This window comes from Coenobita brevimanus, chromosome 22 (assembly GCF_032717465.1).
Source record: "Coenobita brevimanus isolate Jiangsu-jjx chromosome 22, ASM3271746v2, whole genome shotgun sequence".
Taxonomy (NCBI): Eukaryota; Metazoa; Arthropoda; class Malacostraca; order Decapoda; family Coenobitidae; genus Coenobita; species Coenobita brevimanus.
Genome location: NC_136975.1, coordinates 15,902,419 through 15,974,507, shown reverse-complemented (window position 1 = coordinate 15,974,507; position 72,089 = coordinate 15,902,419). Strand labels below are relative to the sequence as shown.

At 40.2% G+C, this 72,089-nt stretch overlaps 1 protein-coding gene across 1 annotated transcript; it reads right to left on the bottom strand.

Annotated features, from left to right (window-relative positions):
- Positions 1 to 55,339: 55,339 nt before the first annotated feature.
- LOC145392434 (zinc finger MYM-type protein 1-like) lies at positions 55,340 to 59,558 on the bottom strand. Its single transcript, XM_080266843.1, has 3 exons — positions 59,409 to 59,558; positions 56,164 to 56,386; positions 55,340 to 56,085 (listed from the first exon to the last, which is right to left on the bottom strand). Exons 1-3 carry the CDS (start codon positions 59,556 to 59,558, stop codon positions 55,340 to 55,342), a joined length of 1,119 nt encoding a protein of 372 aa, XP_080122969.1.
- Positions 59,559 to 72,089: the final 12,531 nt, after the last annotated feature.

Here is a 72,089-nt window from a genome sequence, read left to right as displayed (position 1 = left end):
ACAGGTGACCCTTCAAGATTGATAACTCTTTTGTGTTATCAGTTTGTTGCCTGTAACGGTATACCCTATCTTTGCTGTGTTTGCTTAGTGGTCAGTTTTTGGGCTTCTGGGCAGATAACACGCTGGTTATTTTACCCAGAAATTACGCAGAAAATCCTTTTGTCCTTGACTATAGTGGGTGTGACTTTAGTGAGGAAGGAGCAAAATGAAAGTATTTGCCAAAAGAAGCCTAAATAACACTTTCTTGGCTTTCTTGATGGCACGCCATTGGTTTTGTGTAACATGTGTAAGGCTCCCATTTGTAGTATATGCCTCCATTGTTTGTGAATGGCTGGAGATTGCACTTAAGACAGTCTAGTGGCTAGTTAGCTGGGGGAGGCAGAGTAGGCTACTTTGTAAGCTAGGGAACAATGTGAGAGAGAACACATTGTCACTACTTTTTAGTCACTCTTTAGTCACTATCACGTTACACTTTTGTCACACTTTGTTACATTTTTCCTCATATTTTCACACATTACTCAATACGTTACTTTGATTACAAAACACATTGTTTGTGCACCATTTCCCATTTTTGGTTCACTTCTCCAGTTACACTAGTGTGTGATTTATATCTGAATTATATCATCAACGAGTTCTCCTAGTTCCTCGAGTTCTTAGGGTACGTAACTTCCACTGATTGTAATCTAGCTGGGTAAGAAATAACTCATTTTATATTTGTATTTTGAGGCCTATGTGAATTCCCGTTTGTAAAACGAGTCCTGGTTTCTTCTTTGGTGTAAGTAATAGTGTAAAGTTAGTTTTCTTGTGAGCTTTATGTTATCCCTTTTGGTGATTAACCCGCGGCGTCCCGTTGACGTACTTCCACGTCCTCACGTTTTGTCACTGCCAATCCCGTTGACGTACTTCAACGTCCTGCAATTGCAAGGTTCATAATTTCCACAATTTTCAAAATTCGCGTGAGATTTTCGATTCGCCCACCTACCCAAGCCTCCCCTACCTGCCGCCAGGCGGGCAGCGTCCCAGACCCCGCATGACCCGTGCTCGCCCTTGTCTCGGTCACTCACCTGTTAGCAGTGACCCAGGTCAGACATGGCGCATAAAGGTCTCTCAGACGACGAAATAGCATCCGCCCTGGAGGCCTTCACTGGAGATAGTGATTCTCCACTTGATGATGATGTGGTGGATTGAGATTACGTCCAGCCAGAGGAAGAAATAACAAGCAGTGATGAGGAGGTCCCTTCGCCCCGGAAAAAGCGGTATGTGACATATCGTAAGGCAAGGGAAGGCCAGCCTGCACCCCAACCACGTGCAAGGACCTCTCTCCATCCTGATTCTGATGAGGACAAGGATGAGGACGATGACGATGACGGCGGCTTAGGACGTGATATCGCCTCGTGGTTGGGCAAGGAGAAAATCTCACCCCGAGGATCAGAAGGTGGGGCGAGAAGACAAATAAGGTATGGTCCAAGTCTTTTGTCTGGGGAAGTGGAAAGTGGTGTGGTGGGAGTGCGGGGTGAAAGGGAAAGTGGTGTGGCGGGAGTGCGGGGTGAAAGGGAAAGTGGTGTGAGGGAGGCAGCACGAGCACGTGGTGCACCTAGGCCTAGGGGAGAGGAGGTGGAGCCACTCCCCAGCACGTCTTTCACCCCACAATATTCCCAAACTTCCTCCCCACAGCCCCAGGATGTGGGGAAAGGAAGGAAAGGGAAGGGAAAGGGTAAAGGAAAAGGGAGAGGGAAGAGAAGTGCGAGTGATGAAAGGCGCCACTCTCCACCTCCCCAACCTCCCCCACCACCCTCACCTCCCCACCCTGACGAAGGCGACGATGGGGACGTGGCTGGAGACGGTGGTGTCTCGTGGAACTGGGAAGATGGGAGTAATTTTACTCCCATCATTCACCCTTTCACTGAGGAGTGGTGGTCTGGTTGCACGGCTCCAGGTGTGCATGCAGGTTCCACTAGGGTGGATTTTTTCCACTTGTTCTTTGGGGAGGCGTTTGTGGGGCGCATAGTGGAACAGACAAACATATTTTCACGAACACAGTGCCGTGAAAGTGAACGTTTGGAAACAACGAGCAGGCATTCCCTGCAATATGACTATTTTGTGACAATTTCTGAGATGTTCTTATTTTTTGCCCTGGTTCTCTTGATGGGTGTGGTAAGAAAAAACCAAATTCCTGCATACTGGACAACTGACCCAATGATCCTCACACCTTTCTTTGGAATGGTGATGAGTCGTAATAGATTTCAGCAGATTCTCAGCCGCCTCCAATTTTTTGATGCAGAAGATCCAGCTAATGCAAATAGCACTGATAAAATGAGGAGAATTAGCCTGGTATTTGATCATTTACGGGAAATGTTCCGCTCTTCATTTTATCCTTACAGAGACCTCGTCATAGACGAGAGTTTTGTGTTGTGGAGAGGCAATATTTCCTTTCGCCAGTACATACCCAGCAAGAGACACCATTTCGGGTTCAAGATCTTTGTTATGTGTGACTGTAAGACTGGTTTTGTGCAAGACATAGTCTTGTACACGGGCGCACAGACAGATATAACAGAAGATCGTAGTATAGGACTCTCAGGGGCCGTGGTGAAGACAATGATAGAGGAGTACCTTCATCGTGGTCATGTGTTGTACCTGGACAACTGGTACACTAGCCCTCTTCTCGCTAGGTTCCTCCACCAACACAACACCGGAGTCTGTGGTACAGTCAAGAGAAACCGTCGCCATGTGGTCAAGATAGGGAGGAAACTTGACAAGAACGAGGTGGTTTTCTTCCAGGCAAATAACATCCTTGCCACCCTGTGGAACCACAACAGGGAAGTTTGCCTCCTATCAACTGTACACAGCCCCCTGATGCACCGCACAAACTCCGTTGATCACCGTAGCGAGAGGAGGCGCAACGTCTGGAAACCTGAGTCTGTACTGGACTATAATCTGAACATGAGACAAGTGGATCAGTCAGACTCGATGATTTCCAGTGTTGACTGTGCCAGGACCACGATGAAGTGGTACAAAAAGCTCTTTTTCCACTTGCTCGACATCATGGTCCTGAACGCACACTACCTGCACGCCATGACAACGGGAGTATCAGAGACCTTTGAGGGGTTTGTAAGGGAACTGGCACGTGAAATAATCGCCAGGCATGCCCAGGACAGACCCACACACCGCACCCGCATCCCCATGGCTGCCCAGACTCCCCTATGCCTCGCAGGACGCCACTATCCTAGCACAATCCCTTCCGACCCAAACCGTCGTAAACCCCAGCGCCACTGCCATGTATGCAAGCACTCGACAGTCAGACCAGCCACTCAGAGAAAAGACACAAGGTACGAGTGTGTAGAGTGCAATGTTGTGTTGTGCCTTCTGCCATGTTTCAGAGAGTACCATAACTTCCTACACTACTGAAACTGTGTGGGATGGCGATATGACGCTCAGTATAATGGTATGGCCAGTCAGTATGTGCTAAGTCTTATATAAAATTGAAACGGGTGTAATGTTTTCAGGAAAGTAATGTATATGTTGAGAAATAGTGTAAGTTGAAAGAAGTGATATCAAAACTACACCCACTGTGTAAATCTGCGAAAATATGACGCTCAGTATAACACTCTGGTCAGTAAATATGTGATAGCAAGAATATAAAGTGGAAACGGTGTAATGTTAGCCGGAAAGTAACGTATAAGTTGAAAAATAGTGTAATTTGCAACAATTGATGTTACGAGTACACCCACTGTGTAAATCTGTGAAAATATTACGCTCAGTAGAACATTCTGGTCAGTAAGTATGTGATAGGAATGATATAAAGTGGAAAAGGGTGTAATGTTAGTAGGAAAGTAATTTATAAGTTGAATACTAGTGTAAGATGAAACAAATGATATCACGATAACACTCACTGTGTAAATATGCGATAATATGACGCTCAGTAGAATAGTAAGGTCACAAATTATGTGATATCAATTATATCAAGTGGAAACATGTGCAATGTTAGTGGAGAATTATTATATAAGTACAAAAATAGGTTGTAAGTTGAAATAGTAGTCATAGCGACTTCACCGTCTGTGTTATTATGCTCTATTATTACGCTAAATATTTACGTAAGGCCTGAAACTATCTCAAAACAGTTCTCTAAAGTGGAAAAGTGTATAATGTTATTAGGAAAGTATTATGTAAGTTGAAAAAACACAATACGAGTTGAAACAACAGTCACAGCGAGTTCACTCACTACGTAAATAAGCGCTAACATTACGCTAAATGTTATCAAAAGGCCTGTGAATACGTAAAAACAGTTCAATAAAATGTAAAATGGTATAATGTTATTGGAGATGTATTATGTAAGTAGAAAAAATGACATGTACCATGATTCAGGAATGTTAGCGATTCATCATGACCAGTCTGGCCGATTTTGCTCGGTTTGCACTATGGTACAATGCTTATTTCACCTCTATTTTTGTATAAAATCCAATTTACTCTTGTATCACATGTTTTTATGTTTGTAATAAATACATATCTACTTACTTTCATTGGTTTCCCAGACTTATAATACCATAGAAAACGTGAGAGCCTCAGACCACCTACAGAGAACACGGTACCAGGTGTGACGAAGGTATACCTGTTTAGGCCACTTATGGACCCCAGTGAACACTTTCTTCGTGATTGACCATTGTTTCTGACCAAAAGCGAAAGTTTTAGCAAAAAAAATTTGGGTCCAAAAATGGTCGGGATTGGGGGGTACCAGTGGTGAAAAAGTGGTTGGGACGGGGCGGGTTAATTACAGGTTAAGAGTGCACCGTAATATATTGTATATCCCCATAACAATTTGGTGACCTCCTGGCCAGGATACCTCTGTGACAATATTGGCAACCTTGGCAACGTACACACAGCTTACTTTTACCTACATATTTATAATCAGTAATCATGACCCTAATGAGAGACAGTGATGTGAAAGCATTTTTTGATTCTAAGTCTTCCCCAATTAGAGTGAAAATACTCACAAAACACGAGCTCATATTGCTTGCCCTGGCCGTACATTTGAGAGTTTCTGCCTCAGTCACTAAGTTACTTGATCGAATATTGGACAACATGTTTGGGCAAAGTGAGTCCTCCATAGTTAGTTCTGAGCCATCTGATACTGCAAACGGCATGGACCCTGAGCCTTTGGCGTTGGAGATACCTGGCCCCAGTGATTTCTCTGCTCATGATACTGGTGACAAAGTGCAATTTGAGTTAGCCAGAATTAAGCTGAGGGTACTAGAAGTGCAAGCAAAAATGAGAGAACAAGAATGGAATGATAAAATGAAAGAACTTGAATTACAAGCTCAAATGAGACAAAAGGAAATTGATCATGAAATCAGACTGAAGCACTCTGATAGTTCACCTCTAGCTATAGTCTCACCAATCTAAAACCAAGGTTTGGGTGGGGTCTGGCGCTGGGTGCAGCCATGCCATAGTTCCTAAACGAGCGATGAGTAGATTCTGTTATATATGTAATAGGCATCACAGATAGGTACACACATACTAATACAATATAAACGTAAGTATTCTAGCATATCAAAGGAAGGTAAACTTGTAATGCATATGGCTCTTGTACATCAATAAAGAAACGTGGCATACATATTTTACAGTGGTGCTGAAAAAAATGTAGTTACTTTTACCGACTTTCACGGTAGGTCTAACTTGGGTAAGTAATGTAACAATTACGATTATAATACAATTTGAAGGAATCAGTAGAACATATGCTATTTTCTTAATAGAAATAAATAAGTTAAAACACTCACGAGCGGCAACATCCAGATCCATTGGAGGGAGATTTAAGCTTCTGTTACGTGCTTCCACTGTTCACTTTGTTATATATATAACTTAAATTATATTTATAACTTAAATTAGTTTGTCTTTACACATACACACACATAAACGCACACACACACAGAGAAGTGGGTGAAGTCATGTCAGGCCAGGTGGCGAGGTGTGAGCTGACGAAGGTGTCAGGTCAGCCACTAGCCAATCAGAGTATAGGAAACAAGGCAATGCTGTACGCCGGGAAATTCCCGGCTGGACTCCACCCAAACCTTAGTTTTAGATTGGTGAGACTATAGTAGTGGTTCATCTGCTAGGGAATCTTTTGATGTTGCTAGGAATATTAAGCCAGTACCTCCCTTTAATGAGCAAGACGTCACTAAGTACTTCCATATGTTTGAAAAGGTGGCACGTCATCTCTCGTGGCAAAAAGACTCTCGAACAGTACTACGGCAGAGTATTTTGAAACGAAAGGCTCAAGAGGCTTATATTTTTTTCAGTTGATCAAAGTGCTAACTATGATTGTTTAAAAGATACCATTCTCAAAGCATATGAACTCGTACCAGAGGCATACAGTATAGTCTTAAATTTAGATCTACCTTTAAGCAAAGAGATCAGACTCATGTGGAATATGCTAGACTACTCAAGGACTTATTTGATCAATGGTTACATTCTAAGAAAGTTGATGATTTCTCAAAACAGAGTTAATGATCTTGGAGAACTTACTGGTAACATAGATAGGGATATTGCTACACACCTAGTAAAGAAAGACTTAGATACCCTAGCTGAGGCTGCTGTTGTAGCAGATAATTATAGTATAATTCATAAGCACGAACTTAAGCCTCAGTCATTTGTTAAGGGTAGGAGAGTGAATCAACCAGTTTTTGTGAAACCTTCTTCTGGTAAAGGCAAATTAATGTCAAGTGACACTGATGGGAACAATGCAACCCCAGAGCACGTTAGTTCCACAAAAGTAAGTGAGAACAGTGTTGCCAGAGGGTCAAGAAAAAGTGTCAGATTTTGCCAGTATTGCTAGAAAACAGATCACTTGGAGGATTTGTCCTGGGAAAAAAAAACTGAGGAAAAAGTTCCAGTGTGAAACCTATTACTTTGGTAAACTCTTGGGGATCTTTTGACACCAACAGATAGCAGCCAACCACAGATATTGTTAGCGGTTGTCAGATACAACAGCGGCAGGTGCATATTGTTGACAAGACCAGAGTGGAGCAGTCAGTGGTTGATAGACTCATGTAGGGCCACTGATAGACACTAGTAAGACTGGAGCAGTGCAGTCGTCAGGATCAAGTGAGAGTGGTAATGAGACTCCATCAGAGTGTCTTCTCCCAAGCAGTACTCAAAGTGACTCCTCCCCAGATCATTTATTTGCTAACTTCATATCTAGGGGATTAGTTTCACTTGATGGAAAAGGTGGTAAGGAAGTCACTATACTTAGAGACACAGGAGCTTCACAGTCACTAATGTTGAAGGGGATTGCTGATGTAGCTGACCCTAATGAATGTGTCTTCTTGCAGGGTATAACTGAGTTTGTATCTGTTCCCCTAGTTGAGGTGAAGCTCCAGTCAGAGTTAGTTACTGGTTGAGTGTGTGTTGGTGTTGTTGACCAGCTACCTGTACAAGGGTCACTTTCCTTTTGGGTAATGACTTGGCGGAAGGACAGGTGAGTGCTGTTCCCTGCGTGTCAAAAACTCCCCTGAGTGATAATAGGACTAAAGAGTTGGAAGATGTATGTCCTAAATTGTTTCCCACATATGCTGTGATTAGAGCTATGATGGTGAAAGCCAGCCATGAGAATCTTGACAGTAATGGCACTGGCAATGCTGATGATGATTTTGGGCTTGGTGATAGCTTTTTCGCCCAGTTAACTAACTCAGAGGTTGATGATTTTCCCCAGATTGAAGTAAGTGCAAGGTTAGCTGATATGCAAAGATCTGACCCAGAGAAAGCCACCTTAATTGACTCAGCAGTTAGGGAAGATGCATGTGAGTCTGAACTGACAGAATGTTATTATTTAAGGCCAAACAACATGTTAATGCGAAGTTGGAGACCTCCTAGTGTTGCTCATGATAATGAATGGGAGACTGTACATCAGGTGGTGGTTCCAAGACCCTGTAGACAAAAACTTATGTCCATATGACTTTTCTTTAGCAGGTCAATTAGGAGTGAGGAAGACTCTCTCCCGCATCTGGTAGCATTTTTACTGGCCTGGAAATCGTTGAGATGTCTCTCGGTTCTGTAGGTCATGTCACACCTGTCAGATAGTCGGTAAGAGCAATAAGACCATCCCTGCTGCTCCTTTGATTCCTCTACCTGTGTTTGTGGCCCCATTCATAGAGTCCTTGTGGACATTGTTGGCCTTTTGCCTAAAACCTCCTCAGGCCACCAGCACATCCTCACAATGTGAGACATGGCAACTAGATATCCTGAAACCATTCCCGTGGGAAATATTTCAGCTAAATTGGCTGTAAACGAGATGCTGACCTTCTTTACCCGCTTTGGTCTCCCTAAGGAAGTTCAGTCAGATGAAGGCAGTAATTTTAATTCCAAACTGTTCAGACAAACCCTTAAGGAGTTAGGAATCTCCCAGATCACTTCCTCAGGATATCATCCTCAGAGTCAGCGTGCAGTAGGGAGGTATCACCAAACTTTGAAGAGTATGCTCAGAAAACTGTGTGTTGATGAAAAGGACTGGGACAAATGTTTGCCTTGCCTACTTTTTGCAACCAGAGAGGCACCGAGTGAGTCCTTGGGCTACTCCCCATTTCAGTTAATCTTTGGCCATGAGGTAAGAGGTCCTCTTGAACTCCTCAAAGAACAATGGGTCAAGGATGATGACCAAATTAATTTGCTGGAGTAGGTGTCAAAATTTAAAGATAGACTGGCCTATAGCATAGAAGATGCCAGGGCACACTTGGAGTCATCTCAGGAGAAGATGATGAGGTGGTATGACCACTCTAAGAAAGTCAGGAACAGAGTGTTTCACCAAGGCGACCAAGTTCTTGCCTTGTTTCCCATTCATGATCAGCCTCTGCAGGCAAGTTTTGCAGGCCTTTATGTAATAGAGAAGAGGGTAGGTGAAGTAAATTATATTATTTTTACCCAAGACTGGAGGAAGGAACGAAGACTGTGCCATGTAAATATGTTAAAGGAGTACCACAGGCGAGACGTAGATCCCCCCTAGTGTTGCATGCGTGGTGTCGGCTGTCAAGTTGCTGGAGGACGAGGGCTGCCAATTGACTCTGGACCAGACGACCAGTTGGAAAGAACACCAGGATACTTGGAGTACATTAACTTATAAACTCTCCCATTACTGCAGAGCTGTGTGCCGAGCTTGTTGCCCTTCTCAGGAAGTTCCCTGATGTCTTCTGGGACTCCCCGGGACGGACGGAAGTGGCACAGCACGAAGTGGACATTGGAGATGCCAGCCCTGTAAAGCAGTCACCCTACCGGGCTAGTCCTCAGAAGCAGACCATCAACCAAGAGGAACTGAACTACATGCTGCAGCAGGGGTAAATTGAGTCCTGTCAAAGTGAATGGTGCTCCCTGGTCATAGTGGTTCCAAAACTCGATTGGTCACATTGCTTTTGTATTGATTATCATAAAGTGAACTCCCTTACAAAGACTTACACCCACCCACTTCTTAGAGTAGATGATTGTGTGGACGTGATAGGCAGTGCAACGTTTATCACAAAATTAGATTTCATGAAGGGATATTGGCAAGTCCAACTAACAGAATGGGCCCAAAAAATTTCCTGTTTTGTGGCTGGTGGCAAGACTTATAAATGTAAGGTCATGCCCTATGGCATGAAGAATGCTCCTGCCACCTTCCAAAGGCTGATGAATAATCTCAACAAGGATGTTGAAGGTTGTAAGACTTACATTGATGATGATGTTATTTTCAGTGACACCAGGGAACAACACTTGAGCCAACTAGATGCCTTGCTGCAGAGACTTTCCTCTGCTAATTTAGTGCTTAATTTAACCAAATGTTTGTAAGGGCTCGGGTGCACCTAGGTTATGTGGTCGGTTTAGGCCAAGTGATTCCACCTGATGTTAAAGTTCAGGCCATAGTCAATTCCCCCCAACCCAAAAATAAGATAGAGTTGCAATGATTCTTGGATATGGTAGGGTACTACAGACGTTTTGTCCTGAACTTTTCTGATAGTGTAGCTCCCCTCACTGATTTGTTAAGAAAAGGAGTGAAGTATGAGTGGAAGCCAGGCTGTGAGGATGACTATTCTAAAGTCAAAGTCATCCTATTAAGTCACCCAGTGCTTCAAGCTCCCAATTTTGATAATCCGTTTAAATCAGCTGTTAATGCCAATGGCCTAAGGGCCAGTACAGTTTTGCTTCAGGATAATGAGCAAGGTTTTCAGATGCCTGTGTGCTATTTTAGCAAAAAAATTTAATAAGGCCCAGAGAAATTACTCAACTATTGAGAAAGAACTCCTTGCACTCATACTTGCCCTAAAACACTTCTCTGTGTATGCTGGTCCAGGATCAGGTGATGTTCTGGTGTGCACTCATCACCACCCTCTGAAGTTTTTGTCCCAATTTAAGGACAAAAATCTTAGATTGACCTGCTGGGTCCTATTTTTGCAGGAATACTCCCTTGATGTGAGACATGTAAATGGTGTTTCTAAAATTTTAGCAGATTACCTGTCCAGAACTTAAAACTGTACAGTATGCAGAAATTTCCCCTTGGGAAATTACGCAATACGTTACTTTGATAACAAAACATACTGTTTGTGCACCATTTCCCATTTTTGGTTCACTACTCCAATTACACTAGTGTGTGATTTATATCTGGATTATATCATCAACGAGTTCTCCTAGTTCCTCGAATTCTGTAAGTACGTAGCTTCCACCGATTGTAATCTGGTTAGGTAAGCAATACTGTCACGAATCAAATTCGTGACATTTTCCTTTTGTGAGAAGCCACGAACTATTAGTGGAAAACTCACTGTGTATCGTTCAGTTAACCGTTTCTCTCTCCATTTCGGTGGTATACTTTTCAAAACATTCGTCACTGTTTCAAAAGTGACCGATCTAATGCACTTCATTAACCCGCCCCATCCCGACCACTTTTCCACCACTGACTCCCTCCAATCCCGACCATTTTAGGAAAAATTCTTTTTTGGCTCAAACCTTCGCTTTTGGTGAGAAACATCGAAAATTCATAGAGAAATCGCTCACCTGAGGTTTAAAGTACTCATTACAGGTAGGAGTACCTCCTTACCTTACTGGGTTTTCTATCAGGCTGGCACCAAAGAAAACGAGTTCTATGGGAGGATAACTATTTTATCCACTCATAAACGGTATTTATTTATTTACTTGGTATGAATTTATATGTAGTACAAGAGTATATTGGTTTTCAAGCAGTAATATAGGCATTATAAGCATTGTTTCACTCACTAATACCTGACCTTTTTTTGCCACATTACCTGATCATCATTTCTAACTGTTTCTTCCTCTAATGCTATGTAAAGTTTGTCCTCCACATTGTCATTGACTGGGGAATCACTCTGGCCCTGAATTTCGTACCGAGGCATGACATGGCTACTCTGGCCAGGTCACTGATAACAGGTGAATTGCTGAGACAATGGCATGCAGGGGAGGGGATGAGGTCATGCTGGGTAAGGCATTGTCCCTGCCTGGCATCTTGTTGAGGAAGGTGTCACGTGTATACATAGCAAAAATGACTCGCAAAAATTGAAAATTGTGCAAATTAGGGACCTTGCAATTTTTTCGCGTTTATGTACGTCGACGGGATTGGCAGTGACAAAACGTGTCGACGTTAAAGAACGTTGACGGGACGCCGCGGGTTAAGTGCTCTACTGAGTGATACTAATGTTTCTTTATTGTTTGCCACTGCTTGCCTAAACCGTCGGCCACGCCTTCTCGGCTGGCCTGTGCATCCTACCACACGCATCGTATTTGAATGGGCAGTCAAGTGTCTGTCGTGACGGAGTGAGGTTCTGTGCTCCAGCAGTGAGAGAGTGAGAGGTCAGCTAGCACCCAGACTCCACTAGACTACAGTTCTCCAGGCTCCCACCCTTCTTTGGTGATACACTACATTCATTGACCAGTATTTCCTTTTCGTATTTTCCTAGGTTTAAGAGTTTAGTTAAGTGTGCTGTTTCCTCACATGCTGGCCGGCTGAGCCGCATGTTGTTTTTTTCTAGGCGTAAGAATTTAGCTTTTGAGTGAGTGAGTGAGTGCGATCTCTTTATTTTGAATTAATTTGAAATGTAACATTAAATTTATTTCTTTGTAATCAATAAATTTAACAGTTCTTTTTCTTGAGCTTAATGTAATGTAAACTTGTGTTTCATTTCTCCACAATTAAGCTTATTTCCCTTATAGCTCCTAGCTTGCATAAACGTTTTGCTATTCATAACTGGTACTTAGGCCAGTCTTGTTGTACGAGTATTAAGCTTAGAATCCGTTGTGCCTTCTAGGAGTTACGCATCGGCAAGAACCTGATATTATTAGTAATATTAGTTATTTATTGTCAGGGGTGAAGTCACTTTCTTCAGAGGCTAACAGTACTAATAAACAGCGACTGTGAGTAATTAGTCTCTGCTGTGTACTGTTGAGAAAGTTTACAAATTCTCGTTCTGAGAGAGTCGGCGAAGCGGGTCGGTATAAAGTAATCATTGCTTGATTTAGCAAGACAATTCATTGTCCCTGCTCTTCAATATTATTGAACATTATCATTTAATAATTGCTTTTAATTTAAAAACCCCGTGACAAATACCTTGTTTTATGTTTGTATTCTGAGGCCTATGTGAATTTCCCTTTGTAAAACGAATCCTGGTTTCTTCTTTGGTGTGTGTGTATGTTATAGTGTAAAGTTAAGTTAGTTTTCTTGTGAGCTTTACCTTATCCATTTTGGTGATTAATTATGGGTTAAGAGTGCACTGTTAATATATAACCCTGTAACAATAGTCATTGCTATTATTGATATTATCCCAAAATCTGCAGCTTTATTTTAATAATACTGTATGATTTGTATCATAGCCTCTGTGATATATAATATTTAAGTACATTGGTTCTTTGTGTATGTCATAGGGATCCATGTGGTGTTACATGAATGCAGAGCGAATATTTCTCATTTAACATGTGTTTTATGTTACCAGTGAAAACAGTGACCTCAGTCAGTGCCAACAGTACGTTTTATGATAATAGTATATCATTTCTTGCCACAGATCTGAAAGCATGCTACTCCTGTGTATTCAAAACAACACCGATGGCTCAAATTTTAACAATGTAATGGCGTTCGTGGTCACATCCTTCCTTACATGAGTATAAAACACTGGGTATGCAAGGAACTATATATCTAATGATAATGTAGAAGTTAGTTTTTGTATAGTTGACGGAAAGCTCTCCAAGATGTGCGCCATCGAGTCGGGGAGCCTTCTGCTGGATTGGTCAAGATTGTGGCATGGCTGAGAAAGTGCCAGTATCTGAGGACTTTCACAATTTAATTCAGTTAGCCTAATATGAACATGACAAATGTAATTTTTTATGATCTTAGGTTACTATATGCTGACGGTAAAATTACATCATAAAACCCGTGACTTAAATCATATACTACAGATTAGTACAATAATTTATAATTATACCTTTGTTTTTGGTATTGCTAGGTCTGCTTACTCTCTCTCTCTCTGTCTCTGTCTCTGTCTGTCTGTCTGTCTGTCTGTCTCTCTCTCTCTCTGAGGCATTATTATGACAGTACACTACTATCCATACTTATGTGTTAATGTATGCAACACTATCGCCTAGTGCCACGGGAACTGATCAGACTGGTTGGACCACTGTGTACCTTTGTCGCTATGAGGGACGACAGGTTTAAGATCCTATTCACACAAATAAGGGACAGAAAGCATGAAATAAATAAAAATGAACCAGAGAATGAATTAGAAGTGAGTATGGATAATATTTTGCAGTGTACATGGTATATACTTAAAATACGTCCGTGGCCGTTACGAAGATTAACCTGCCTCCCCTAAGGCCCTGGCAATGGTGAAAATGCTTTTGAAGCATGTACAGTAATCCAGTGTTGTGCTGCACTTAATCCATTGCACTGTGAATTACAGTGTAACCGTTTAACACTGCACATTCTGTTCTTACTTGTGCCATGCTAGTGGCAACACACCAGTTTGCACCTGCATTAAATCCTTTGCACTCTGAATTCAAATTTCTTAACACTGCACCACACTGTAAATTCCGATGTGGTCAAGTGGCGAAGTATTGCAGTATATTCACTGTTTATTCACAAAAACGAGCACATGTGGCAGCCATTGCAACGAGAGTCTAGTCACAATGGCAGTTAGGAGGGAACTGGGGAGGGGAGGAGGAAGCAGGCGGCCGCTGTACTACACGCAAAAACACAGCTGTTCAGCGCCGTGTGCCAAGTTCAACGTACGGTTGAAAAAAATGTCGGATTATTTTTTGTTTTTTAACGTTTTTTGGCCATTCTGTGGTTCCAAAGGCCCCGGCCCAAAATGCCCGGACACTGGGGTGTCTGGGAATTGGGCGTCCTCTTATTACAGGGACTACTGATAATTATCCTAAACTCTGTTTGCATGACTTCCAGGATATACACAAAAGGGTGAAGAAACAATTATCAGTGTCCAAGGATGAAATGACGGAGTTATTCAATAAAAAGGCAAAAGAATCAACTATCAGCTTAGGAGACATTGTCTATGGTATCATGCACACTAGAGACAATAAACTAACCACGAAATTTGAAGGCCCATACAAAGTAATTACGAAGACAGCAAGCAAGGTAGTAATTAGCTCACTGTTGAGTGGCGAAGAAAAACAAATTCGTGCTGATCATTTAAAAAAGGTCCCAAGGAATTTGGCCAGCAATTATGCAAACTCGGACACCACCGAAAAACCGAACACAAACGATGAAAATAAACTAAAGGAATTCAATACATACAAAAATAAACTAAGATCACATGACAAACAAATAACAACATGTACAACTTTGCTATAAATGCCACAATACGCATTTACATGACCTAGATATCGATTTAAACTCCCTCTTTTAGTGAAACAACGAACAAAGTTATTGTTCTCCAATAGCCAGTTGCAATGCGCATCATCACTATCATCGAGCTCAGAATGACTGGATTAACTATTAAACAGATTATTTTTTTCGGTAGGTAACGATGAGGGGACTTATACCATGGATTCTCATCTATATAGCAGGAGGATCAGCTCACTTAGACCCTCAGCATATAGTAAGGCAAGGATGCCTCATAGCTGCAATGGCCTCAACAACAGTCGTGAAAGATATGAGTACTGAAATTAGTTTGGGCATCTAATATGATTTACAAGTATTTTTGGAGAACATTGCCAAGCCACTGAGGACACTGGAAGCTATGATAAGAAGTTCTGTTTCAGAAGCTCATAACACAAAGGAAGTGACTGAAATCATGAAGTTAACAAAATGGAAATAAGAACAAGCTAAAACAACCATGCCCATCATGATCCAAGATATTCCATCTCGTGGAACGGAGGCATTTATGGACATGAACATTATCACACATACACGTGAGAGGCATGGTTTGTTCGACCTGGATGGTGCAATTCTAGGGAATATTTTTGGATTGGCTACAGAAGATCTTCATGAAATAAACAACAAATTTAATAAGATAGCTCAGGTATTAACATATCAACAGAGGCTAGTTGACATTCTAAACACAGCAATGATGGCGATTGTGAAAAATCTCAGAAAGGCAGAAATTATAACTTACCAGAATGTGGACAAAATAAATGCAGTGGAAGGAAACATGACACTTTTTCAACACTTCTCAGTATCATGAAACATATTGACATAATAATACTCCAGTTAGACAACACTAGAGCTCTTTAACAAACTTTGATGTTCTGGAAAGAAGTAAAGAAGTTAGACAGGGTGCCAAAGAAGTTATTTGGGTAGTGAACGATAAAAATGGTAGATTACTAGTGGAGAAGGGAGAAAAAGTGAGTAGATAGAGAGAACACTTTAACTAGTTGTTGAACATACAGAATGAAAGTAATGCAAGTATAAGTGGCTGGGGAATGACTGGGAGAAGGAGGGATGTGAGAAGAGAGGAAGAAATCAGTAGGATGGAAGCTGTGGAAGCAATGAAGAAAGTTAAAATGGGGAAAGCCCCAGGAATTGATGAAGTGTGTGGTGAAATGCTGAAGCATGGGGGAGAGATAGTAATAGAATGGATGAGTAAGATGTGCAGATTGGCCTGGGAGGAAGGTAGAGTCCCGAAGATAATCTTTTCACAGTCTATCAAATATACCCTTTTCCTTCTAAGAGTAATGTCACCTTGGTCATCACCAACATCAACACTGACACTGAACTCATCGTGGTCTCCAAGAGACAGGACACTGTCACTTTCGCCAGTGAATCAACGATTGAACGAAAGTGTTGTAGATCCTTACAAGGTGTTCACCTTTGTCCTGCGTAAATGTTCATGGAGCAGTCCCTTGTGAAATGGATATCATTAGAAATCATGACATTCATCAGCACTGCAACTTCACATTTGCTCCAGATAAACTCGCACATCATCAACACATCGGGCATTAAAAGTTTTTTTGCTTCACTCATAACACTTCAGTTTTCGTAATTTGTCCAGATACACCACTATTTCATACTTCAGCATCAGGATAATACATAGCACCTGATTATTGTGCTGTACTTACACCATCTTAGTCCACCTTAGCTACAAACAATCACTACGCCATCCTTAATCACACACACAAATACTTCCAACCATTACCTGAGATGGATTTAAACAGAAGCACACTTATGTTGACTTCACCTAAGTTTGAAACGATGCAATTAATTAATCAAGTAATGAAGCCCTGGGAAAAACTGAGTATAAGTATGTTCAATCCATATTATGTGTATAGCCCAGCTTCAGCTGTCTTTGTAATTTTCTCCATTGTGTTTAGTATATTACTATTGGCGATATATGGAATGCAAGCAAGGATTGCAAAGTTGGAGTCAATATTTCCTGGAGGAAGAGTAAACATTCAAGCGAGACCCCTTGAGTGAAATATGTATACAGTAATATGTAAATAGTGTTAATTATATATTCAGAGATAAAAATTAAGGAAACTTATGGGGTAGCATATAATATTAATCTAATCATGCATGAATAATGAACTGATATACATGTATCCAATTCATATAACAATAATATTGTATATAGCCAATAATATATATATATATATATATATATATATATATATATATATATATATATATATATATATATATATATATATATTGGGTATATACAATATTATTGTTATATGAATTGGATACATGTATATCAGTTCATTATTCATGCATGATTAGATTAATATTATACGCTACCCCATAAGTTTCCTTAATTTTACACACACACACACATATATATATATATATATATATATATATATATATATATATATATATATATAGATAGATAGATAGATGCAGTATGTATATATATATATATATATATATATATATATATATATATATATATATATATATATATATATATATATATAGATAGATAGATACAGTATGTATATATATATATATATATATATATTTATTTATTTATATATACATATATATATATATATATATATATATATATATATATATATATATATATATATATATCTTTCTATCTATCTTCTATCTATCTATCTATATATATATATATATATATATATAATATATATATATATATATATATATATATCTTTCTATCTATCTATCTATCTATATATATATATATATATATCTCTTTATATCTATCTATCTATCTATATATATCTTTCTATCTATATATATATATCTTTCTATCTATCTATCTATATATATATATATATATATATATTTATATTTATATATTTTTAAATAACAGAACGGAGGAAGGAAAAACAAATGGGGAAAAAAAAAAAATCCATACACCAGACAAGTGGTGTCCTCCATTCATAAAATATCTGTAACAGTTAGACTTGAACAGTTGTGGGTTGAAATTTGGAGGAAAACAACTCTGGGGAAGCGAGTTCCAGAGAGATGCAGTTCGAGGAATGAAAGAATTCTGATAGGCAGAAGTTCTGCAATATGGTTGAGTGGCATTCCAGTCATGAGCGCTACCAGATGCCCGTGTAGCACGAGGAAAGGCATGGAGAGGCGGCACCATGGACGCAACCTCGTCTTAGCACTTGCCAAAAAAATATCTGTAAAATAATGCAAGGGAGGCAACATTCCTTCTTCCTTGCAGGGGAGGTAGTTTATATGTAATGGCAGGGTTGTTAATGATTCTAACAGCTTTATTCTGAATTTTGTCCAGTTGTCTCAATGCAATCTCTCCACAACCATTCCACAAGGGTGAGCAATATTCAAGCTGAGCGCACATGACTCTTATAAATTATAGCTAACAGCTCATCGTTGAAGAAGTTACGGACTCTGTACAATAATCCAAGTTTCTTTGAGGTGGCCTTAGCAAGTGATCTGACATGAGAGGTCCAGTTGAGGGCACTGTTAAGTGAGACACCAAGAATTTCAATACTTTTGGAGATGGGAATATTAGTAGCACTGAAGGTAATGTACGAATCTGGCAATATCTGTCTATTAGTAAACTGTCTATATTTAGTTTTACTAGCATTAAAAGAGACAAGGTTGTTTTGTCCCCATTCACTGATTGTAGCTAGATCTTGATTTATGGAGATGGCTGTACTGAGTTGAGAGGTAGAGATATTAGACTCTGTAAATGGATGTCTGAGTGTGAATGAACTATGTAGTGTTGAGTCATCTGCATATGAGTGAACGGGATTGTGAGTGACAGATAAGAGATCATTAATATGAACCAGAAATAGGGTTGGCGCCAGAACTGATCCCTGCGGCACGCAGGCGTTAATTGAGTGGAAATTCGAATATACATCATCTACTTTTACTCTTATTTTCCTGTCACTAAGATAAGAAGAAATCAAAAGAACAAAAGACGTTAGTCCACAGCAAGGGAGTTTGGACAGCAGGGAACGGTGCCATACTCTGTTGAAAGCTTTAGAGATATCAAGAGCTACTGCATGAGTTTCTCCAAAAAGATCAATTGATTGATGGATGGTATGAGTTAAGAGATTGAGTATATCAATGGTGGATCTTTCGTGGCGAAAACCGTATATATATATATATATATATATATATATATATATGAATGTATATATATATATGTATATATATATATATATGAATGTATATATATATATGTATATGTATGTATATGTATGTATATATATATATATATATGTATATGTATGTATATGTATGTATGTATATGTATGTATGTATATATATATATATTATATATATATATATATATATATATATATATATTGTTACGGAACAGAGAAAACTGTCCCGCAAAGTTCCAGGTTCAAAACAAAAGAGTTCGGTAAAATTACAAGTTAAAGTTTAATGCTCAAACTAACAACTAAACATTCAGGACTCATAAGGATAATGTAATGGCAAAGAACAGGTTAAATATATGGTTAACTGCAATAGCCTCTATTAACACGAAATTAGCAAGAGTAAATTTATCTAAGTCAGCCCTGATAAAATGAGAAAATCGGATAATGCTCAGTTAATGCAAGATATATTATTACAGATACAAAATATTATTACTACTGGCTGACAGCAAAAACCTCGCATTAATCACAAAAACCTCACCAGGCCTACGAATTAACACTTTATGCTATACAATACAAGAAAAAATGTAATAACACTTATACTCAAATTACACAGCAGCTAGATGATGGTTGGAGACTTCCTGAGCACTCACAAAAATAATAACAACTGTACAGGGGAGGACAGAGATGTGAACAAAATGAGGAGTAGATCTAAGTGGCAATTAATGCAGAGAATGAGCTCATTATATAGGGGCCGGCAGAGCTTGATACAACTTATAAGAAGGACGCGCAAATGAAGCCATAGGGGACAAAGAGTTGACACTCCTGCTCTGAACAACAGAAAGAACGACTTACTCTGCTATAAGGGAGGAGGGGGGGGGGAGTGAGGTAGAACATGCACTATGGAAGCCACGAGGTGAATCATGATCAAACATGCAGCATACTGTACGTTAGAATTATACAAAGGATGATGAAATCATAGGCTATGTAACACCTCCCCACAAAGAAAAAGAAATTTACAAAGGAAATTTCTTATTACTCTAAAACAATCTGTCTAAAGTCTAGATAAGCAATTTGGAATAACATTTTCTTTCCCCTTGATATGTTGTATGTCTAATGAATACTCCTGAAGAAGTAGACTCCATCTTGTCAATCTCTGATTTTTATCTTTAAATTTACTAAGGAATTTCAATGGGTTAAGATCGGTATAAATGACTATGGGGTCAAAACAAGAACACAAATAAAATGAAAAATGGTGTAAACCCAAAATCAAGGCCAAAAGCTCTTTCTCAATAGTTGAGTAGTTCTTTTGAGGTGGAGTGAACTTCTTACTGTAATAAGATACAGGGTGTTCAATACCCTGATCATCCTCTTGCAGCAAAACAGCCCCAGCTCCTGTATCACTTGCATCAACAGCCATCTTAAAAGGCTTAGCAAAATTTGGAGTAGCGAGCACTGGCTGACTTAATAGGATAGCTTAAAGCTTGCTGAAAGAGGATTCACAGTTATCGGTGCAGACAAATTTAACTCCCTTTTTCAGTAGGTCTGTAAGTGGTGATACAAGAATTGAAAAGTTTAGAACAAATCTCCTGTAATAACCTAACATTCCCAAAAATCTTTGTAGCTCTTTCCTACTTTTAGGTCTGGGAAGATCACTTATAACCTGAACCTTAGCTCCTGGTGGTGCAACATGTCCATCACCAATTACATACCCAAGGTACTGAACTTTAGCTTGACGAAACTCACACTTTGATAAATTAGCTACAAGATTAGCCTGAACCAAACGCTCAAGAAATTTACTGACATGGCATAGGTGATCCTTCCAGTTGTCACTGAAGATTAATACATCATCAATATAAACAACACACCCTGCCAAACCCTCTGTTACAACATTCATGAGCTTCTGAAATGTGGCTGATGCATTCTTCATACCATATGGCATTACGGAACATGCAAAAGTCTTTCCTAGTGTTACAAAACATGAGATCTCCCTAGCACGTTCAGTCATAGGTACTTGCCAGTATCCCTTTAACAAATCAAACTTACTTATGTACCTAGCCTTTCCGATCTTGTCTATGCAATCTTCCACACGAGGGAGAGGGTAAGTGTCTGCTTTGGTTATCTGATTAACACGTCTGTAGTCGATGCAAAGCTGCTGTGACCCACCTGGCTTAGGGACTAGAGTGACAGGAGAACTCCACTCGCTCTGACAGGGCTCAATCATCTTGTGGTCCAACAGGTAGCCAAGCTCCTCCTGGATGAGAGGAACTTTCACTGGGTTCACACGGTAAGGAGGCAGTTTAATTGGCTTTGCGTCTCCAACATCGACATCATGCATCAACACAGTGGTTCTTCCTGGAGTGGCACGGAACACTTGCGGGTACTCCTGCAGTAATGCCGAAAACTCCTGCCTTTCCTCGGGAGCTAGATGAGAAAGCTTAGTCTGGAGATCATTCATGATATCAGGATTCTTCCCCAAACTATCACTCAGGCTCACACTGCATGGGAGAACTTCACTTGCAGACTCGGGTGGAACAGCTACAGTGCAGACTGGGTTATTTTCGTCCCGCCTGTGATATAACTTTAGCATGTTGATGTCACAAAGTTGTTTGTTCTTTCTACAATCTGGTGTGGCGATGACATAGTTGACATCACTGAGTTTCATCTCCACAAAATAAGGACCGCTAAACTTGGCTTGAAAAGGTTGCCCATGCACCGGTAGCAGAATCAAAACCTGGTCTTCTGGCTGAAAGTGGCGTAACCTGGACTTCTTATCATACCAAGTCTTCAACTTCTGAGCAGCTCCTAAATTCTCTCTCGCCAGCTGTAAAGCAGTGGACAGCCGTTCTTTGAACTTCATCACATACTTCAGCAGGTTGACGTCATCTTCCTCCGACAGCCAGCATTCCTTGAGTAGCTTAAGGGGTCCTCTTACTTCATGGCCAAACAGTAGTTCAAAGGGTGAGAAGCCCAGTGGTTCATTTGGAGATTCTCTTAAGGCGAATACAACGAATGGAAGACCTTTATCCCAGTCTTTCTGATGTTCCAAACAGTATTTCTTGAGCATCGATTTGAGTGTTTGATGATATCTCTCCAACGCTCCTTGGGTCTGGGGATGGTAAGCTGAAGACGTGATCTGGGTGATGCCCAACTCTTTCAGAGACTGCTTGAAAACATTTGACATGAAATTACTTCCCCGGTCTGACTGTACCTCCTTGGGCAGACCAAACTTGGTGAAGAACCCTAGCATTTCCTTAACCACGTTCTTTGCTGAGATATTTCTAAGTGGAATGGCTTCAGGATAACGAGCAGCCATATCAATTAGGGTCAACACATAAGAAAATCCTGAAGAAGTCTTAGGAAGAGGGCCCACAATATCCACCAACACACGGGTGAAAGGCGCCTCAAAAGGAGGAATGGGAACTAGAGGTGCAACCTTTTCGGTCTGATTACACTTCCCCACAACTTGACAGGTGTGACAAGACTTACAATACCAGGAAACATCTCTGAAGATACCTGGCCAGTAGAAGTGTTTCAAAATGCGTGCCACAGTCTTCCTCACTCCAAGGTGTCCTGCCAAACTGGAATCATGAGCCACTCTAATGATATCCTGCCTACAAACACGAGGGATGACAACTTGATGTAAAACCTACCATTCACAGTCGGCTGATGCTGTTGGGGGTCTCCACTTCCTCATAAGTACTCCTGACTTTATATAATAACAAGTAGAAGCACCAGCTGACTATTCCTCACTGCAAGCAGAGTTAGCTAGACCTTTCAACTCAGGGTCAGCAATCTGCAACTCAACCAACTCTTGACGAGACAAATTATCAACACTACTGGGTACTGCCTCATCTGGTGAGTGGTCCAAATTAGCAAGAAAAGTGTCAGCTAGGATAACATCATCATCATCATTATCCTCTAAGTCACCAGTAACTTTAGACTTAGCCCTAGTGACAGCACATGCAGAGAACACATCAGGGACATCACAATCCTGGATCGAAGCCACTGGCTCACTAGACAACTGAGGAGCTGGACACACTTTACTTCCACCAATATCATTTCTAAGTAAGAAAGTTACACCTGACATTGGGAGTATCTCAACCAACCCAACCATAACGGAACCATTAACAAAACCAGACTCTAAATTCACTCTGCACAGAGGGACAGAGAAGTAATTATTCCCTACACCTTGAAAGATTACAGTTTCATCAGAGGAATTAACATTAGAGCCTAGAACACTGGTCAGGATAAGGGATTGGCAAGCACCTGTATCACGATATATTTTAACTGATTTCCTGTCTTTACTGTCCAGAGGACTGACAAAACCATCAGACAGGAAATTAGCACATGAACTCTTGAGAGTGTCACCCACGTTACTGCTCAAAAGAGGAGCTTCATCATGAGAATTTAATTTACCCCTCAAAGCAGGTTCACTTAACTCAGTTAAAGAATTCTGGGAACTCTCAAGGGTGGACACTAGACCAATTGACTGAATATTTAAAGACTCCTTTTTGTTCACATCACGCTGTCTCCTGAAACATTTCTCCTTAGTATGACCAAGCTTACTACAATAAGTACATTTACTTTTCTGAAATCTAGAGGTGAAGCTGGTATTTACTTCCTGAGAAACATCATCGTTATTCTCTTTCCTGTTACCTGTACTCTGAGTAGAGGCAACGTACTTACTCTCAGCTTTCCTTTTTTCTTTAGAATATCTTTTGGGAGTGAGAACATATTCATCAGCTAAAACTGCAGCATCAGACAAATTATCTATTCTTTTCTCATCAAGATATAGGCTTACATATTTATTAATACACCTTTTGAAGTCCTCCAGCAAAATCATCTGCTTAAATTTATCAAAATCAGAATTTACATTCTTAGAATTTAACCACTGCTCTAACAGATCTTCTTTGGTTTTTGCATACTCAACATGGGATTGCTTATCTTGCTTATAAGTTGTCCTAAATTTTACTCTATAGGCTTCAGGAACAAGCTCATAGGCCTTAAGAATCAAGCTCTTAACTACATCATAATTATCAGATTGATCCTGAGGCAAAGATGCATAAGTTACTTGAGCTTTACTGGTGAGAACAGTTTGAAGGAGTACTGGCCAATACTCTTTGGGCCAATTAAAACCTGTAGCTACCCTCTCAAACAACTGAAAATACTTTGTTAAATCAGATTCATTAAAAGGAGGGACAAGTTTAACATTTTTAGCCACATCAAAATCATCAGAGCTAGATGATCCAGTTCCACCTTGTTTCATGCGATACTCATGGTCTGCCTGAATCCTAGCAAGTTCAACTTGTGCGTGGAACTCAGTCTCCTTAGCGCCGAGCCTCCTGCAGGGCTAGCTGTAACTTAGTTAATTCAATCTGCGTTTGCTCATCTGGAGGAGTTACATTAAACAAGCTTTTATTAATTATGTCAAAAATTTGATCTTTAGAATGATGAGAGCGAACAGCAATTCCCAATTGTTGAGCAACAAGCTTAAGTTCATTCTTTGTTCTGTTTTCTACATCACACACTGTTTGCACATTTGACAAAAAGTCTTTGGCTTCATCAAGCGTAGTAATAGTAGACATCATGAATAAATCACAGTCACAAAATATCAAGCAATATCTTTATGATAATATCCTGAATATCCTGATAAGAGCTCGCCAAATTTGTTACGGAACAGAGAAAACTGTCCCGCAAAGTTCCAGGTTCAAAACAAAAGAGTTAGGTAAAATTACAAGTTAAAGTTTAATGCTCAAACTAACAACTAAACATTCAGGACTCATAAGGATAATGTAATGGCAAAGAACAGGTTAAATATATGGTTAACTGCAATAGCCTCTATTAACACGAAATTAGCAAGAGTAAATTTATCTAAGTCAGCCCTGATAAAATGAGAAAACCGGATAATGCTCAGTTAATGCAAGATATATTATTACAGATAGAAAATTTTATTACTACTGGCTGACAGCAAAAAACTCACATTAATCACAAAAACCTCACCAGGCCTACGAATTAAAACCTTATGCTATACAGTACAAGAAAAAATGTAATAACACTTAAACTCAAATTACACAGCAGCTAGATGGTTGGAGACTTCCTGAGCACTCACAAAAATAATAACAACTGTACAAGGGAGGACAGAGATGTGAACAAAATGAGGAGTAGATCTAAGTGGCAATTAATGCAGAGACTGAGCTCATTATATAGGGGCCGGCAGAGCTTGATACAACTTGTAAGAAGGACGCGCAAATGAAGCCATAGGGGACAAAGAGTTGACACTCCTGCTCTGAACAACAGAAAGAACGACTTACTCTACTATAAGGGAGGAGGGGGGGAGTGAGGTAGAACACGCACTATGGAAGCCACGAGGCGAATCGTGATCAAACATGCAGCATACTGTACGTTAGAATTATACAAAGGATGATGAAATCATAGGCTATTTAACAATATATATATATATATAAATATATATATGTATATATATATATATATATATATATATATAGATAGATAGATAGATATATATGTATATATATATGTATATATATATATATATATATATATATATATATATATCTATCTATCTATCTATGTTATATATATATATATATATATATATATATATATATATATATATATATATATATATATATATATATATGTAAAATATAGGAAATGAAAGTAAAATCTAAGAGAGATGAAACAGAACGAGCGGAATTAAATAAGCTTATCAACAAAAGACAAAGAGAAGAAAAAAGAGAGAGAAACATGGATCAAATCAAAGAAACCATCAAAAAAGGAAAAACTCTAAAACAGGTCCGAAGTAAAATGGCACTTGGAAAGCAACAAATTACATCATTGAAAGACAAAAACGGTGAAATCATTAAATGCAGAGATAAGATTTTGAAGAGAGTTGAAGAATTTTACAAAGAACTCTATGCATCAAATACAATAGTACCAATAGCTAACTTTTCAGTTGACACAAGTGAAATACCTGAGGTAACACCAGATGAAGTAAATAGTTCTCTCAAAAACATGAAAAGGGGGAAAGCTACGGGAGAAGATGGAATAGTAGCAGATTTACTGTTGGATGCAGGAGTAAAAGTACTAGGCTTGATCACCTATTTACTCAATGTATATAAAGGAAGAAAATGCCCAAAACATGGTGGAATGCAATAGTTATTTTACTTTACAAAAAAGGTGACTCAAAAGACCTTGGAAACTATCGACCCATTAGCTTGCTATCAGTCATTTACAAAGTCTTCACTACAGTCCATACACACAGAATAACTGCAAATCTGGAGGCAAACCAACCTCATGAACAGGCAGGATTCCGAAGCGGGTACTCGACTACTGATCATCTACACACAATGAATCAACTAACTGAGAAAACTACAGAATATAATAAACCACTGTGCTTAGGTTTGGTTGATTACGAAAAGGCTTTCGACTCAGTGGAGCACATAGCAATTATAAATTCATTGCGAGAACAAGGAGTGAAAGAGAACATTGTAAAACTGCTCGAAAATATATATAAAGAGTGCACTGCTACAATTAAATTACATAGGGACTCAGAGAAAATCAAGATTGAGAAGGGCGTGTGTCAGGGAGATACAATTTCACCAAAGATATTTACAGCATGCCTAGAAAGTATTTTCAGAAAGCTAGACTGGGAAAACAAAGGAGTGAACATAAATGGAGAAAAGCTAAACCATTTAAAATTTGCAGATGACATTGTTCTAATCTCAGAAAAAGCAGAGACGTTGCAAGAAATGTTAAATGACCTGAACAGAGAAAGTCTCAAAGTAGGGCGAAAGATGAACCGGAGTAAAACTAATGTTTAATCCTCAAACACTAAAAAGCATCATCAGAATAAGTGGAGAAATTCTTGAAGAAGTCGAGGAATACAATTACCTGGGACAAATACTAAAATTAACGAAATCAAAAGACACATTACAATTGGATGGAATGCTTTAGGTAAACATAGGGACATTATGAAAAGTAGCTTGCCAGTTTGTATGAAACGAAAAGTATATAATGGATGTATAATTCCAGCTATGACGTATGGTTGTCAGACTTAGAAATTGACAAAATCGATGGAAAATAAACTAATTCATTCTCAGAGAGCAATGGAAAGGTCAGTGTTGGTAATATCTTTAAGAGACAGGAAAAGATCAACTTGGGTCAGAGAGCAGACTCAAGTCAAATATATTATAGAAGTTATAAAAGAACAGAAATGGAGGTGGGCAGGCCATGTAGCAAGAATAAAGGATAATCGATGGAGAAAGAGGTTGACTGACTGGACACCAAGAGATTGTAAGCGTAGCAGAAAAAAGCCAGACTTGAGGTGGAGGGATGACATAGAGAAATTTGCAGGAAAAACGTGGCAAAGATTGGCTCAGTCAAGAAATTCGTGGAGAAGGTTGGAAGAGGCCTTTGTTCAGCAGTGGACATGTAATGGTTGATGATGATGATGATGATGATAATATATATATATATATATATATATATATATATATATATATATATATATATATTACTATAGTATGTTGTACAAAATTCAATATTCAGTAATTTACTACCATGTACCGGTATTTACTCCATTATACATATAATGTATTACTACAATGTGTTATATTTCTACAGTATTATTGTGTCTCTACAATATTGTAATGAATATCATGTACTAATAGATTAGAATGTAATTAGTTTCTAAATGTTGTCGTAGGTTCGCCAGCTAGGCGTGACCAAGCAATGTCAGGACTCTAAAATATCATAACACGTTACACACTACATAATAACTAGTAATATATATATATATATATATATATATATATATATATATATATATATATATATATATATATGTAATATAGAGGTTAGATGATAGTCAAGCCTAAGCGATAGGGCTAGAGGAAATAATGTTCGCACATTTTCTGTTAGGAATTTCAAACATAGCAAAGTGTGATGCTGGATGGAAAGTCCCTAGGCTCGGGAAGGTTCCACACACCCGTGCCCTTACATGTGACACAAGTCCTATACAGGCGATTTGGGAGAGACGGGTCAGAAAGGGTTTAGGAGAGAATAGAGGCACAGTGAGGAGAGGCAAGGAGCTCGCAAAATTAGCCAGAATAAAACAACTCTCACCTCAGTACTACTCTTTGAGATATTCCCTTGAAGAAAATAAACTGCAATCAAACCCCAGAGTCATCTTTATCTTCTCCTGCCATCTACGACAAGTACAACGAACATTCCTTCTTAAAAATCCCTACAATTCAACCCAGTGTTACCATAGCTCGGCGACGACTACGATGTATTATATTAACAACTACGATATATTTACTATTACGATACTTGAAAGGGTACAGAAAGGAAGAAAGGCTGCTGGTTCCTTGAAAGCAGTGATAAGAAACAGGGATGTGGGCATGGAAGTGAAAAAGTTACTGCATGACACTATTGCGATACTAACTCTAACGTATGGAAGTGAAGCTTGGACCTTGTTGAAGGGACAAGTCAAGAGCGAAAGCAGTAGAAATGAGTTATTTGAGAGGTGTATGTGGAGTCTCAAGGAGACACAGACTGACAAATGAGGAAGTGATGGGGCATTTTGATGTGGATAAGGATGTGGTAGGAAGCGTTAGGAGAAACACAATGAGATGGTTTGGCCATGTGGAGAACGAGCGACTGACGAGGAGAGTTTATGTGAGTGAGGTGAAGGGGGGAAAGTGAGGGGGAGGCCAAGGATGAGATGGAAGGATGAGTGGAGAGGTATATGTTGTATGAGGGGGGGGGGGGAATGTGAGCTGAAAGCAGGGCAGTGAAATGGCAGGGAATAGGGCGACATGGAGCCGATTTGCTTGTGGCCAACCCTTACGGGATTAAGGCATCTGGCAATACATAAATAGATATTTTATAAGATGAGCCGTAAAAAAAGATTAACACTAGAATATCGTGCTAAATGAAGTAGCAAAAGGGAAAGAATGTAAAACTGTAGTACTGTAATATTCTGCCAATGAGAAGCAAGAAATGAGTGCAAATGGACGAATATCTGGACACCAAGTTTAGGTAAAAGAACTACGCTACACTCTAAAGCACCTATTAGTCATCTTTCAGCAGTTAAAGCCAGGAAGAGTGAACCTCCCATCCAGTCTAAAGCCAAATAAAAGTCAATAATGGTTGATTTCACAGCTCGGTGATAGGAAGGATAGTGGAAAGTGAAAGACATAAGTGTGGCATAACTTTATGTGCTGAATGGGGATAAAAATTAAAGCTTTAATTTATGCATGTGATGGCACAGAAAGGGATCACCTGCTGGAGACAGCAATTAACCTAGGTATTGTCTGTACAAGAAAATATAATGATGGTCATTACATGCATGAACAAAGACAGGTGCTGCTGGAAGTCAGTCAGTTCTGATAATTACCATAAAATTACCTCGCAGAAAATTCATCACACACAAACTACCTTTTCACGAAGCCATCAATTAGATCATTGATAACATGATAATATTAAGAAAGTATTGGGAAATGTCAGGTTTACACACTATAGCTTCCTGACTCTTTCCCCCTCAATCAGTCTCACTCCTTTTCACACACCCTTCCCCTGTCCGACTTCATGACTGGTAATGTCTTCACACAACTGAGAAGGCTACAGGCCTGATGGTCCCTCCCCATCTAGTGGTGGTGCTTCTTGCAGAGTTGACATTCACAGCGGATATAGATACGGAAGGAAGTGGAAGGAAGAGGAAAGGAAAGGCAAATGAAGACTGATGGGAGAAAGAGGAAGGAGAATGGAAAAATTAAAAGATGAGCAGGCATGAAAGAGGACTGAAGGAGGTAGGTAAGAGTGGAGAAGGGAACAATAAAAGGGAATGGAGGGAGGGAAATGAGGAGAGTGGAGATGGGAGTGTTAGTAAGCAAAGTTTTCTCAGACGATCCGGACAGACTTCCAAGAGTAATCTCCCCCTCTCCCATTCTCTTTCCCTCACTCCCACCCTCCCTCTGATGAATAGGTGGGTGGTTGGGTGTGGGTGTGAGCGATTGCAATGGAGAGCAAGTGGGAGACCAGACAGACAAGACATTAAGCCCCGCCAATGAAGCACTGCTGCGTGATGGCAAGGAGGAAGAGGGGACTAGTAGCTCAGAGAGATCCAAGTGTTGTGTTCGCTGCCGCCGGAATTTAGGAAGATTATTGAAGAAGGAAGACATAAGAGGAGAGTGAAGGTTGGAGGAACGACGAAGACTGTAATGAGTCTGAGACTAAGCTCCACGTTGGAATCGCCGTTTTTTTTTTTTTTTTTATGCTTGTTCATGATAAGATTAGAGCGTTTTATTCTGCTAATGAGAGAGGATTTTCGGATAAGAATAATTATTATATATAGCTTTTATCATCCAGTTCAGTACAAGCTCACAGAAAATTATCCGGAAGTAAAAAAAAAATATCTGGAGGTAGGAAATTTTATTCCTGAAAAACGAACCAGGAAACGACGTTATCTTACTGTAAAAAAAAAAAAAAAAAAAAAAAAAAATAACGGCAATCTGTCACAAAGAGAATTGTATGACACTCTTGCTATAAACGTATCTGCAGCGTACTCAATGAACACACACACACACACACACACACACACACACACACACTAACAGTAATCCCACTTTTATCTTCATTAAAACTTCAATCACAAATTTCCTGCGGCAGAAGTTTCACCTCGTACTCCAAAAGGTAATGTTTATCCTGTTACCTGTCCCTTTATAGCGAAGATTTTATACAGTTGTGGGAGAAAAACTGGTTCAACAGTGACTCCTGAGAATAATTGATTATGAGATTTTAACTAACTGCAAGGGTATTTCCGCATCGATATAACTAACTGCATGAGTATAACCGTATAGTTATATCCAAAGAAGTGAAACAGACTGCATGGATAAAACTGACTGGAGGGACATCAGTGACTTATGAGTTAAACATCATTAATATAAGTGGTTGTACGAGCATTACTGATGTTAATTTATTGTAACCACAATTATTACTGCATGACTGTAAATGGTTGCATAAGTATACCAGTAACTTCATGACTGTAAATGGTTGCATGAGTATACGGGCAGCCGCATGACCATGCTTGTGCACATCTGGGACATATATACTGTAGATGAACCCACACTGACTACACAAGTACCTAAGTTAAAAGTTTACAGAAAAATACATAAACAAGGAATTATTTAGTGTTAGGGCGTAATTACTAAACTAATTTTCCGTCAATCCAGTTACTTTCCATATTACTGACGTATGTTATATTAATATTAGCAAGACAAATACTACACTATCTATCTATCTATATACCTAGGCTGCTTCCCCCAAGGAAAGGGAGGTAGCCGAGACAGGACGACACACTTCCAATTTACTCATGCACTCAAACACATTCATTCGCATCTTAGCCCCAAAGGGGAGAAGGGACAGAATACTACACAGAAGGTAATATTAAGATATTATACGCAAAACTGAAATGTAAGGAAGAGAGTCTGCGAAGACTCCTGCATCAACAAGAAAACGGTTCATTGTCACTTCTTTCTTAAATATCGGGCATAAAGACTTAGTCCATGTTTTTATCCTTGTTGTGATGAGCTGACAAATAACAAAGAGCATCGAGAGAGAGAGAGAGAGAGAGAGAGAGAGAGTGTGTGTGTGTGTGTGTGTGTGTGTGTGTGTGTGATCTTAAATCCATCCATCCGTCATCCAGTCCTACGTTGCCCCACGAGGAGCGTAGGGGCCCGGGGCTAGGCAAGTTGGTCCTGACATTTAAGATAAGAATGTCCAGCCTCACTCATTCCTGAGTGGCATTATGTGAGCAATAACCCCAACTACCCCTTGGATATAAACCTTCACCGGCTCAATGCGATTAGAGCTCCGCAATTACCCATTAATCCACCAGGCGCTATAATTTGGTTATTTGGTTACCACCCAGCTTAGTAAATGGTTTCCTGGTGTACAGGAAATCATTCGGCTTGTCACTCAGTGTAGAGTCACCCTTAGGCAGACGGAACGGGAAAGAATGAAGGAAAGAAAGACAAAAGAGGGAGTGTAAAGTCACCCGTGGGCAGAAAGACGAGGAAAGAATGAAGTAAAGAAAGACAGAAGAGGAAGAAAGGAAAGGAGGGAGGAGAGGAAAAGGCAGACACCCGAGAGCAGCACCACACTGACTGAGTGGAATGAGCGTCCCCACCTACCACAGTGTGATCTTAAAATGAGGTTTAAATCACTACGAATCTAATGACACAAGTGATGTTTTTTAACAGGCTACCTGCGTCTCTGGAATCATAGATTCCCATTATGTAGCATGGAGTATTGACCACATATCTAATAGACTGGCTTTTCACTTAACGTTACTCTTTTACCCATAATAGGCCTGAAACTGCCATCGCTTCATGTAGAATAATGAGTAGTAACGATAGTTTAACATTAAGAATACTTTGGTAGTCATGAGTTCCTTTTATAGGGAAAAAATAAAAACGCAGATCCTTAGCACTGTGTGTTTCAGCTTCTGAGGCACAGGAAATATCCGAAAAAAAAAAAAAAAAATGTAGGCTAAAAGTGAAAAAAACGATAGCCATTCTTCCAAAGAATCACACACCTCCATCTCAATACCCAGCCTCTGAAAACGTTCTTCTCCCTTCCCTTCCTCACCAAGTCGCCACCGTCTCTCAACACATCCCACACCATCAGCAAAGCCCCCCTCCCACTGATCCCTTTAATCTCTGCTCCTCCTCTCCGGCCCCAATCCTCCCCTTCCTGGGCGCTATACCAACGAAACCACTCCTCTCTCTCCCTCTCTCTCTCTCTCTCTCTCTCTCTCTCTCTCTCTCTCTCTCTCACACACACACACACACACACACACACACACGCACACACGGGCGCGCGAACACATACACATCGACTTCCTGGCTTCACCACAACAGAAAATATTGTTTCCGCGAGTCTGTAAACCAAGCACACTCCTTCCCTCCCTCCCTCCTGGCAAGAGTACACAAGTTCTCCCCCCCCCCCTCTCTCTCTCTATTATAGCATAAAAACCTCAATACCACATCCCCGTGAATATAGTGTAATATTTAAATACTGACAATGAATATGACGACTATACTAATTACCATCGTTTCAGGTTAAGTGTTACTAATTATGACTGTGACGATAACAAACATGATGATGATGATGACCAATAGTTAGACTAATGTAGTTACCAGTCCTTATAAATAGGGTTCATAGTCTTGCAAAAAATCATCTTCTCCACTGTTCATTGTATATGTTAAGTTTCATTCTCAGCAGTTATAACTTTATTGCTATATTCACTTTCAGAGAACACCGATCACACAAACACAATTTGACTTACTCTGCACTGATTTTTTTCCATTGTGAGCACGTATTTGCAATGGATACATCAAAACTGAACATTACACGTTGAGGTATAATTGACTGTATTATTGCTGCCCCCAGTCCATTTTGGTAAGCTCTGGGGAGACCACCTGCAGTAAAAATTTAAAAACAATCTTTTAATCTTTTTATAACATGATTAGTTTCTCTAATGTGTCCTGAATCGTCTGAAGGCAGCAAGAAAATGAATAAAAAGTACTTAATCAAAATTAAGGAATCATCATCATCACCATCTGCATCTCTTTCTCATCAGTTCTGATATTATCTCTTACACAACCCAGTTACAGTATTAACGGAAACAGCTATGGGAACATCACACACTCCTACCTCACTCAGACACAGACTCTGCTACCACCACTTAAAGACTTCATCAAAGAATCTTGCAGTACTCTTTCTTCATCGTACATAATGGTAGCTAAATAATATCTGTAACATTATTAACCTGTTCACATTATCATATTCCTTCTCTTGATTCATAAATGCCGTACTTTTCTAATAGTTCTTCTCGAAAACTTTACACTGTTCGTAATAAAGACCGCCATATAATATTCAAAGTAGGCTAAACATTTAACATGAAGAAAAATAAAACTGAATACTCATTCATGCCACATCACCAACAATTATATTAACATGCGAGTGCAACAGTCCATCAACCTCAAGCATTCCCTAAATTGAAGGCTAATCATTTAGTGATTACAATTTTGATATTAACCCTTTCAGGCACAGTCGCGCGATTCGCGTGATGTCGGCTTGCACTCCGCCAGACACAGTCACGCGACTCGCGTCCTTAAGGCCCCTTCAAGGCCCAAAAATATTCGTCAGAAAAAAACTTATAGGCCGATTTGCGTGATTTTTTGGCGCGTCTTAGGGTAGCCAAGGCCTACTGGAGGTAAGTCATTGGCAACACTGCTTTGCCTTATCAGCCTCAGCCCGCTCCCTCCAACCTCAGTGTTTGTTGAGCAGTCAGCCAGTGATGTTTGACAGCTCGTGGTTCCCTTTAAATCGTCCATAATTCTCCTCCTCTTGCCCAAGGCAAAGACCCTATTGAATCAGTGAGATAATACATTGTATGTGAACATATAGTGATGTGATATTGTTGATGGAACATTCATATATGTATTGAAAAGCAATTCTGGCCGTTAGCAATCGTTGGGCCTTGGAGCCAGACACATGGTCAGTGTAGCGGGGTTGCACCACTCCACCCCCCCGTAGGCCGTATGGCGTGAGTGGAAATACGTATATAAATGAAGCCAAGGCATAAATATATATTGTGTGAAACATACTGTGGATGGCTTGGTGAAATTATGGAGCCAGCAAGCGTTATGTGTGGCATGAAACAGTGTTGTGAAGGGGCAAACCTGAAGTTGGGAGGAGAATTACCGGTGTTTTTAGGGCTGGAATTATTGTGATTCTGATAGTGTAAATGCGTATGGAATTGTATGAAATATACGTCAAACAAGCTGCGAGTTTCCGTGAACGAGTGTGGTGTGTGCTAAAAATAGCGTTGCCTCATACTCTCAGGGAGCAGCTGACTCACACACACACTACATAACTCCTTATCTTCAAATCCGTGGTCTAACTGGATCAACACCCCTGGAGGAAGTGAGTTCTGCAAATTTTGTTGATATATGTAATAATCTATTACCATTACCTCTCACACTTTCAGACAAATATCCATTTTCTCCTACAGATTACACATGAAAGAAAGTAAATCTCCACAGCAGTAACTATAGAAGAGTTATGTTTATGTGTAGTAGGTTATAACAATAGAAAAAAACATCCATGGAAGATGTAATAGTCTGTACAGATAGGGGAAAAAGAAAGTTAGTAGCATAGTCTTCAGGCCGGTGTGCGAGGAAGAAACAGTGTGTGTAAAAGTTGGTAGCGATCGGAAGAGTAACCTCACTTTGTCGGCCAATTACTCGAAAACTATTAGACTTATCGATTTCCTGTTACAACCATCATCAATACCACTAAATTCTACGTAAGATCAATACCAGAATGTAAGCCTTTGGTAGCGTTTTGGGGGGTAAAAGGCGAGAGAAATGTTTTTGTTCCTAGCGGTTGTTGTGTGACATGACAAGCGCTCGGAGTAATAACATCATTTTGTCGGCCAGTTACTCGAAAACTATTAGACTTATCGATTTCCTGTTACAACCATCATCAATATCACTAAATTCTATGTATGATCAATACCAAAATGTAAGCCTTTTGTAGCGTTTTGGGGGATAAAAGGCGAGGGAAATGTTTTTTTTTTCCCCTCGCGTTTATCAGTGACATTCGCTCGGAGTAATAACCTCACTTTGTCGGCCAATTACTCGAAAACTATTAGACTTATCGATTTTCTGTTACAACCATCATCAATACCACTAAATTCTACGTGTAATCAATACCCGAATGTAAGCCTTTGGTAGCGTTTTGGGGGGTAAAAGGCGAGGGAAATGTTTTTCCTCGCATTTGTTATCAGTGACAAGCGCTCGGAGTAATAACCTCACTTTGTCGGCCAATTACTCGAAAACTGTTTGACTTATCGATTTTCTGTAACAACCATGATCTATACCACTAAATTCTACGTATGATCAATACCAAAATGTAAGCATTATGTTACGTTTTGTGCGATAAAAGACGGTGGAAATGAGTGTCTCTTCCCGGCTGTTACCATTGAGAAAGGCTCGTAGTAATACTCTCATTTTCTCTGCCAATTACTCGGAAACTATTGGACGTATCGATTTCACGTTTGAACCATGATGAAGAGCAGGAAATTCTATATATGTACAATACATAAAAATGTAATATTTCTCATAAGAATTCGTGGTTACGTAGACGGGAACATTGCGTACGCCATGCGCGCATCACGAAAGTCAATCACGCACGGAGTGCCTTGTACCTTTTTTCGATTTACTCGAGAACTATGAGGCGTATGGGGTTTTCCCGTCACAGTGGGAAAGCTGGATAATGGGGGCATATTACTATGTAATAAAAACGTTAGGTCCCTGGGAAAACTTAGCTCTCAGAGGTCAGTGAAAATTTTTCGAAAATGGCTCTCAGTTTTTGACCATTTTCTCGAAAAGTATACATCGTATCTAAACCAGATTGGTTTCGTTAGAAAGCTGATGAAATTCTCTATGAAAAAATATTAGATCATTTTCCTGTAGGATGGAAAACATTCAAACGGTGATGTTGGGAAGTCAAAAATGTTTACTCGACATGCCTTCCAGGGCTCATAACTTTCTGTGCTGTTGTTTTCCTGTGTTTTGGTCATGTTTATCAGATAGAACAAACATCCATGCATACCTGGACATAGGTTTCAGGGGAATACATTGATTTTTTGGGGGCGAAAATAAGGCAAGAATGTGTTTCATTCGCTCAAATTTGCTCAAATTTGCCGCGCGCGCGCTCACCGGCCGGGCGGCTTCGTAGTCGAAATTCCGGGATCAGAAAACTTATTGAAACTTATCGTGCGCGAAAGGGTTAAGCTGCAGGAATGACAGCGGACAGCAAATCCTAATCGCTGGTGGCACACTCTACCTAATGAGGTAATGTTGTGAAGAATATATTGGTTTCAGGTACGTGGAAAAGATTACAGGCTGGAATAAAGTTGGACCATGTTTATGTGCTTTGAAAAGAATGACCTTTCTCTAACAATGTCTCTCCTTTGAATTTCTGACTAAATCTCCTATGGTATACCAGATTAATAATTATTTCGGTTAATATTGGTTTAAAGTTAATGTTTTTAGTAGTACACAGACTCTTTTCATATTCTTCATAAATACGATACTTGAGTGCTAAATAGCTTATAAGTACATGAAGTTTCCTTTTTTCAATACTTACTGATAGTTATTTTCTTATTTTTAAGTTTCCTACTTATTTGTGACAAGACAGTAAACAATAGGATGTAGAGGTAGAACGCCACAATACAGGGACATGGATATTTTGAGTACCAAATTATTTCTTCCATCATCCTCAATGCCTCTGTCCGCATCCTCCACTTCTAAGTAAAACCACATAACCTTGGGTCGTATTCTAAATGCCCTTGGAAATTTCGTAACATTTACCTAAAATAACCTTTTGCGACTTATTCTGGGCAGTGCACCCCAGTATTCTCTTGCGTATTATTGCCGCAAACTATGTCGACATTAACACTACAGTTAGGAAGACAGAAACGAATTTCACGGTGTTATGTACAAATAAATCGCTAAGGAAGGAGTGCTACTAAGACTCCTGGCCACCTGGAATAGGGTCCCATGTTCATCTCCCCACACCACACACTAACACCCAAAACACCACAACTGTCTTCTCACTGGCGCTAGTATCTTGCATTTATCGGCGAGAGCTGGGTTATAACTTGAAAATGCAGCTTAATAATTTCATACTCACCAGGCTACAAACATAGGCTGCAAGCAGTTGACATGGTTTTCTTGCTTAAATTACTTTGCATTATTCTTGTATTGTATATAGCAATGAGACTTATTATAGCACAGATATAAGTTAAATACAACACCAAAGGCATAAATCTTTGGTAAGATCACTAGGCTATTTCAGTCTTGTGAATGTGTTAAATCACAAATACATAGCACTGTCGATTCTCTGTTAATTTTCAATAATGAAGAAGTTATGGAATATGATATTGTGTGCTTGAATATGTTAACCTCTGGTGATGTTTTAATTTATTCTTACTACTCTCAGCTAATTATGTACATCTGTGTGAAAGTCCTTCGTAGTGATGCGGTTAATCAAAGATGCATATAACCCCTCAAATGGAAAAGACTCTCCAAATAGAAATTAAAAGCCTCTGAAAGTGGCAGGAAGATGAACTACGTCGTCGGTGTGAAGTACTAAACGCTGCTCCAGCTCAAGCTTAAAACTTAACTACAATATGTTATTTTTTTTTTAACCTACTGTACAGTGACGTGATACTTAGTACTACACAGCTTTTTGTCATTTCGTCAAATATCTAGCAAACACAGAAGAAAAACGATCTACTGTTCAGACGGTAGAAAAACACCAACCACAAAGAAGGAACCCCGGTGTCGCAGTGCCGGTGATGTATGAGAGAGTACCAATGTTGTTGCGGCCATGTTTGTGTGTGACGTTCAGAGACAAATATGTCATCGGTATGAACTGCAAGGTGTGAACATGCAGATCTAATGCATACAAAAGGACATACTTCCAGCACCCACTATTCTCCGTTGCGGCTTGTAATCTCAAGCCTAAGCTTCAGGCATATATGAACATCGGCAGACGAGGACACTACCACTGAGCCACCTTTGTTCTACAACAACACGTGTAAACATATCTGGTCGATCTCAGTCCCTGAAGTTTCAAAAATACTTAATCACTTTCTGCTATTAACGCTTTTTTTACGTTTACTCCGATTCATTAGTAACTATAACCAAAGCACTTTTGCAACAGGTTATCATCGAGAACTAGGTAACATCGAAAACTCTGTGTCTTGCCAAGGGCAACCACTGTGCATTGAAGCATATCAAGAAGAATTATGAGATTGGAGGCCGTACTGTATTTGGCTTTCGAAGTCTTGGAGCACATTTTGCTTGGCAACTTATTCTGCACTGTATATTTTTCATTCCGCTTGTACGAACTGATACAAAGTATGTTTATGTAATAACGTTTTAAGTAACATACAAGAAAATGCTTACGTGGAATATTCGAATGTAAAATAAATAGCTAAGGAATAGGTGCTACAAAACCTACCATTCCACCTAATAAACGACCCAGGTTCACTTAGGTGTGAATAGCTGTTTCTTCTTGAGTTGCAATAATAGATACACACTAGAACATGATACTAATCTGCAGGAATAGCTGTAGAAACGTTGTAGAGATGTGGTACTGTCACCAGGCTAATGGATGACCCGGCTTTCACTATAGATGAAGTGAATCTTTGAACAAACGAACGAACGGTATTGTCGTATTCCACATTAAGCTAAGTAATATATGCTGTAAACGGCTAAAATCTGAGCCAAGTTAAGGTGAACGTCCTATAATGAAACAATGCAAGTAAACGGGCCGAGGTGAGTTTTCTACATCTATCAATGGCATACGTGAGGAGCCTTGGCCGCGGCAAATCAACTGGCCAGGTGCTACTTCAGAAATGTGCCGAAGTCCACCCCATCTCGATAACATTGGCTGGGCAGGTTTTATACAATTGGGCAGTATTCAACTTTTAACGTATAATTATTATTTAGCTGTAACTCTTTTTCTTGCCTTCCATCAGATCATTATACCTTCAGCCAGAGAACTTGTTTTCAGTTTAAATTTGCTGATCACACTTTCACCTAGAATAGTATATACGTTTTGAAACTGGAAGAGTTTACACACTGACCCCAATAATCATTTCAAACACAACTGTAGTAAATAACCCTTACATACTTAGTTTATAGATGCCTAGAAGTAATTATCAATTTTACGTAAAAGTATATATTCCATTAGTGCGTTAAGATTAATCTTACTGCGAGTAAGATTTTTTTTTTTTTTGGCTGCTAATTCTTCATTGTCCAATATTGCATTACGGTGCTTCAGATGAAGATGGGGCTGGGCAAGAAGTTCTGATGACTGGTGTGTTGGGAAGCCATCGTGTCTTCTGGTATGATGACACTGTGGTAGACCAGCACAGCCCCAGCAAGTGTTCGTCAGGCAGCAGCCTCTGCTACTGTTTGTCCCGCAGCATCCGGCGCCAAAACAATCAGTTGTTGTCTCCTTCCAATCAGTGCCACAGACACAACAATAACCAGTCTCTCTTTCATGTTACTGCCACAGCCACAACAGTCACCTCTTGTCTCGTGCCAGGCTGTAACTCAATCATCTGTTTGCTCCTTTGTTTCTGTGGTGTCAATGCCAGCTTCTCTGTAGTTCATCTAGTCTGTAGTACCTGTGGTATCCATACCAAACCAGCCTGATTTCCTACACCCTCAATCACAAAGACAAACTGTACAGTGACTGCCACAGACCTAAAGTGCAAGACCAAAAACGAACTTCCTCTTAGAACCACCACAGCAGGTGTGAACATGGTCGTGGCCGATTAGCATCACACCCACATTGGTGAAACAGTCGCAATAACAGTTTTCCAACAAGCTTTGTCTCCAAAATAATCAATTCTAATTGGGTAAACACTCCTGGAGTCTAAACCAGATTTTGAATAACAGTTTCAAATTTATTAGAGCCCAGAGTCAGGAATTGTGGAAGAATGTCAGACTCAACAATGGTAAATGTGCAGGAGCTCCAGGTATACCCAAAGCCGACAGTGTTTGTGCACTCACGCAAAGATTAACGTCTACACATACCCAGCCACAACCTGTCTTCATACCTGCACAGCGTAAGCAAACAGCGGCTGAGTTAGTGTCACATGCTCAACATATACAGTACAGCCTTACTGCCTGAGGTGGAATAGCCAGTAGTGTCCCAACAGCCTGAGATTGTGCTGATGGCCAAAGAGAATCATAAACAATATGTGTAACATAAACATGTGGCGACTCACTCTGGTATATACTCGAATGAGTAGGATTACTAATTTTGGAATATCTTAGTTGTTTGTTGATTTATAACAATGTAGCTAATTACCGATTTGGAACTATGTCAGACCACTCATATCTAGTTTACTATAGTAGTAGCCGTGTGTGTGTGTGTGTGTGTGTGTGTGTGTGTGTGTGTGTGTGTGTGTGTGTGTGTATTCTGGCCAGCCGAAACTACACATTCAAATCGCACAAAAATTGGCAAAAAAAAAAAATCGCTGATGTGTAAAAACTTGGTCCCATCACGATTGATGAACTACTGTATTCTATGAACAATCACATTTTGACCAAAAAACGCTGCTCCCGAAGCCCAGCATAGGATCTCCGTAGAATTTTTTGCCCAGAGGTAGAACTAAAATAAACTGTTGCAGTAGCCGTGTGTTTGTGTGTGTACTTCGGACTTGTGTTCAACAACTTGGGTTCCATTCCCGAAGCTGCAAATAACGCAATCAATTGGTTAGCTGCAAAAAATCCAAGTGACAGTGTTACACTAGAACAGCACATAAACGCTAGAGCCCTACCCAGGAGCAAGTGCGAGGGGCCCGAAGGACCCATGAGCACTTGTAATAAAGTTCGTCAGTGTTTAATATTTAAACTGAATGAGTAACAGTGGTTAAAGGATTTGAAAAAAAAATCCTGCCTCTATCTATATATCTATTGCCAGACGCCCCAATCCCGTTCGGGGTGGCCACAAACAAATCGCCTCCACGTCGCCCTGTCCCCCGCCATTTCACTGCCCTGCTCCCAACTCACACCCCCCTCTCTCATATACCTTTCCACCCCATCCCTCCATCTCATCCTCGGCCTCCTCCTGCCTCTCCCCCCCTGCACCTCACTCACATACACTCTCTTTGTCAGTCTTTCACCCCCCGTCCTCTCCACATGGCCAAACCACCTCAGTGTGTTCCTCATAACGCTTCCTATCACATCCACATCCACACCACAATGCTCCTTTATATCCTCATTTGTCAGCCTGTCTCTCCATGTGACTCCACAGGCTCTTCTTAAATAACTCATTTCCACAGCTCTCACTCTTGACTTGTGTCCTTCCAACAATGTCCAAGCTTCACTTCCATACATTAGAGTTGGTATCACAATACTGTCATGTAGTAACTTTTTCACTTCCACGCTCACTTCCCTTTTTCTTATCACTGATTTCAAGGAACCACAAACCTTTCTTCCCTGCTGTACCCTTTCAAGCACTTCACCCTCCAAACCACCATCCTTACTCATCACACTACCTAAGTACTTAAACGTACTCACATTTTCCAATTTCTCACCATCCAACCTCGCTGTACATTCACTGACTTCACCTCTCTCAAAGACCATCACTTTACCCTTCCTTACGTTCTACTTTAGATTCCGTTTCTTACACACTCTCCCAAATTCATCCACCAAGCCTTGCAGCTCCCCTTCGTCTTCACTCAACAACACAGTATCATCTGCAAACAACAGTACAGGGAGTTTCCAGACACTACCCTCTCTCACAAGGGCCACTCCAACATCCACTACCCTACCTTGTACCTCTTTTCTTACTCCATCCATGTACAGATTGAACAACCATGGAGACATGACACATCCCTGTTTCAACCCAACCTACAAAAAGAAAAATTCACTCAGTTCACCATCCACACGCACTGCAGCCTTAGCACCAACGTACATACTCTTCACAGCATTCAACATCTTCCCATCTACTCCATATATTCTTAATACTTTCCACATTCCTTGTCTATCCACCCTGTCAAATGCTTTCTCCAAATCCATAAAAGCCGCATACAACTTCTTTCCCTTCTCTAGAAACTTTTCCACTAAAGATCTAAGAATGAATATCTGATCTACACAACCTCTTCCCATCCTAAAGCCTCCCTGTTCATCTCCAACTAATTCCTCTGTTCTTTCTCTAACTCTGTCAATAAGTATCCTATCATACACTTTTCCTATTATACTAAGACAAATGCCCCTATGATTACTGCACACTTCTTTTTCCCCTTTTCCTTTGTACAAAGGAATAATTATACCTGATTTCTAATCCTCCGGGACTCTACCTTCCTCCCAGGCTAATCTGCACATCTTCCACATCCATTCTACTACTATCTCTCCCCCATGCTTCAGCATTTCACCACACACTCCATCAATTCCTGGGGCTTTCCCCAATTTGACTTTCTTCATTGCTTCCGCAACTTCTGTCCTACTGATTTCTTCCTGTCTTCTCACCTCCCTCCTTCTCCCAGGCATTCCCCAGCCACTTATACTTGCATTATTTCCATCCTGTATGTTCAACAATTCCTTAAAATGTTCTCTCCATCTGCTCACTTTTTCTCCTTTCTTCACTAGTAATCTACCATTTTTATCTTTCACTCCCCTGCTAACTTCACTTCCACCCTGTCTTACTCTCTTCATCTTTTTCCAGAACATTTTCTTACAGTCCCTCCACTTTATACACAAATTTCTTCGAAATTCCTCATCCACTCTCTTCTTACTCTCTCTTACTAATCTTTTCACTTCTCTCTTTCTTTCTACATATAACTCTCTTCCGCCTCTCAACTTCTTCCACGCCCCTATTTCTCATCCATTCATTGTATGCTTTTTTCTTTTGTGCCACAGCCTGTCTCACCTCTCCATTCCACCACTCTGTTCCTTGCACCCCTCTCCGTCTTCTCTTCATCCCACGCACCACATCACATGCTGCACATATTTCTTCTGTGAATATCCTGCACACACCTTCCACGTCCCCCATCTGCTGCAATTCATATTTGCCCAATCGTTCCTCCACTTCTCTCTTATATTCTGCCTTTTTCCCATCCTCTTGTAACCGTTCCACTCTCCTTGCAAATACTCCTTCTTCCTGTCCTTCCCTTCTTCTATTTCTCTATCTTATATGGATCTTGATTGTGGCCACCACCAAGTAGTGGTCAGAAAGACCACTCCCCCAACCTCTATAAGCTCTTGCATCCATTACACATCTTCGCATCCTTTCATCCACACACACACATAATCAATCATTGCCTTCCTTTCATTCAGTTCACCACCCACCCTTGTCATCACTCGCCATGTATACCTGTGGATCATTTTATGCCTGAAGAGGGTATTGGCTATCTTCAACCCACCCCCAGCACAAATGTCCACTAATGCACTGCCATTCTCATCTATATCAGCAGGCACACCTTACTCACCAACTATTCCATCCACCTTCACATTCCCTACTTTACCATTCACATCACTGATCAAAAACACTCTCTCATTCCTTCCAAACTTTTCCATGCACACTTCCACATTTGTCCAGAACTCTTCTTCCACTCTGCTTGCACGGTCTTGTGTTGGCGCGTACACGCACACAATCGCCCACATTTGTATTCCAACTTTCAATCTTACCCACACAATCTTTGACCCAACTGATTCATACTCTCTTATGTTCTTCGTCCATCTTTTACTCACAACTATACACACTCCTTTTTTTTGCCCTCTCATTCTCACCTACTCCTGCACATATACCCCATCCATACTCCCATTCTCTCACACTCTCACCTCTTTATTTAGTTTCAGTTACTCCACATACATCAACTTTCGCACCCTCAAGCACCTGGACAATCTCTCTCTCTCCTCATCATTCACACCTCTTACATTCCACGATGCAATTACCATGTCCTTTGTCCGGTCCTTGGTCGTCATCTTTTGGTCAGTCCTTGTCCGAGGCTTCTTGTTCGTCTTTTTAGTTAGTTGTTTTCCAGGGAGGGGCACTAACCCTCTGCCAACCATTTTAGTCACCTTGTATGATAAGCAGGGATACTGGGGTAGTATTCTTGGCCTGATATGTTAATGGCTGTCTAATTCTTTGACAAGTGTGTTGAGATCGACAGGCTAACCAGCCTAAAATACTTATTCTGTAGGACCTGTAAATTAATTTACATGACTACATCACGTCAAAGTTACTGAAATTTTATGCATGACTGAATATATTAGTAGAATACCATCTTTAAACGTACTGGACCTAATAGTAATGTGAGATACTGTTGTGCCACCAGACTCAGCATGTTTTTTCTGACGTAAAATTTTAAACCCACTCTTTATACACCAGGTGTCGGAGGGAAGTGTGTAGGAAGGATGAGATAAATATCCAGCTTTAAGTTCTAAATTGGGCTACTGAAACCCTCCATAACTCCTTCACAACTATAATCCAATACACTCGGGATGAATGTCACGGTAGTAGTACTATTGTCATCGTGATGATGGTATCAGCATACTATTTATGTCGGTAAACATTTAGGCAGAAAATTCATTTAGGTGTATACAATACAATCGCTTTTTCAGAATGACACAACAATAGAAACATCACTCATTGTCATATCTGATCCCAAATAAGAAATCAGCATTCTAACATGCACATTCTCCCTGACACCACCCATGCTGTACTCTCACACAGACACAAAACTCTATCATTGCTGGAGACTTTAATGAAAAAAAATACTGGCTGGTGCGAAAACAATTAAACCAAGCACTGTGGCTTGAACATTAATTCACAACTCTACAACATGTACATTTTCAATGACACCTGACGATACACCTTCATCCCCCAAACTAGGTAAACCACACCCCCTCCAAACAAGACATCAAATTATATTTGCTAACATTTGTACTCAACAACATGAATGAAACCCAAACTAAGTAACAGCTATCTCCCCGTCATTATCATTATGGAAACAATCCAAACCAGAGCAATCACACCTCATGTACTGTACACTAGCTACAAGACAGCAAAGTGGAAAAAATCCATTGAAGAAACAGAACAACACTGCTGCTTATTATACAATGCAAATATCACAAATATTCACAAGGAATATAAAGTTCAACAATGAAGAGAAACACTTCATTCCACAAAGCAGCAGATTCAACAAACTAAACTTTAACCACTCCATGCACGATGACGCGTTTTTCATCATATGGGTGTTGCTGCGACTATATTCGTTGATGCTTTTGGCATCATTAAAGCATAAAAACTTTCATCAGAGGAAAAGCTTCCAGCCAATCAGCGTCATTTTTGAAGGCGTCATAGCTTCCCTGCTCCTCGTTAAAAGTAATGAGTTGGCAACTGTGGGTCCCGATGCCAGCAATAGAGCAGACAGGTTATTCAGTACCAAATCAGCTGTGAGTGGGAAAGGTACTGTGCAGTTCTGTCCCTTTAAATTTCCACTCTTACCTCTGTCCCGGCCACGCAACATATTTCACACTACCAGTAGGGAAGAGCAGTGAGGTTTTGGACGGAGGAGGATCCGGACAGTACTAGTCCTGAAAAACGTATGGGTCCCTCAGTTGTGAGAAACCGCGTGAAATTGCAAGACTTTTGTGCAGTTTCGTCACATGGATTTTCGTCAAGGGCTGCCGCTTCTTTTGAAATGTAGGTTACATTTTGTGGTTTTTCGTATTTCCTATGTAATTTTTCGACTTAATATCGTAAGCTGTGGTACTATGAATATACTGAGGAAGTGAGTATTCAATACTAGAGGTGAAACTGCATCGTATACCCGAGATATTGCACCTGTTGTCGACTTGAAAGCTGCCAATAATTTTGAGCTGAGGCCATTAAAAAAATATTTGTATATGTGGGACAGTTCGGACACTATGGGAGGGTGAGGATTCGGACGTGTCCGAATCCTCCCACCAATTTAATTGATTATAATCACATAAATAAGAGGCGTTAACAAGCAATCATTAAGTAATTTAGTATAACTACAGTATATTATGTCTAATATACTATATACTATCGTAGGCTATATATTATAATATAATTATATACTACCGGTAAGTATATATTTATATAATGTGTAGCCTACTGTAATATAATTATATTTTGTACTAAGCAATATTCTTGATGAATTATTCAGCTTTGACTGTGGACACCCTTGAGTTTGTGTGATTCTATATATTGGAAATAATTATCTCTTTTAATGTTATGAACCCCATTTGAAAATGAATGAGGTTGAATAACCTTACAAATTAATTTTAACTAAGGGACCCATCTGAAATCTCATTATTGCAAAATTTGCCTATATATTGTTTCAGGTGTACGAATTCTCACAATGGGACGCAAATATAAGAAAAAAACTAACAGGGAGAGGGATGCTGCTACTCTAGAAGCTGCTGTTTAGGAAGTGATCGAGAAAAATGGCTCAATAAGAAAAGTGGCTGAGAGGTTTGGAATCTCTCGCAGCACTCTTCATGATAATGTTAAGAGGGATAGAAACAGGGCTGATGATGAGGGATTTCAGTTAGGAAGTTACTGTTCTACACAAGTTCTAAATTCTACAATGGAAAGAGACCTAGCTGCTTACGTTAAAAAGTGCTCTGAAATTTTTCATGGACTATCAACTTCAGCAACCAGAAAACTGGCTTATGAGTATGCGATTGCTTATGGAGTAACTGTGCCACAGTCATGGGTAAGAGATGAAAGGGCTGGAAGAGATTGGCTAACAGGATTCCTTGAGAGACAGAAAGATCTGTCTCTACGAAGCCCAGAGGCAACTAGTTTAGCCCGGATGACTAGTTTTAACAAAACAAACCTTGCTGTGTTCCAGAACAAGCTTAATGATGTTCTACAGCGACATCAGTTTTCTGAATCTTGCATATTCAACTTGGATGAAACTGGATGCACAACCGTCCAAAAACTACCCAAGATCATTGCTAGAAAGGGTGTCCATCAAGTTGGGCAAGTAACCTCTTGTGAGCGGGGTGAGCTAGTAACTATGATTGGAATTATATGTGCTAACGGGAATGCCATGCCGCCTTGCTTTATATTCCCAAGGGTAAGGTTTGATGAAGCTCGGATGATGCATGGAGCTCCATCATCATGTAATGGACTTGTTCATCCCAGTGGATGGATGACAAGCAAAAACTTTCTCCAGGTTTTACAGCATTTTGTTTTAAATTCTAGGTGTAGTTTGGATCATGATAACCATGAGTCACATCTATCATTAGAAGCAATCAACTATGCAAGGGAACATGGAATTGTCATTCTGACCCTGCCTCCACACACCTCAAACAAACTTCAGCCTCTGGACAGATCCATCTATGGTCCATTTAAGACATATTACAATCAAGGGATCACTTCATGGATGCTTCAGAACCCAGGACGCCCCATAACAATCTATGACTTGGCTCCAATTATGAGCACTGCATGGGATAGAGCAGCAACATCTGTTAACATTAAACCAGTGTTTCGCTCCACAGGCATTCATCCTTTTGATACTAATGTATTTCAAGAAAGTGACTTTGCTGGAGCGTATGTGACCGATAGAAGCGAGCCCAAACCTGTAACACCTACAACCACAACAACCTTACAGGAAGCATCACATCCACACCGTGCACAAGATTCAGAATCAAAACAGGATCCAACCCCATCTGCCCATGGTCACACACCCCAGTTACCTGAAGAACAACCTATTCAACCACAAGGATCAGATTCTCCACAGTCCAGTCACAGTGCAACTATGCCTACCTCCGCATTCAACGTTGAGGAAGTATCAAATGTAGATCTCACGCAGAGAGAACAAGCAATGGATGGACTTGCATCTACTCCACCTAAGTCTCTTTCAGAACATAACAATCAAGTGGTGATATCGCCGGAGGAAGTTCGACCCTTCCCAAAAGCTGCAGAAAGGAAGGGAACAGCTAAAGGCAAAAAGAGAGGAAGATGTATGATTGCAACTGACACTCCCGAAAAAACTGAACTTGAAAAAGAGCTAAAGAAAAAACAAGCAAAGCCAGCGAAAAAGAAGATCAAGTTTGCGAAGGATAACAAGAACAAGAAAAATACCAAGAATGTAGTAGCAGAAGACCAAACTAGTGATGAAGAGCTCCATCAACTTGAAACTCTCTTAGCAGACGAGCTTGACAATCAATCTTCTGACATCTCAGAGGAGGATTTTGAAGACGAAGAGGTTAATTTTGTTGATAAAGTGCCAGAAGAAGGCGATTTCGTCCTTGTTGGCATAGATCCCTTAAAAGGTAGCAGGGTTTTTTATGTAGGAAAATTAATCAGTGACTTAAATGATGATGATGAATATCAGGTTTCCTATTTAAGAAAGTCAGTGAAAGGTAGGCTTAAAGCTAGCTGTTTCAAATTCCCCGATAACGAGGATGAAGCAAGCATTGGGAAATCATCAGTAATTGGGGTGCTTCCAAAACCAGTTGCACAGATTGTAAAAAGGAGGCAGGGATATTACAATTTTGCATTTAGCTTTGCAGGATATAATATTCGATAGAATATTGATTGATTTATTTCATAAGCTTATCAAAGAAGAATGAGCCTAATCAGTTTAAAAAGGCCTATAGGCCTACCCTAATTATTAGGAATTATATCAATTTATTTTGTGAGGAATTAAAGCTTTTCAATTCAAGAATGGTTCACATTTTGACTTATTCTTTTTTTATTGAAGGCAAAAATATCTTAGTTATGGTCTCATTTTGCATATGAATATAACGAATTAAATAAAAGGATGTTCCACAAAGTATTTACTTTTTATTCATTATCTAACATCCCTAGATAAGTTACCGACCAAAAGTAAAAAGTACCATCTGCATTATACATTACAAAAATATTTCATTACACGTCCAGATCCTCCCACCCTCATGTCCGTATCCTCACCACAAGTGGGGAGGATTCGGACATTTTGGAAACTTTCATTTGACGAGCTATAGCTTCAAATGTATTAGAGGTTTCTTCTTGGCCTATTTACCCCAGGTACATCAATGATGTGGCTACATGTTGAGCTGCAAAAGAAAATCCTACTGCATCAACTCTTGGCTCAATACAGTAAAAAGTAAAAAATGTCCGAATCCTCACCGCTCTCCCCTAGTGCTTGTGTATAGTGTTTGGGCACTGTTGTGATTAGATTTGGTGTTTGCAAAAGGAAAGTTGGTGTTTGTGAAGTAATCCTGGTCGTTATCAGCCGTTGGCCCAATGAAAATTGTGCTACTGTTTCTAATCAACTACACTGCCTCTGCCCTGCACCAAATGTGACTATTCAGCTATAATAATAGTGACAGTGAATCATGTGAGTATAGTGTGCATATCTAGTGTACAAAAAATTGGTGAAATACGTGCAGTAGCATAAAGGAAGGCAAGAAACTGCCCTACAATCACAACATGGCATGGGTACACAGTAGTTTCTTGCATTTTCCTCAAAAACTATGAGGCCTAGGATCACAGTTATGGGCTCACATGAAAGCCAATTAAATTCTGTATAGGATGATAAAATAAAAGCATAACAGTGGCAAGAAAAGTTTTTTGCTAGAGCTCCCCCCCAAAAAAAAAAAAAAAAAAAAAATTGTCTGTCGGAAATGGGTTTTACTTTTTCGCTTATTACTCGAAGACCATACCTCGTATCAAACTGGGACCTGCAGCATTCGAAAGCTAATAAAATTCCCTTTCCAATGATGGTATAACATGTAGAGATTGATTAGTAAACCTTCGACTAATGATGTTGGGAATCGAGATGTATACTCTTGAATGTTTATTCACACGGCCCTAATGTAAGTATAGTGTGTTTTTTGTGCGTTTTCTTTTTGTTTGTCGTTTACAACAAACATTGACAAATAGGAATATGTTGGTTTTATGGCAAAATAATTATGTTTGGGTGGTGAAAATAAGTCGAGATTACACATTTTCGGAGTGTGTGGCAGATGGGGGGGGGGAAGGAGAAAATCTGGTGAATCAGGTCCCACAAAACATTAACTTATCCACACACGAAAGGGTTAATGTAAATGTCATATTCATTATTTGCATACCATTTTATATATATATATATATATATATATATATATATATATATATATATATATATATATATATATTAATAATAAGAATTGTATCATCAGTTGTAATTTAGTAATATACTGTCCAGAAGGTGTCAATCCTTGGATCGTTTTTTATAATTTGTTAACAAATCCAGATTTGTTATGATGTGTCTTGTGTGAACGGGCCACCATGTTGTTATCGTAATAACCACCATATCTCAGGGGCTAGGCTAAGAGGTGACCGAGGTACAGTATTATTTTTCAATATATCCAGTGGCGGATCCAGCTGTCCCTCTTGGGTGGAGGGGCAATCAGAATGGGGAAGGATGGATAGCTAAGCAAGCCTATCCAGCTCGGGGATTCTGGAAGGGCGCTGTAAGCCCTCCTGAGAAAATTTTTGATATATGACCAACTTAACCCATCACGTCCCGAACTATTTCGCACCTCTGACACCCCCCAATCCCGAGGTATTTTCGAAAAATTTTGTTTTGGCTAAAACCTCCGCTTTTGGTGAGAAACATTGAAAATTCATAGAGAAATCACTCACCTGAGGTTTAAAATACTCGATCCAGGTAGGAGTACCTCCTTACCTGACTGGGTTTTCTAACAGGCTGGCACCAAAGAAAACGAGTTCTATGGGAGGGTAACTATTTCACACAACTCATAAACGGTATTTATTTACTTGGTACGAATTTATATGTAGTACGAGAGTATACTGGTTTTCAAACAGTAATATAGGCATTATAAGCATTGTTTCACTCAATAACTCATCACCATACCTGACCTTCTTTTGCCACATTACCTGATCATTATTTCTGACTGTTTCTTCTTCTAATGCTATGTAAACTTTGTCCTCCACATTGTCATCGATTGGGGAATCATTCTGGCCCTGAATATCTTTACTGACCAGGTCACTGGTAACAGGTGAATTGCCAAGACAATGGCGTGAGGGGGGGAGAAGGGGGAGGTTATGCGGTGTAAGGCATTGTCCCTGCTTGGCATCTTGTAGAGGAATAGAGGAAGGTGTCCCGTGTATACGTACAAAAAATCACGTGCAAAAATTTAAAATTGTGCAAATTAGGGACCTTGCAATTGCACGACGTACCAGTACGTCGCTGGGACTGGCAAATGCAAAATGTTGCAACATACCCATACGCCGACGGGACGGGGTGGGTTAACCCGCGCCGTCCCGGCGACGTGAATTAACGCAGCAACATTGCAAGGTCCCTAATTTGCACAATTTTCAATTTTCGTCAGTGATTTCGCAAGTGATTTTTGGCATGTATACACGGGACACCTTCTTCTATTCCTCTACAAGATGCCAAGCAGGAACAATGCCTTACACCGCATAACTTCTCCCCCCCCCAGCATGCCATTGTATCGGCAATTCACCTATTACCAGTGACCTGGCCAATAAAGACATTCAGGGCCAGAGTGATTCCCCAATCGATGACAATGTGGAGGACAAAGATTATATAGCATTAGAGGAAGAAACAGTCAGAAATGATGATCAGGTAATGTGGGAAAAAAAAAGGTCATGAATGGTGATGAGTTAGTGAGTGAAACAATGCTTATAATGCCTATATTACTGTTTGAAAACCAATATACTCTTGTACTACATATATATTGTACTAAGTAAATAAATAAATACTGTTTATGAGTGGATAAAATAGTTACCCTCCCATAGAACTCGTTTTCTTTGGTGCCAGCCTGTTAGAAAACCCAGTCAGGTAAGGAAGTACTCGTACCTAAATTGGGTATTTTAAACCTCAGGTGAGCGATTTCTCTATGAATTTTCGATGTTTCTCACCAAAAGCGGATGTTTGAGCCAAAAAAAAAAAAAAGGTCCAAAAACGTCGGGATGGGGCGGGTTAAGGTGCATTTTTAGGCCATAATCACTGGACAGTAATGCAATGACCAAATATTAATAAAGTTGATGTGCTGGAATGCATCACTACCATAACACCCGGACATATCCTGTTGAGCTATGTGAAGAGGCTGTCACCCTCACTGCACTTTTACACTATTCTTAGTATCGCCACTACAGTTGTCCACTACTCCCAGTCTCCACACTGAGGAGCCAAGAATGATGATGGTATCCTGGAACATTATGCAGTCACTGGAATACATAGAAAGTAATTTAGTCTTCCTCATAGGGGAAATAGTCCCATCACTTGGGGGGTTGCCCAAAAGATATTTTAGCCCCTGCCCCTCTTTTGACTTGGGGGGCACTGTCCCTTTGGCTTCTTCCCTGGATCACCACTGATTATATCTATGTTATCCTATGATGAATGCTTGTAGTAAAATACATAAATGATATATCATAATGTTAAGACATAACCGAAGAAGAATTAACATGTTTGATTACTGATGTTATGCAAAATAGGAAGTTAAATTTTTTAGTTAGTGTCTTAGACAAAGGATTATTATTTTTCAGTCTTATGGAAAGGAACGGGATTGAATGAGAATTTAATGGAAACAGAATACCAAGATGTAGTAGAAGAAACAAAATGTCATAAAAGCATCCTGGTAATTTCCCTGTAAAGCCCTTTCTCCCTTGGGCACCTGGGAAAGTAAAACTCCCATCAGAGTAAACTGACCTGCAAGTTAGAAGTACATATGGCATGAAGGATGAACAAAGAATGAGGTAACCTCAAGAATCCCTGTAATCAACAAAGACAGCAGATACGGGGCCGGCCCAAGCAGATGCGGGGCCCAATGCAGAGAGTAGCCCCTCTGATTTTGAATATCAAACCCAAAGCCCCCCAAAATAACACAATATTATAGTTATGCTTAATGCATGAACTAAGACATTAATGCAAATGATTCGTTATGAAATAGAAATGTAAATCAAAGATTCCTAAGCCACCATATCATAGATATATATTCAATACCCATAAGATACAATATACAATATAATATACAAGATACAAGATACAATATAACATGCACGATAGATACAATATATGTATACAGCCAATACAATGATAAACAGACAGTGAGCATGTTCTGGATGATATTCATCATTTCTGCCTTCATCCTTGAGATTAAGAGATTCATTGTGCAGTTTGACATCATTCACTGCTTCAGTGCAGTTTTAACTGTTGTTATGTTAGAGAAATATCTTGCGGGACTTAATGCCTGCAAAGTCTCTGATTATTTCATTGTAGTCTAGCTGAGATGAGACTTCATTTTCAATTGAATGTATGGCTAGGCCATTTAGACGATCTTGTGTCATTGTTGACCTCAGATACGTCTTAACCCTTCCCCGTCCCGGAGACGTGAATTCCCGTCCTCACATGATGTGCACTCATATCCTGGAGACGTAAATTAATGCGGCAATATTGCAAGGTCTCTAATTTGCACAATTTTCAATTTTCACGAGTGATTTCGCGAGTGATTTTTGGCACGTATACACGGGACACCTTCCTCTATTCCTCTACAAGATGCTAAGCAGGGACAATGCCTTACACCGCATAACCTCTCCCCCCCACCCGCACGCCACTGTCTCTGCAAATCACCTGTTACAAGTGACCTGGCCCATAAAGACATTCAGGGCCAGAGTGATTCCCCAATCGATGACAATGTGGAGGACAAAGTTTACATAGCATTAGAGAAAGAAACAGTCAGAAATGATGATCAGGTAATGTGGGAAAAAAAGGTTATGAATAGTGATGAGTTAGTGAGTGAAACAATGCTTATAATGCCTATAATACTGTTTGATAACCAATATACTCTTGTACTACATATATATTCGTACCAAGTAAATAAATAAATACTGTTTATGAGTGAATGAAATAGTTACCCTCCCATAGAACTCGTTTTCTTTGGTGCCAGCCTGTTAGAAAACCAAGTCAGGTAAGGAGGTACTCGCACCTGGATCAAGTATTTTAAACCTGAGGTGAGTGATTTCTCTATGAATTTTCGATGTTTCTCACCAAAAGCGAATGTTTGAGCCTAAAAAAAAAAAAAGGTCCACAAATGTCGGGACTGGGGCATACCACTGCCCAGAAAACGTCGGGATGGGGCGGGTTAATAAGCTTCAACTTGGAAAAACTTCTTTCACTTGATGCCACAGTAACAGGAATAGTCAGCAATATCCTCAGGGCAATCCAGAAATTTGGGAAATCTACATAGCTGTTCCTTTTAGAAAGGAAGCTTAAGAATTTAGAGGGATGGAAATCGATCTCCTCTGGAATAACAGACTTTAGAGCATCCATTTCTTCTGCTAATATGTAAGTGTCAATATCTGAAGTGCCATTTACGGTGAGACTTTTCTCCAAGTTGGCTGCATGCACTCACATTTCTGCTTTGGTATGGTTGTGGAAAGAAAATAAGAAACCAAACAAAGCATCATATGACTTCAACTGCTGGAATTTTTGTTCCATGGATGAAATTGCTCTATCAAGGATGATACTGAAACATCCAATTCTGAAACTTTCTTGTGGACTTTGAACTGGTTCATCTTGAGCTTCATATTGAAATGTTCGTTTCTTTCTATGAATACTATTCTCTTTAAAGACAGATTCAATGTCCATATCATTGGCTATCTCCTTTGTATCTGCAAGAGCATTGTCAAATCCATCAGTCCTTTATTTTTGCAGACATGCAATAGTTCTTTCCATGCTTTTGACTGCAACAGAAAGTTCAACTGCCTCACCTTGTAGCTGTTTATTGACCTGATTGACCTGAAAGAGGATACCATAGCAAAACACTATGGAAACAATGAACTTGAAATTTTTAAGCTCACTGGATAGTGACATAGCCTCACTGCGAGCTTTGGGGTCATTTGTTTCCTCAGCAATATCCACTAAGGCATCGTAAAACTGAACAATTTGGTACCTCACAGCTTTGACACTGTCAATACGAGATTCCCATCGGGCTTCACTGAGAGGTTTCACAGTCAAGTCCTTAACATGTCTTGAGAAAATTGCCCATCTCTGAGTTGAAGCAGAAAACAAGACATACAGCCTTTGAAGGATACCAAAGAAGGTCATTCCCTCTGGACACGTCTTGACAATATCCCCCAGTAACAAATTGTAACTGTGGCATGCACAGGATGAAAGGAAAGCTCTTGGGTTCATTTCCAAAAGACGAGCCTGAACACCAGACTTATGGCCTCTCATGTTAGCACCATTATCATAGCCTAGGCCCCTGATATCTTGTAAATTTAAACCCAGTGTCACTAACTTGTCAAGAACAACATCCAGGAGACTCTTTTCTGTATTTTCCTTCACCTCAATGAATTCAATAAAATGTTCATATATTCCAACAAGAACAGTGGAGCCATCAGATACATATCTAATTGTCAGAGACAACTGCTCTTTATGACTAACATCTGGAGTACAATCAAGTATAACAGCAAAGTATTATGAGGCCTTTATATGGTCAGTATTGGTCTTCTGGACTTTGTTACCCATCAGCTGAATCAACTCATTCTGGATACGCTTGCCAAGGTAATGGTCATGGATCTCTTCACTCTTGATTCGTCGCAGGTGTTCTTGCATGATAGGATCAAACTTGGCAATCAGTTGGACTAGGCCAAGAAAATTACCATTTTTAGGTTCAAAGAGTTTATCAAGAGATCCTCGGAATGCCATGTTATGTTCTGAGAGACACTGAACAATAGCAAGGAGACGCTGAAAAACATTTTGCCGCCGTAGCTTTTCATCATTGATTCACTGCTGATGAATTGAATCCAAAGAGCAACCCTTCTTTAGTCTTTGCTCAGCCTCGAACCATTGAACACTAGCCTGCATGTGACCAGTGGACTTTTCATGCTCAACTAAACGCACACTAGCCTTCGACCAGTCATGAAACCCATCAGTGGACAGTGTGGCATTAACATTGGAAAAAAGCTTACAACAAAAACAAAATATCTGATTTTTTGTAACTGAATACACCAGCCATTTTCTTTGCATCACCTCTCCATTTGATAATTTGCGCTGCAGGTATGAATTTCAAAATTTCCCGTCTGCTGTATCTTTTGGGAATTCATGGTTCAAATCTAACTTATGTGGACCCCTTGTGACCAGAAAATCTCGCTGAGCTGTGGAAAGAATTTTTGGCCAAGAGGCAGGATCCTCATAATTTTCAATAAAGCTAACATCAAGGCTGCTGTCTTTCCTCTTGAGTTCTGATGTATGCTGCTGAGGCAAGCTAGATGATAATGTAGTTTGTTCAGCAGTTTGCACGGAAGGAGCTGCAGGAAGACTGGGCAGATCTTGGACCTCCATGGAATCGACTCACAATCTGACTCTTCGGTCTCAGTGTCATTTTTTTTAATGATAAATTTCTCCATTGCTCCACTGAGATGTTTGACTTCATTTTCTTTTGCTCCCTTTATCATCCTCTTTTTACTGCCACTCAGGTAGATTCTGCCATTGTCATACTTTCTTTTCGGCATCTTTTGCAGGGGGGGAGAGCTAAGGTTCTTTAAACAATATTTAAATTTTTCAAGAAGATTTTCTTGACAAGTGTTAAATTAAGTGCTGTTCAACTGCTGTTAGCATAAGATGAAGGGATTTTCGGCCGGGGAATTTCTTAACCAAAACCACTAACAACTGGTGCACTACAGTCACAGAAAAGAACTGCTAAACATCGCTGTTATCAAATGGATCCAAAGACACAGATATCAGCAAAAATACATAAAGGCCTGGGTCCTAAACTCCTAATCTTGGATGTCACAATACCCACAGTCAGCTCATGTAACTACAAACTGAAAACAGGCTTGATGCTTATAATCCCAGTAGAAACTCATTTATTTAAGGCAAATATTTCCAATAGAAATTTACAGACTATATTTGACAGAATCTTTTCATAAGCCCGATCAGGATCTCACAAGAAAACTATGAAACCTAGGCCAACAACCGAAATCACTTGGCTAAAGGACTCAAGCTGTTAGCACTCTTTAATTCAGGAAAATGCATGCAGCACAAATTTCATAGATTAGACCTCTGATAAACAACACTACCAAGGCAATCAGTCAAGCCATGAAAAACCACACACTTCTTGAAAATGTGTTGAAGAGATAAACATGAGGAAGAATGTGATAAATCTGCAGGGGTCACACACCTAAAGTCAGGCAGAGCGGGGCCCTTAATGAACACTATGAAAGAGGCGTGTGGCTGGTGCATGCTACATAATGCTCAATAAGGGACCCGCTCAACTGCAGACATGTCATGTGCGCAGCCACATTATGCTCTATCAGGGGCCCGCTCGTGAGGCGTGGGGCCCCCAAAGGTCTTTTTTTTTTTTGGGGGGGGGGAGCGCGGGGCCCAGTGCGGTTGCATAACTCGCATCGCCCTAGGGCCGGCCCTGAGCAGATATGTGGAAAAGACTTCCCTGTTAAACATGTCCCTCTTTGATGCGGTTCACATCAACACTTTCATTACTCCTGGCAGCCTGACAGTAACTTCTATAACTTCTGTGCTGCTACAAGTTTTGCTTACACTGCTGCAGATTGAAGAATCTCTGCTCACCACTGAAATCTCTTCACTCTCTAGGCTTCACCTACAGCCATAAGGATTTTTCGACTACAAGTACGGTAGAGAGAGAGAGAGAGAGAGAGAGAGAGAGAGAGAGAGAGAGAGAAGGGGGGAATCAGACAACGATAGGATACTATATTTAGTGCTATGTATATCGCCAAGACGTGCTAATGATTCATACTGTTCGGTAGTGAGTACTATATTATAAAATGGTGAGGGAGAATCTGCCTGACGCACTGTTATTGTTACGCGTTTTCCTTACCTTAGGAGAATTCGGTATAACATATCTTCGGTGACATGTTTTGAATGTCTTATGACATTAACGTGTTACCTGTTATTTGATGAAGATATCTTCAAAATAAATTAATATAAAATACATGCATGAGATAAGCTTGGAAAAACATGCAAAATAAATCACTAAGGGAACAGTGCTACGGAGTCTTCCATGGTTGGTTAATCATTATTAGGGAATATCAATTTACATATCTGTAAGTGATTTTTTTGTTTGTATGTTACATTGTAATCCCTTCAATCTGATGCTGTTTTCATTCTTTTAGTTTCTGTCTCCAGATGCCAGGGTGTATAAAAATGTCTAGTAGACCTACCTGTGATCACGTGTTATTGTTACTGTGATATTAGGGGGGTTTCTAATATGCCCGTTTATTTTGCATACTACGCCTTACAGTTCCCTCATGTTTTTATATCTCTTTAGTACTGATACAACGAAGATTAAATGAATAACAAAAATATTATTAACGTGCAATAAGTATAAGCAAAGGGGCACGGCAGAGGACAAACCGCTTACTTCGTGCATATTAGCCCTCTGTTGTTATGCTGTTGGTCAAAGGGCTAGTAAAAACCACGATGAAATTAAAATAATCAGACTGAGGTTAAATACCGAATGAATCAAGTTAAGCATTGAATTGAGGGAGTACATCGAAGTGAGTACATTCAAAAATCAAAACTGAATTAGCTCATGTACCAACAATCAAGAATATCTGGATAGGATCAAATCTTCACAACAGTCACCCCACAACACAGAGTAACTTCAAAACTAATCTCAAAAGCTTCTTCACATATCCTCGCATATTATGAATAACTTTGGAAGAGCAAATGAAGTACAGTAACTGATGTAAATTGAGATTGAATTTATGAAAGCGTATGTTTACTAAACCGTATGAAGGTCTAGCTCCAGTGTTGTCATATCATTGGCCAATACACTTCGAAACCACTGAGCCCCATAACATCGAGGGGCTACCCCATGGGCTGCGCCGTGTAGTTTGTTGGTCCACCGCCTGGGCGGCTCTGGTGTAGTGGCAACCATGTTGAATCACCTTACCTGACACCCGACCCATTTGAAATTAACCTCTCAGTTCGGAAACTATAGTACCATGGTCCACTGTACAGCTTACAGATGCAAAAATGGACACAGGTATTCTTCAAAGAGAGATGGCATTACATTCCACAGTCCCTACATGCTGGGGGTTTTCTGATGTTGCACGCTCCTCCCTACGGGGATATCCGTGATGGAAAACAATACCCTAACTTTGAATCCTAATATCTGCCAAACTATAACAGCTAGAGAAAAAAATAAAGACACATACTCGTAAGAATCATCAACGCCTCCTCTTTCAAATGAAAGTATCCCCACGTCTCCAAGTGGTCCCGTCGATGAGTAAGGATAAGTTAAAGTTCAAAGTGCTTCACAACACTTCACTTATTACACTTAATGGTTGACAACACTTCACTGTTTTCACAAGCACCAATAACATGCAAACTCCAGTGCCCTGACACTGCACTACCCACAAACTGAACTGAAAACTGACTGAACTGAACTAGTCTCTTCTCCTACCTTATATAAGCTTGCATTACCCTAGAAACTTCTACATTCTATGAGAATAACTGTTGCCAATGCAAAGGTATACAAAACATGCCAGAATTTTCTTACATTACGTAACACTGTAAATTATTTAGCATACAACCCTAAATAAATTACATAATTTTACAAGCAATCACATAAATAAAACATTATAAAGAAAATAGAGCAGAAAAATTAATGCATAACTTATGAAATAACTACGTTCAAAAACAGCAGGCAAACTGGAAACTCTGACTCATACCGGAGCTAGCTACCGTAAACATCGGAAAACATTGAGGAACATCTCGGCTACATAACTTGCAAATCTTACTTCATAACACTACACCCTCCCTAGTTTTTTGTCCTGACAAAACTACACAATTTATACAAATATAAACCTTAATTGTAAAGAAACATCTAACTATACACTAAAAAATCCTTCAACTTATCAGGTTCTCTTCTGTGCTGCTTCCAATGACGTCCTTGCTCCTACACACAGTCCACTTCTGGAAGGTCTTGGTCCTCTTCTTGATTCACTTCTTCTCTTGGGAAACTGTTATCATCCTCTTGCACTTCAGCTCCATGATCCTCCTCAACATCCTCGGCTGCAGAAGAGAACAATTCCTCAGAGACATTCCAGCTGTACTGTCCTGGCCCATGGTACTGCAGGAGATGGTTCACATGCACCACCTTTGGGCGAGACCTCCTGCCTCCCCGAATCCGATATGTTACGTCTGATAGGCGGTCCAACACAGTGTAAGGCCCATCCCATGGGCTCTGCAGCTTCAGCGACTGTCCCTTCTTTCGCTGAGGATTGTATAACCAAACTTGGTCACCATCCTTGAAGCTCACCTCACTTGCCTTGGCATCATACTTGCACTTCATCATCTCTCCTGAAAACTTGAGGACTCCTTGCAGCTGATGATGTACCTCAGTCAGCTTTTCATGAAGATGCTTCGCATTGCCAGTGGTGTCTGTAGGCAGCTCTTCACCAGGTGGTCTTCCCATTATCAGGTCAACAGGTAAGCATAACTTGTGGCCCAACATCAGTTTTGCAGGGGTGTAGCCGGTAGACTCATGGGATGCAGACCGGCATGTCATCAGCAATGCAGGTAACTTCTGGTCCCATTCTGTTTGCCCTTCTACGCAGTACTTGGCCAGTTCTTGTCCCAGTGTCCAGTTGAATTTCTCCACCATTCTATCTGACTGTGCAGCATTCACGAAACACAACAGACTTGAATTTTCTTCTCTGGTATGAATGTAGCTCTTGTGGCATCCCAGAATGACAGAAACTCTGGTCAACCAACACCTGAGCAACAGTTGCAGCGTCTTGGTCGGGGATAGCATAGGTTTCTGGCCACTTTATGATGCAGTCCATGGCGACACATATATACCAGTTCCCTCTTTCAGTGTGTGGCAGAGGTCCAGCAATGTCTACTGCAACCCTTTCCATCAGTGCACCTGCTTGGTACAGCTGGAGAGGGGCACAACCAAGTTTCTTAGGTCCCTTCTTGGCAAAGCACATATCTCAGGCCCGACACCACTCTTCAACATTCTGATGCATGCCAATCCAGTACAATCTCTGTCGCATCCGGCTTAGAGTTTTCCTCACTCTCAGGTGCCCAAGTTATGGGACTCATCCAAGATCTTGGATGTCATCTTCGGAACCATCAGTTGCCAATACTTGCTGAGGGCTTTGGCTGTCTCTCACTGATGCTCCAGTAGTCCGTTGTTCAAATGAAGAAAGTCCCACTGACTCCATTAGCTCTTGGTTGCAGGGCTTAACCTGGAAGTTTCTTCCCATGATGGTCACACTGTAGTCTGCTGCAGCCACTCTAGCACTGGTTGTGGAGCTGCATCCTCTTCAGGTCTTCTGCATCTGACGCTGGCCCTGTCACAACCATATGGCAGCATTTCTTGCCAAAATTCCCATTCCTACTGCACTTCTTGCCGTCTGTTCTTCCGTCTTCTCGCACAGTATTCATCAAGGTTCTCCTACATTTCTTCAGTGGTGGGGCTTCTTGGGAAAAACTGGCTGGCTCTTGCCTCTCGTCACCAGCCTTCACTAATTTCCCCTCATCCATTTCAACTGGACACTCGTACCTGAAGTGTCCCACCTCACCACATGTCCAACAACCGTTTGTTGCAATCAAGGATTTCCTTGCATTGCTCTGCTCTTGCTCCTTCTTCCATTTGTGACAATCCACCTTTCTGTGTCCCAGCTTCCTACAGAACCAGCAACCTCTTCTGATCTTCTGTTCTCTCTTCCACTTTGCAATCCACTTTCCAATGTCTTAGCTTTTCACAGTACCAGCACCTTCAAAATTTTCCACTTCCCATACATGCACCTTTCTTTCCTTGAATCCTGCACTATGACCTGTCTGAAAAGTAGGCATACTGGACCTGACGAAGGACTCACATTCTAGAGCCCAGGCTAGTGCTTCATGTATGTTTCTTGGTTGTGCCTGCTTCACTTGCACTTTCAACTATGCACTGTCAAGAACATTGATGAACTAGCCCCTCAAAAGAATAGCCAACAGGTTAGGTGCACCTCCAGGGTATGCCTTGTATGCCATACTCTCCAGGTCATAAGCAAGCTGCTGTAGGGATTCTCCTTGAGCCTGTACACAGCTACAGAATCCTGCTCTGTAAACCTCATTCTGTTACATGGTTCCATATCTGCACTCCAGCACTCTGCTAGGGAATGATAACTCTTCCTCTCCATCACTGCCATCTGGCCCAGAATTTCCACTGCGGCACCCTTAACCCCTCTGTGGCCGAAGGCCTGGAATTTTCCGTGCACACCAAGCCGAGAACGGGGCCATTTTTTGAAGTTTCAAAAAAAAAAAAAAAAATCTTGCCATATTGAAGAGAAAGTTCAGCTGCACCTAACAGTGCAAACCCCAGTTTCCTAGACGCATTTTATGGCTTGCAATGGAGTGCGGAAGTTGCAGAAATATCGGCAACCGATATCGACGCCCAGGGGACTGCCGCAACACAACTGGGCAGGTGATATATTTTATTTTACCTCCCAAAACAATACGAATGGTACTGATATGTTGTGCATATATGAGATATGATGATATCGAATGATTTCAGTACATAATCTGTTAGGAATGGCTGGGAAAAAAATTGTTATAAATACTTTTTCACCTTTTTGATATAAAATATGTTTAACCCGTCACGTCCCGAGCCTTTCCGCACCTATGACATCCCCCAGTCCCGAGCCTTTTTGGAAAATTTTTTTTTCTTATGAAACTTCCGCTTAGGTCGAGAAACTATGGAAAATCTTGAAGAAAGTTGTCTCTGCAGTCTATAAGTGGTCTATACAGGTGCGGTTTCCCCCCGCAGGTATCGTATTCTGTAATGGGCTGGATATGCGTAAACGTTTTCTATGGTAAGGAGTAATGGGACAAACAACACACAACACCTCTACATTTATTGAATTTGTACTAATAAACAATAACAGTAACAATATAATGGATTTCAGACACATATATAGGAAAAATAAGCATTGTACCATCGCGCGAGCATAGCGAGTTAGGTCCGAGTCGTATCATGCTATCTGCTAAATTTCTGTTATGAGTCTACCGATCATTTTTCTACTTGTATACTTCTGTTTCAATGACAATTTACTAATTACAACTGTTTGTAAGTGATTTCAGATGTTTTCATTCATTTTGATGACATGCAGCATAAGTTTAGCGCACATCAGCTTAGTAAGCGCACTTTCGCTATGTCTCGTATTTCAACATACCAAATTGTTTTATCACTTTCTAATTATTTTCCCATTTACATAGAACCTTTCCCCCCACCACTGTGAAGGTTTTCAATTATTTTCATTCATTACGAGGGCATTTAGCGATATGCTAGCGCCTATTCACGTAGCAACCACGATCTCAAACACTCGTGTTTCATCATCTACTTTATTTATTCACTCCAATTATATTTTCCCACTTACATTACACACGTTTACACCCCTCCAATGCACTGTACATACTTACTGCCATTATTTATTCAAGTGAGCGTGAGAATATCGCCTGAAAATACCCTCGCAAGGAATGTTACGTCATACATAATACTCACACACTTATATACTAATTCACGCACACACTTATATACTAATTATTCACTTTATCACTTGCTGACTTTTATTTTGACTAATACGTGCCTTATTCATTCGACTAGGCGTCAGGAAATCTTATCTTTATAGACACGCTATGAATATTTGACTTAGGAAATACATCATCATATACAATAATTTGAACTTATATTATACCAGTAAGAATGTCACATAATAGAAAATATATAATAAGGGGCCGTATTTATTGCACTGAGCGACAGAATATCGCATCAAACAACCCTCTCTATGTAAGTTTCAACTTAGGGCAGATTTATATACTTACACCCAATGTTTGCACTTATGTTCTACCCGTAGGCACTTTATACTAATATTTGGCGATCCACATGACTGATTTTTTCACAGAGCGTCTGTCTGTCGCATTTACATCATAATTTCTGCGTCCTTTCGCAATCACACCATGCTAAAATTGCAGCAACGTGTGGTATTCACTAAAACATGGGTGAATACACAGACCCACGTCACACTGCACGCACTCATAGCGGGTGTCCTTCCTCTGTGTCGTGAGTCGCACCTGGGAATTACTGCACACGTGACACCTGCGCTGGGGCCTAGGTCTGTTGGGCTGGGGCGGGATAGGAGTGGGGAAATGGCGGGCGGATATTCTCTGGGGAGTGTGGGTAATAGGGGCAGTGCGGGGGCGCTGTTGGGGCCTTTCAACCGCATATTTTGCAAAGATTTCTCGTGTGAGCTCCCTCACAAACCCTTCAAAGGTTTCCTGAACTCCTGTGGTCATGGCGTGAAGGTGGTGGCAATTCAGAGCAGTGATATCTAGCAAGTGAAAGAACAGTTTCTTATACCACTTCATCGTGGTCCTGGCACACTCTACCGTCGATATCATGGAGTCTGACTGGTCCACGAGGCGCATGTTTATATTATAGTCCATGACACATTCAGGTTTCCAAACACGACGCCTGCTCTCGCTATGGTAATCAACAGAATCAGTACGGTGCATCAAGGGGCGGTGAACCGTGGACAAGAGGCTTACTTCTCTGTTGTGGTTCCACATTGTTGCAAGGATGTTGTTTGCTTTGAAGAAGACAACCTCACTCCTTGCAAGTTTCCGCCCTACCTTGACCATGTGACGCCGGTTCACCTTTACGGTTCCACATACTCCCGTTTCATGTCTGTGAAGATAACGAGCGAGAAAGAGGGCTAGTGTACCAGTTGTCGAGGTAGAGAACGTGACCACGATGAAGGTAGTCTTGTATCATCGTCTTTACCACTGCTCCAGAAAGTCCTATACTTCGATCTTCTATTATGTCTGTCTGTGCACCGGTGTACAAGACTATGTCTTGCACGTATCCAGTCCTACAGTCACACATAACAAAGATCTTGAACCCAAAACGGTGCCTTTTGCTGGGTATATACTGTCTGAATGAAATATTGCCTCTCCACAACACGAGACTCTCGTCTATGACGAGATCTCTATAGGGATAGAATGAGGATCGAAAGGTTTGCCTGAGGTGATCAAAGACCAGCCTAATTCGCCTCATTTTGTCCGTGTTGTTTGTATTTGCAGGGTCATTAGCATCATAAAAATGGAGGCGACTTAGAATTTGTTGAAACCGATTACGGCTCATCACTTGACCAAATATGGGGGTAAACATAACAGGGTCCCTAGTCCAGTAAGCAGGAATTCTATTTTTTCTTATTATACCCATCAAAAGGACAAGGGCAAAAAATAAGAACATTTCTGGAATGGAGACAGGGTAATCATAAATCATTGAATGCCTACTCCTTGTTCCCAATCTTTTACTTTCTAGCCGCTGGCCGCTTGCAAACAGGTTTGTTTGAAGCACGATCTGATCAACGAAGGCCTCACTGAAAAACAGGTGGAAAAAATCCAACCTGCTTGAATTACAGTGAATACCTGGTGCAATGCAGCCAGATCGCCCCTGCTCAGTGAAGGGGTGAATGAGGGGAGAAAAATCACTCCCATCCTCCCAATCCCACGACACAAATCCCTCGTCCCCATCACCGCCTTCGTCTGGGTGGGGAGGAGATCCTGGTTGGGGAGGTTGGGGAGAAGGGAATACGGAGGGCTTCCCCCACTGTCACTCCTCTTCCCTCTGCCTTTACCCTTTCCCTTTCCCTTACCCTTACGGCCTTGAGGAACATTAGGGGGCTGTGGGGATGAAATAGTTTGATATTGGGGAGCAGAAGACGTGCTGGGGAGTGGTTCCTCCCCACCTTCCCCCTCCATTACCACACCACGTGCTCTCTCACGCAACCTTGCTCGACCACGTGTTAGGGGATATTGGGGAGCATAAGACGTGCTTTGGAGTGGTTCCTCCCCACCTTCCCCCTCCCTCACAACCCCACGTGATAAGGAACGCACCCGCACTGGCCCACGTGATCCACTCTGCCGCCTCACACTGCGTAGGGAGAGCAATGACTCACCCACCTCACTCTCACTTTCCCTAATCCCAGGAATGTCCATTTCACTCCCCACTCCCTCCACTTCACTTCCTACCGCCCCAAACAGAATGCTTGGCCCATACCTGCTTAGACGACGTGGTGTGCGCTCTGGGCCACGATGTGTAATCACCTCCCGCCCATACCACGTGGCAGCACGTCCACGTCTCCGTCCTCGTCCTCGTCCTCGTCCTCGACCTCGACCTCGGCTTCCAAGGCACGCTGGGGATAGGGATATGACATACCACGTGCCTTCTTTGCCTCCTGCCCCTCTCTAGCAGCACGGTAAGTCACGTACTGCCGTTTCCTTGGTGACGGAACTTCCTCGTCACTGCTGGTGGTTTCTTCCTCGTCTGGCTGCACATAATCTTTGTCCATCTCCTTGTCATCCAGTGGGGAATCACTGTCGCCGGTAAAGGTGTCCAGGGCGACTTGAATTTCGCTCTCTGAGAGACCTCTCTTAGCCATGTCTGAGCAGGACCGTGGCTACCAGGTGAGTGGACGAGCGGCGGGCTAGCGCGGGTCGCGCGGGGTCGCTGAGTGTCCCCGCCTGGTGGCAGGTAGGGGAAGGTCAGGCGAGGGTACGTACCGCAAATCAAGCGCGAAATTTAAAAATTGTCGAAATTATGCACATTGCAATTGCACGACGTACTGGTACGTCGCCGGGACTGGCAAATGCAAATCGTGGTGACGTACCCATACGTCGTCGGGACGGGGCGGGTTAAGGTAGTTTCGAGTTATTTTTTACGTTATCGTTGTGCCCATGCTTGGAAAAGGGAGCGAAAGAGTTGAATTGTCGGTCCTAAATGAGAAAACTGCAAGTCCTCCAAGGTCAGACTCTGCCACAGGAGAATAAAGTGGAGGGTCAGATCCGATTAGCAATGAGGAGGTTGAGTCGTTTTCTTTTTTTTTTGCCTATCCACCACTGAGGCCGGAGCCTCTGGTCATTAAGGCATATATATATATATATATATATATTGACACATATATACATATATATATATATATATATATATATATATATATATTGACACATATATACATATATATATATATACAAACATATATATATACATACATACATACATACATACATCCATGCATATGAACATACACACTTTCATGCACACGTACATATATGTATAATAATTTTTATTTTATTATTTTTTTGTAGTTTTATTTTTATTATTTTTTATATTTTTAACCTTATATTACTTATAATCAAAAATACCTAATCTAAAGACCCTAAAACTAACCACCTAACAGACAAATCACTAACCTATACTAAATCCTAAGAGACAAATAACTAGACCTACACTAGTGTTCAAAAAGAGTCGCAACTTCGCGCTCCCACACCACGAGCATGGCTAAAAATAGAATCGTTCTGCAGTTCAAAGCTGGGAGTAGCTTCGCTATTAGTAGTAGCGCTACATAGAGGCGCTACTATTTTAATAGCGATGGTGGTAACGCCATTACTTTTTTTAGTCAGTAGCGGAACTGAGAGCGCCGCTACTTTTTGGCCGTATTCACACGTTACCGCGCTCCTCGCTACTCACGCGACGAATACAGGTCCGGAATCGGTGAGTACATACAGATATGCCGACGGTTTGGTTGTATTTATTAATGACGAAAAATAATACTTTCGTCAGTTGTGTCAATTAATGATGTTTGTTCAACATTTCATCAGTAATTTATTAATCATTATTTATTTGTAATGTGCAATAATTAGACAGGAATTTGCTAGTTAATTATCTATCATTTAAACTGAGTAAAGGTAAATAAGGATGTCAGCTAGATGTAGGCAATGCTGACACACACACACACAACACACACACCTCTATCCCCGTCTCTAACTCCCGCTCTCTCCCTCACTCTCTCTTTCAGACTAATTCTTACTACGTTATTGTTTCGTAACAGTATGTTACTTTCAGTTTCAGGTAATGGAAAAAACAATGCTGTTGTATAAATAGCCTTTAAAAGTAAGCCCCAGTTCAGTTTTACTTTCGTTTTCATACGTATCTTAAACAGGTATCACTGAAAATATATTAAATCTATATAGTATATATCAATGGTAGGCCACATTTTTTGCCTTTTATTTAAGTATGTTACTTTCAGTAGGTATACTATGTAACTGTAAAAGAACATTTGTTACATTATACAATAAATAGCTTTTTCCTGTACCATCGGCTCTAAGCTTCATTAAAGTGACACCGACATGTATATATATATATATATATTTTTTTTTTCATTATAAGTATATACTGACGTTACTGGTACCCAACATAACCACTCAGACTAATAATATCGAAAACAGTATATAGTGTGTTACGGAACAGAGAAAGATGATGTACACTTTAAGTGAGAATACTAAAAATCACTACTGTCCCGTAAAGTTCCAGGTTCAAAACAAGAGTTAGGTAAAATTACAAGTTAAAGTTTAATGCTCAAACTAACAACAAAACATTCAGGACTCATAAGGATAATGTAATGGCAAAAAACAGGTTAAATATATGGTTAACTGCAATAGCCTCTATTAACACGAAATTAGCAAGAGTAAATTTACCTAAGTCAGCCCTGTTAAAATGAAAGTACACTGGGTAATGCTCAGTTAATGCAAGATAAATTATTACAGATACAATATATTATCAAAAATGACTGACAAAAAGAACCTTTACATAAATCACAAAAAAAAATCACTAGGCCTAAGAATTAACCCTATGCTACACAGCACAAGAAAAAATGCAACAACAGTTATACTCAAATTACACAGCTGCTAGATGGTTGGAGACTTCCTGAGCACTCACAACAATAACTGTACAGGGGAGGACAGAGATGTAAACAAAATGAGGGGCAGATCTACAGTAAGTGGCAATGATGCAGAGACTGAGCTCATTTTATAGGGGCCAGCAGAGCTTGATACAACTTGTAAGAAGGACGCGCAAATGAAGCCATGGGGACAAAGAGTTGACAATCCTGCTCTGAACAACAGAAAGGACGACTTACTCTACTATAACGGCAGAAGGGGGGGACTGAGGCAGAACACGCTCGTGATCAAACAGGCAGCACACTGTACGTTAAAATTACACAAAGGATGATGAAATCATAGGCTATGTAACACCTCCCCACAAAGAAAAAGAAATTTACATAGGAAATTTCTTATTACTCTAAATCAATCTGTCTAAAGTCTAGATAAGCAATCTGCAATAACATTTTCTTTCCCCTTGACATGTTGTATGTCTAATGAATACTCCTGAAGAAGTAGACTCCATCTTGTCAATCTCTGATTTTTATCTTTAAACTTACTAAGGAATTTCAGTGGGTTATGATCGGTATAAATGACTATGGGGTCAAAACCAGAACACAAATAAAATGAAAAATGCTGTAAACCCAAAATCAAGGCCAAAAGCTCTTTCTCAATAGTTGAGTAGTTCTTTTTAGGTGGAGTGAACTTCTTACTGTAATAAGATACAGGATGTTCAATACCCTGATCATCCTCTTGCAGCAAAACAGCCCCAGCTCCTGTATCACTTGCATCAACAGACATCTTAAAAGGCTTAGCAAAATTTGGAGTAGCGAGCACTGGCTGACTTAATAGGATAGCTTTAAGTTTGTTGAAAGAGGATTCACAGTTATCGGTCCATGCAAATTCAACTCCCTTTTTCAGTAGGTCTGTAAGTGGTGATACAAGAATTGAAAAGTTAAGAACAAATCTCCTGTAATAACCTACCATTCCCAAAAATCTTTGTAGCTCTTTCCTACTTTTAGGTCTGGGAAGATCACTTATAACCTGAACCTTAGCTCCTGGCGGTGCAACATGTCCATCACCAATTACGTACCCAAGGTACTGAACTTTAGCTTGACCAAACTCACAATTTGATAAATTAGCTACAAGATTAGCCTGAACTAAACGCTCAAGAAATTTACTGACATGGCATAGGTGATCTTTCCAGTTGTCACTGAAGATTAATACATCATCACGCGACGAATACAGGTCCGGAATCGGTGAGTACATACAGATATGCCGACGGTTTGGTTGTATTTATTAATGACGAAAAATAATACTTTCGTCAGTTGTGTCAATTAATGATGTTTGTTCAACATTTCATCAGTAATTTATTAATCATTATTTATTTGTAATGTGCAATAATTAGACAGGAATTTGCTAGTTAATTATCTATCATTTAAACTGAGTAAAGGTAAATAAGGATGTCAGCTAGATGTAGGCAATGCTGACACACACACACACAACACACACACCTCTATCCCCGTCTCTAACTCCCGCTCTCTCCCTCACTCTCTCTTTCAGACTAATTCTTACTACGTTATTGTTTCGTAACAGTATGTTACTTTCAGTTTCAGGTAATGGAAAAAACAATGCTGTTGTATAAATAGCCTTTAAAAGTAAGCCCCAGTTCAGTTTTACTTTCGTTTTCATACGTATCTTAAACAGGTATCACTGAAAATATATTAAATCTATATAGTATATATCAATGGTAGGCCACATTTTTTGCCTTTTATTTAAGTATGTTACTTTCAGTAGGTATACTATGTAACTGTAAAAGAACATTTGTTACATTATACAATAAATAGCTTTTTCCTGTACCATCGGCTCTAAGCTTCATTAAAGTGACACCGACATGTATATATATATATATATATATATATATATATATATATATATATATATATATATATATATATATATTTTTTTTTTCATTATAAGTATATACTGACGTTACTGGTACCCAACATAACCACTCAGACTAATAATATCGAAAACAGTATATAGTGTGTTACGGAACAGAGAAAGATGATGTACACTTTAAGTGAGAATACTAAAAATCACTACTGTCCCGTAAAGTTCCAGGTTCAAAACAAGAGTTAGGTAAAATTACAAGTTAAAGTTTAATGCTCAAACTAACAACAAAACATTCAGGACTCATAAGGATAATGTAATGGCAAAAAACAGGTTAAATATATGGTTAACTGCAATAGCCTCTATTAACACGAAATTAGCAAGAGTAAATTTACCTAAGTCAGCCCTGTTAAAATGAAAATACACTGGGTAATGCTCAGTTAATGCAAGATAAATTATTACAGATACAATATATTATCAAAAATGACTGACAAAAAGAACCTTTACATAAATCACAAAAAAACCTCACTAGGCCTAAGAATTAACCCTATGCTACACAGCACAAGAAAAAATGCAACAACAGTTATACTCAAATTACACAGCTGCTAGATGGTTGGAGACTTCCTGAGCACTCACAACAATAACTGTACAGGGGAGGACAGAGATGTAAACAAAATGAGGGGCAGATCTAAGTGGCAATGATGCAGAGACTGAGCTCATTTTATAGGGGCCAGCAGAGCTTGATACAACTTGTAAGAAGGACGCGCAAATGAAGCCATGGGGACAAAGAGTTGACAATCCT

Bases quoted from the DNA above. Each gene is read 5' to 3' on its own strand.
- LOC145392434 (XM_080266843.1), bottom strand. From the start codon at position 59,558: ATGGTTGCCACTACACCAGAGCCGCCCAGGCGGTGGACCAACAAACTA. The intron at 56,387-59,408 runs GTTTAGTAAACA...AATGTTTTTCAG, and splicing joins TGGAGCTAGACCTTCATACG to CGTCTCCTTGCTATTGTTCA. The intron at 56,086-56,163 runs GTAACAAAGTCC...ATTGTACTCCAG, and splicing joins TGAGTTGATTCAGCTGATGG to ATGTTAGTCATAAAGAGCAG.